Consider the following 72089-nt stretch of genomic DNA (forward strand, 5'->3'; position numbering starts at 1 on the left):
CTCTTCCCTCATACATGCAACAAACCCAGGTCCAAATACAACCCAAACCTAAGAGTATATCAATTGCTCAACTCAAACTCACACAAGAATCTGCACTAGGACCAAAGGGGAGACCTTCTTACCCGGTAACAGCAGATGCACAACTTAACCACACCAATTAACAAACTACACATGACAATCAAGTAAACAACTCTGAAACCTACCAACAGTGATTTTAGTACATAGATACAGAATCATAAACATTGATAGGACTCACACAAGGCACATTAGAGCTTGTATTTTAGAAAACGAAGGGGGGGCGGTTTGAACATGAGGACTAGGAGAGTTAGTAAAGCTCTTTAACAGGGTGAGTTTGACATATAAAACCAATAACATAAGTTCATAATCGAGTAATTATTCAACAGAGAAGAGGATGTAGCATGTTGAACTCATTAAGAAGGTTGAGGAAAACAAGTTTAAAGGACAAACATACACATACTGATTCCCAGCATTCAAGACATTAACCAGCATGGGTCAGAGATAGATTCTAAACATGTGAGCCTTACACTGAACAATTATTGTGAGAGAGATATGCAGTTCCCTATGAGAGTGATCACATGAGCATGGCAACACTAGTAGCAATGGCTTACTATAAACCTCAGCAGTGTCATAACTCAGGGGATCATGCAGAATTTAAAAAAGGAATGAGACAAGCAAGCATAACTATTTGCATCCAATTGCCTAGAAGCAGGAAGGACTAATATAGCAATTTTTTATCCTAGAATTCATCCTAAACCAAACATGCAATAGAGCTTTAATGGAAACGTGCTTCAACTAATCAACATAGTCTCAAAGGTCTATCTTATTAGACAAAAGACTTCACAAAGTCTAGAATACCAACATAAAAGTGTAGGATATAGCACAGAACACACATAAGTCTAAAACAAACTAAGAAAAGGCTGAAATCTATTCCAGTAATGAAAGCATCTCACATGTGCAGAAACCTAATGAATTCAACTAATAACGAATATGGAATCACAGGGAATTGTAGAACAATATCATAACAGTACAACATCAGAGATTCATAAATAACGAAGAAAACTAAATCATGCTTATAGAATCAAACATCAATAACACATAGAACACATAAAGATAAACAGAAGGAGAACTATTAATATCGCAAGAGTTAGGGAAACTAAGCAGTAATGAAATTAAACGAGCAAAAGAATAATAAGGAGCTTAGAATACTGGTAGCAAGAACTCCAGATCTCCGATGCTTCAGAGTTCACAAGAGCCTCGTAAGGGCCCCAAGCAGTGCTTGCACCGGAGGAGGTTGATAATATTATGGCCTTGGCTTTTAGCCGACCAAAGAGCCAAGTATTTCAGAGAAGATAAATGGGTGAGGGAAATATATTGAGTGCAATAGCAGTGATATCAGGTCTGTCTAAAGGGAATCATTAAAGGGGTTTATATAATACTGAATCGGGTGAGTAAACAAGGAAAGAAATCAAGCAAATACGAACAAGAAAGAGTAAAATATCACAAGCAATTAGTAAAGTAACAAAAAAGGAAAGAAATCAAACTTCAAACCCTAGTTAGGGTTTAAAATTCAAAATCGGCCGACTGATATGAAGAATAAAGCTTTTCTTTATGTATATAGACGAGATTTCGTCTAAATCTCCAAGATTGAAGGTCGATTCCAGTCTGATATAGAGAAGGTACTTGCCAAAATTGGGCAAGTACCTAAGTAATGCCATAAATGCGTGACTAGTAGCGAAGAAACACGGATATGATAAGCAAATAATGGTGGAATCCTATTACCAACGGGATTAAGAGAGGGATTGGAAAGGGTGGCTGCTAGGGTTTCTTTTTAGAGAAAGGGGGAGTTGAGAGAATACAGAGGCGGTAATCTCAGGGAAATGGGGTTAGGGTTTCTGAGTTGGGCAAATTAAAAGAAGGGAATGAACGAGGGCCGTTGATCTTGAGAGATCAATAACTAGGATTAAAAAAATGAATGGGGGGGGGGTCTTGGAGATGGGTACCGACCGGGTTTAGTAAAGGGTCATTTGGCTTGTGCTGGGAGCTGCTGGGCTAAGGATTTGGGCCAAAATTTAGTCTGAAATTGTCTTAAAGATGGGCTATAATTTAAATACACGAAATTTATCAAAAAATAAATTATAGAAAATGATTAATAAATGATAAAAATGTTTTTTATGTAGCACAAACTTAAAAATAATAGCTCAATATTATAAAAATATAAGGAATGATATTTTAGCACAAATAATGTAACAAATGCAATTATGTGTTGAATATAGGTTATTCCAACAAAATTGGGTAGATAACTTAGAAATTTAAATATAATTATGTAAAATAATTGAAAATTATTTAAAACATGTATCTGGGTATAAATAACAAATTCGGATGTTCAAGTCATCATAAATAATTTAAAGAGATGATTGATAAATATTTAAGTAATTTAAATGCAAGAAAATTAATTTTAAACTCTAAAAATTGCGGAAAGTTATGCAAAATACATGTATAATTCTTGTAAATTAAATAAAAATGCAAAACAACATTTTAAAAATATATACACTATTTGGAAAAAAAATAAAGGCAAAATTGGGTATCAACGCACGGGATCCGGAAAAGGGCAAGACTGTAAGGTTCTATCGTATGTAGTCTTACCCTGCATTTGTGTAAGAGGCTGTTTTTACGGCTCAAACCAGTAACCTCCCAGTCACGTGGCAACAACTTTACCAGTTACGTCAAGGCTCCCGTTCTTTATTTTTGGGGTTATCAATGAAAATTATTCCTAACTTCCTTTAGCATAACTTAGCTCTTAGTTGGAATTCCTTTCCAGATTTTCCACAACAACAACAACAACAATAACCCAATTTCGCAATGTAAAAATAAAATTAGGTTCAATAGAAAAAAATGATTCATCATATGATTTGTTATAAAATGCATTACTATATATACTTTATCGTCCATGCACATAATGTGACTGCATCTATTTATATCGACTTGTGGTACATTCAAACTTCCTAGAACAACGTTGTTTGTTCCGAAATTTTGTTGTTATTACTACAGTAAACCAAATGATTATTGTAGTTGTTGGTTTAGAAGTCAAGTTGTTTGAACCAAATGTTATCTTATCTTAATATAATATAAAGTAGTGCCAATATTTCATTTCTCCTATCCTATTGGAACTGTGTGAATTTCAAATTAATGCTTCAATAAAAAAGAAAAGAAAGCTTGAGTAGGTTACTTTGAGTGACATGCATGGCGGGTGTTTAATGTTAACGAGTTCCAAAGAAAGTCAAGGATGAACAGTAGACAAAGACTTTGGAAAGAGCGATGCCTACATTAAATCAATTGATGTGTCATGGTAGAGAAAATAAAACAACGCACGAACAGAAGAAGAATAGTCGAAATAGAATAAAAGAATGATCCAAACTTCCATAATTTCAAAGCCAAATTTGGTGGGATTTCAGATGGAATCGAATAAGAAATATAAACAGTTGCGATGTGAATAGAAAATGTTATTTTTGGTAAAACAAGAAATGTTTTTTGTATTTAATTTGCGTATAATAAAAGGCCTGCCTATTAGTACCGACCACATTTAATTTTACATTACTTTTGCGTTGAAATTATGGCAATAAACAAAAAAACAAAATAGTGTCTGAAATATAACATAAATTAATTTAGTAAAGCGTCCCTGGGTAAAAATAGAAAGAGTGGAAAAGAAGGTATATAACTAGAAGCCGTCGGTTCGGGCTGGGGATATAAAATCGTCTTTATTAGCGTGAATCCGCATTCAATCATATCTCAATAAGAATACTGAACATTGAGTGAAAAATCAAAAAAAAAAAAATGTTCCAAGAGCATGCTGAGTTGTCTATTACTATTATTAAAAGGGTTGTTTTGCATAAGATGTCCATAAGTTTCAATTTTTTGCACTCTAACCCCTTTGGTTTAGTTTTTTTTAATTACGAATTCATCCCATTAACATTGTAAAAGTTTCAGTTAGACCCCTGTCAATTAGTTTATTCTGATATCTTTTTGTTGTTATCGTGAGTGATGTTATAGAGAATATATATTATACTATAACATAAAAAATTGGTTCTGAAAAATTTGATTTTTATTGTGAATGATTGTTATACAAAGATATTGTTATAGAAAGTTTGACTATAGTTAAATATATGAACTATTAATGAAAACGAATGGCTCGTATGAATAAGGTGTTTGAGTTATGTACAAATTTCACCTATATTGTGGAAGTGGATTGTTTTCTATGCATGACAATTATGCTTATTTTCTTAGAAATAATCATGAAATCCGAAATTCTTCTTTCATTTTTTTGCAATTGTACTTTGTCTTTCTCTGATACAAACTATATAGGAAAAATGAGAGAAAAAAACATTTGCATGGCTACACGGACAACTTCGAACAAATATTTGATTTATTTGTAAGTTATTCATCATAGAAATCACTGCTAGAATGTTGAAGTTTAATCGGTGCATTTGTTTTTTTCTTATTTGATCTCTCTCTTTTATATATATATATATATATATATATATATAATCTTTTACACTTTCATTATTAAGCTGGGTTACTAAGTGGGCTTTTGGACATAAGTATTATAACATTCCAGAAAAAAAAAGTGAAAAGAAAAACCCAAGTACAAATGGTATTTGAAAATTAAAGTTTTATTTAGAAATGATTACAATTTTAGGTTATTTTTAAATTTTTGTGAGTGATTTGAAGTAAAATTTTGAAAAATAACTTTTTCGAGTTTTTCAAATTTTCGAAATTTATTTTGAAGTAAAAATTAAAAATGTCATGCAAAAACAGTAATTTCAAAAAAAAAAAGTAAAAAAAATTCAAAAAGAAAGTTATTTTTTTATGGCCAAACGAGCCCTAAGTTTTTGGAAAGAAGTTGTGTATGGTAATTATTAGAGGTGTACATAGGTCGGGTTGATTCGCATTTTTCAATTACCAAACCAAACAAATGGTGTCGGATTTTTAAATCTATATATCAAACCAAATTAACTAACAAAGTTAGATTTTTCAAACTTGGTTCTCGGGTTTTTTCGGGGTTTTGGGTTTTTTTTTCCGATAAAGTCTTTATAGCACAAAATATGTAACTTGTGCTCCAAATATATTTTTTTAGTCCTAGTAAAATATAACTATATAATGTATTTTTCAAGAAAATAACACAATAATGTGAGATAAGTCATAGTATTATACTAAAATATTTATTAATAAAGATAATAAAATTGCATAGCAAATATTGCTAATTAATAAGTCATAATTAAAACTAACATAATCTAAAAATACTATATAGGTCATGCTAAAACAAGTATAGCTAATAAGTACTATTAATTACATGACTAAATACTAAAGAAAAAGAGAAACTAAGTTATGCATTTTCATTATAAACCAAAGTAAAACTAAAAAATAGATATCCAACACCTTCATCATTCCCCGTGTAGAATTGAATTTCTTTTGTTAGCATTAATATTGATTTGAACTTTGTTTGAGTTACTATATTTATGAGCGATAAGATTTATTTACCATTCAAGAATGTTAAGTCCAAACTTGAAATAATACCTTAAAAGATAAAACTGTGAAATTTTATAAGAAATATTTAAAATACCATTACAATAAATATTTATATGTATAAAATATTTTTAAAAATTATATAAATGTACTATCGGGTTGGGTTGATTTCGGCTTGACTTTTTTTTTTAGTTAAAATCAAACCAAACCAATTATGATCGGATTTTTTCCAATACCAAACCACAATCGAATTTTTCCCCCGGTTTGACTCAACCATATCAAACAAAATTTAAGATTAAACAAAATAGTAATAAAAACATCATACTTCCTATTTGATTCATTGACCAAATAAATGAATGAAAAAATTCATATTCTTTGTATGTGACTAGCTCATTGACAAAAATAAATTAGTAAAAAACATCATATTCTTTCCATTTTACCCATTGACCAAATAATAAAAAAATCATATTCTTTCCATTTGGCTGGAATACAAAACCAAAACAGATTTCTAACCTAAGATGAGAAAAATCCAATTCAGGAATTTTTTTACTAATTCAAACTTTATAGATTGTGCACTCTATTTATGCCCCTAACAAGATAAATAATTTGCAACAGTCTTTGGTATTCCAATTCAAAAGATTAATTTGACACATTTCCCTCATAGGCAAATGGCCAATTCCTCAACCACTTTATGCATGTTTCTCCTCCTCATTGTTGCATCAGGTATGATATATTTATCTTTCGACATTAATTAATTCTAAGCCTGATTTTTCATTAACGTCTCAGAATACTCACTCAGCTCTGATAATCGCTTGATATAATAATAGTAATTAGTAAGATAACTATAAGATTAGACACCCTAGGAATAATAAGACTGTCTAAGGGGAAGGTACTGGGTTCTTAAGGGTTAAGGATACGAGGAAGGTACGGTAAGGGAAGGGGTACTTTTCTTAAGGGGATTTAAGGGCACAAGTTAAAGATATGGTACCGGTACTTAGGGTTAATTTTAAATTAAAAATTAAAAAACTATATTTAAATACAAACAATGAAAAAAATTCAAAGCTATGAAGTGCCTTTTATTTTATTATATTCAATGTAAACATTAGATTTCTAATACAAGTTACAAATATTTATTTATATTTCAAACACTTGTAAAAATAAAATTATATATTTCTTTTGAACGATTTACATAATTGTTCAATAATTTTTTGTGGTTCTTCGGTTGGAATTGATAGCACTTGTTCGTCTGCGTCTCCGCCATCTCCGGTAAATAGTATTTCATTAAATGTATGGTCGTCTTCTTGAATTATTTCTGAAAGGCTAAAGTTTCTTCATTTCGCTTTAATCCGATCTCTGAATAAAATGGTAGTCTCCAACGGCTAGGGAGGCAAAAATAGCCATTTGTTGCCATTACCAACGACTAGAGTTTAAAAGCGACTAACAGTACAAAAAGGGCTAGATTTGAATAAATAAAAAAATGTTGGGTACCGGTATGGTACCTTAAGGGTACTTAACGTATCGGTACTAAGGGTATTTTTTCGGGTACCCTACCATCACCCTTACCTTTACCCTTCACACAAATCCCTCACACCTATCCCAAATTGGAGTGACACGATCCGGTATCGGTACCGGCATGGGCGAAGCAATATGTTGTAAAGGGTGGTCAACTGACCACCCTTCGTCGGAAAATTACACTGCATGTATAGGTAAAATATTAGATTTTAAAGGTATATAACACAAATTGAACACTCTTTCTCGGAGATTTTTTTCACTTCTTTCAAGTTTGAACACCCTTGAGTAAATTCCTGGCTTCGCCACTGGGTACCGGTACGGATCGCTACGGATATGGATAATACCCTACCCTTAGACGGCCCTATCGAGGAATCTTGTACTTATACAATATCTTTTATGTATATAAATTTTTTCGTGTCATGCCTATTTTGATATATATTTACTATTTATTTTTCTAATAGGTTCAATGGTGCTAGCGAGCAATGACGCAATCCCAAATGAGAAGTGCATGACTGGTTTGGGCCTCTGTGGCAAGCTTTGCGACACACAATGTTGTGAACAGAATTGTTATGACAACTTTAAGTCACAAAATCCATATGCAATTTGCGAGTTAATTCCTGGATATCGTTTATGTAATTGTTACCATGATTGTTAATTAGGGATATGAAATATGATAAACCAAATTATATCGCTTATATTTAATTATTATTGTTGATCTAGATGTCATTGTCCCTCTTGTCTCTATTTTCTCTTTTTTACATTTTTGTAATTGAATTACTTTTATATTGAGAGTACGTGAATATTAAGTGGAAAGTGGCAACTCTATTTTTAGAGAAATGCAAATTAGCACTGCACTCATTATCGTTTAGGAGTGTCATTAATTCTTAATCATCTTTAATATTGAAAACTGAAATCTTAAGAAATCTCCAGTAATCCTTAGATTCAGCCTAATAATACAAACATTATCACTTCAACATTGATTTTATGGAGTGGTAAGTACTTTTTTATTCTTAATCACAGGTTTGAGGTTCGAGTCGTGGGTATGAACTCTCCTTTGCTAGAAAACGCTTTATCCCTAATATGGGACTTCCCTATGCGAATTCGGATTTAATCAATACCGAATACCAAGTGAGAAACCAAAAGAAATAACATTGTTCGACGGCCCAAAAAATTGATTAAAAATAGGAATTGTTTTGCCACATTTTATGTGAACTCTGCTCGAAATGAATAGTTTTTATAAAGTAAATATTAGTTTTCTAAAAAAATTCTTTATAATTATTGATCTAGACGATGACTTAATTAATAATAAATACTTAAAATAAATAGGGAATTAAGTCAACAAAATCCCTAAAGTCTATAAATCCGTGGAGTACTTAAAATAAATACTTAAAATTAAGGTGCACTCTCCTATAGTCCTGCCTGCCTTGAGTTTTCCGGTTGAAAAGATTTTGGTACTCAAAGGAAGATGTCCCTCATCTCACCAACTCTTTTGTTTTTTCTATTTCTCATTTTTGGATCAGGTAATATACATTTCTTATTTATTCTGTATGGCCATTTAATTTCTTCCTCATTTTTCTTATATATCATAATCACAAGATTTAGCAAATGGTTATTGTTAGCTTCTATGTTTTAAGGAACAAATGTTTTTTTTTTCACTTTTAGCCGGCGTCAGAAACTATTTATATTCGGTAGCAGAAAAAATGTAAAATTTGTGTAATATAATATATATACAAAATTTATTTTGGGAAAAATATTTTGTGAATTAAAAATATTATTAAGGATAAATTGGTAAAAGCCTTGGTCAAACTAGAAGTGCTTATAAGCTGAAAAACCATAAGTTGGGGGTGACCAACTTATGACTTATGACTTATGGCTTATGACTGATTTTAGCTTATAAGCACTTGACTTATAAGCATTTTAGATATTTACTAAACACGTAGATAAATCAAAATGTACTTATAAGCCGGTTTGACCCGTTTATAAGCTTAGCCAAACACCCTCATAGTTACCTCTATTGGGTCAGTTGGCTGATCATAATATAATGCCTGATTGGACGCATAAGAAAAAATAATCGCTGCATAATTAAATAACTAATGTCCAATATTAAGTTATAATAATGTTTTCTTCCCAGGTAAGGTAGCAGCTAGTAAGATTGATAAGTAGACGGTCACAAATTATTATATCAAATTATCAGTGTTTGGCTCAATTGTAGCACTAAATACTGCAATGCAGAATGTTGTACAAAACAATGCTTAAATGATTATAGTGGACTTAACCCTGTGGCTTATTGTCAAAAAATTCCTGGTCAAGCACTTCGCCTTTGTGCTTGTTATCATGATTGTTTTCCTCATTTAGAACACTTTCATAAAATATAATATGATAACATGATATCTTTCTTCACAAAGATTATTTCTCTTTTTGTATAATATTTTTAATACGGTATATAAATTAATGTGTAAAAAATCATTAATATTGTAACAAATAAAATTTATATAGTGAATGTGCATATGTACATACGACATGTCACACGTCTTAATAAGATTTAATTTCGGAAACAAAAGGTGCAAAACAAAAAAGAGAACAAAATCAGAAATACCCTGATTTACAACTGCTAGTTGAAAATTCGCTACAGTTTCAAAAGTAATTGAAATTTAGCCACTTTTAATATGTAAAAATAAAATTTGAACAAAAACACCCTTAAAAGTTCAAAAAAAATTTAGCACAATTTGCTACTATTTTTATTTTTCTAAAAAAGGATGACTGCAAGAACATAAGCCCCGTTCAGTTAGTCCAGTTTATAGACTGAACCACGTGAATAACTGTAATCATCGGCCAATAACGCTTCCGGTAGGAGTCCATAAGGCTCCACCTCGTCTCTGCCCATCTCACAAGTGTAAGATTGAACTCCTAAGCCCGTGAAGCTAACCCGTTTCCGACCCTGCATCTCTGCAGAAACGACCCGGGGACTTTCCTGGGTCCTGACCCGCTCAAAGAGCAGGCCCAAGCCCATTCACGTCGTCTTGCAGTCAAGTTGTACCAACGTGCTTGTGGATTCAATATAAAGAGAATAAAAGCTGATTTATTAACGGTGTGGGATATTTTTGTCCTATATATTGACTTTTGCTGGACATTGCTTTAGTGTTGTTTTCTAATCCAGATTTTAATTTTTAGAAAAATTATTTATTTATCTTATAGGAAGTGAATCAGTCATACCAAGTTGCGGAAAATTTATTCGCACTCGGTATTTATATTAAATCGCATAATTTATATGGTTAAAAATATGAAAGTAAGGTAAAAATCATGTAAATTAACTATGATTAAGTCATAACAATGTATATAAAGATACATGTCATTTAATTATTGGATTAAAGTAAACATCCGGTGGAGTAAATTTTACAACGTCAATTTATTATAGTTAAATATAAAAATGAGGTAGAAATATTGATTAATTAAGTTTAAGTCATAGCAATGTATATGCAGCGGCAAACCGTGCAATCATTCAATTGACATAAACTCGGGCGTGGATAAATTTTTATTGTAACTCTCCTTTACTCCTCAATAGGGTTATGAATGCTAGCATTATATACTTGAAAATATAATAAACTAGTGAATTTATCCAAGCGCGATGATAAAAAATATCACTAAAGTCATATTTTCATTACATATGTACTTCATATCATCTAAATTTTTAAAAATATTAAACTCCAATTCAAGAATGATATATAAAAAAAATATCACAAAAGTTTAAAAAAAAAGAAGTTAAATATGTAAAAGTTTAAATGGTCAGTCTCTAAGACCTCCAATTGGTGATGCCGAGGTGGTATTCTTTGACCAACTTTATTGTTTGTATATTTTTCATAAGTTTTGAAATAAATAATTTCTCGTGGTTGATTGTTCTCTCTCAAATATTTAAATCTCATTTTTTAGATTTTAATGTATAATATCTAGCACAAAATTTTCATAATCATAGAATACACATGTATGCAATATGCATTTCTTATGCTTTTCAAAAGACATGTCCAACCTCACAAAATTGCTCGTTAAACTTGAGTAACTCATCGAATTTGATACTCATTTAATTTGATTTCATATATCTTGCAACACAGCTAATGCCTAGTAGTATAATTAATTTGTTTCCAATATCATTCTCATAATCTTATTTTAACAATTAATGTTGGCACTTTCTGTTAGCACATATATCGGGACCTAAATTGAATTAGTTAATTTTCTTTTCAAGAATATCAATTGTAAAATAGTAAAAAACAAAGTAATTCCCAAAATAAAAATCAGTATAAGTTTCGTTGAAACATAGCCAATACAGAAGCCTAACTCAATATATTCTTAACGAAAGCGAGAATTGAAGAAGCAATTTGAATGGCTAGAGGATAAGGTAAGAAACTCGCGGATAGAGCCATTGCAATTGTAAGAATTTTTTATTCTTTATAAATATGGATTATGATGAAAGGTTGTCCAAAAATACGGAATATGAAAGGTCGAAACCATAACAACTATTTTATTTACATTTATAGATAATCAACTAAAAAACTTTTATTAACAAATTTTTTATATTATATTATATTTACATATATAAATAATTAGCTAAAGAATTTTAAAGAAATGTGAATTCTTTAATCTTACTACTTTTCACTAAAATATACATTTACAAAAGGCAAAATACATAAGTAGTCATCCAACCTATACCCCAAATGTCTGTTACACACTTTTTGAGGACGAATATCATATTACACATCTAACCTTTCAAAATTATGTCTAGTACACACTACTTATGACAAATGGCATGCGTGTGTTTAACAAAAAAACCTGAGCGCGTGAAACCTATTGATTATCTGTCCAAATACTTATATAAGCACACGTGTCTAAATCTTTTTTTTTTCTCCTTAATTTTCTTAAATTATTAGTTAAAAGATAAGAAAAAAATGTTGAGGCCCTTCTTCCCCATTTGGAGCCCTTACCGTCCTGGGAATCTGGCGACAACCACAGCTCTCTTTTCTCTCCCACGCCTCCCATCGGCCATCTCCTCCCCCTTTCATCTCCTTTAAGTAGATCTCGTCCTTAACTTGTAACGTCAGTGACGACCTCAAGCAATACAGAGACCTCCAGGTCGTTACATTCACTGTTAGATCATGACCGATAAGGTCAATCTTCTCCGGCTGGGTAGAGCTCTCAGATCTTTCCGGCAAGTTGGTGGTTCTTCGTTCAGGTCTGGTCTGGTTTGTTTAAAAAATGCAAATGATGGCGACCTCCATTTTCCGGCCACTATTACAGTGGCAACACCCTTCGGTAAAAATGGTGTTTCCATAGCAAACAAAATCTAGAAACCAAAAAATGGTGATAAAATTTTAGAGTAGGGGAAATAGTAGTAAAGAAGAATAAAAATGATGAAGAAAGTGGGTCTTCAAAGAAAGAGAAGAATGAAAGTATGGTGGTGCCTCTAGTTTTCTTGTGAAAGATAAAGACAACAGGAAAGAGAAACTGGTCAAGAGAAATTTAAGTATTTTATTTTAAAAAAAAAAATTATTAACACGTGTCACAATGTTATTGGTGTGTGATATTACACATTCTGAAAAATTGGTCAAGAAAAAAAGTAGTGTGTACTAGACATAATTTTAAAAGGTTACGTGTGTAATATGATATCCGTCATCAAAAAGTGTGTAACAGGGATTTGGGGTATAGGTTGGGTGGCTACTTATGTATTTTGTCTTTACAAAACTTCAGAAACCTATTACACTAGATAGAAAAGGCAAAGAAACTCATGTAATTATTCTTTTATGTTACTACACAATTACAAAGAATAAAAAAAATTGCTTCTCTCTTCCCATGGAAAAATTCAAAAGGAATCACAATTATTTACCACAATCTATAAAGTCAATTACTTGATGTTGCTCCAATTCTCCTCCAAAGATTATAGATTGACAAATTTTTCATCCAAGCAATCTGCAGATCATATCAATATTCAGTTATGTGGTAATTTTCATACATTATAACAATCAAAAGCAATCGGCAAAAAGAAATATAAAAATAAAGTGTTGTTGAAACTCTTAATTCTTTCGATAAACTTCAAGGATTATATGGAAAAAAAAAACTTATGAGAAATGAGAATTAAAAATCAGAGTAGAAGAATGGTCAAGACGTCAATTTATTGGTGCATAGTTATAATCTTATTTCAACAGGGTCCATGAAACTGATATATTTTAAACAAAACAAATAGTGACATACTTGGTAATTGGTATTCTTCTACCAATTTCTGGTTAGCCATAGTCCCTTCTCCATTTTCATTTCCACTCACTGGGAGGGCAGTAAAATAAAAATAAAAAAAAGTCCAAAGCTACTACTTCCAAATTCAAATTCAATAGAGAAAACCAAACATGAATTGCACAAACTAATAATCTCAGAGGATATCAAGTAAAGCAAACAAAATAATATAGGATTAGAATTGGATATCTGGAAAGCAAAATACTTATATTGGAACACTCCTCGAGCATTGAAATTATTTTTGAGCTATTGGAAAAAAACTAAAGCATAGAAAGAAAGCAGAGAGATTTAAAGGGAAGGAATACATAGCAACAATGATGATGTTTGAGTGGTTGAAAAATTGTAACAGAAAAAAAAAAAGAATAGAAAACGTTTTAGGAAAAGAGATTAGTAGTATATTAATGATGAAAGAAATGAAGAGGCATGCTTAATTGTTAACAAAATTTAAATGCAAAAAGAAGGGAAAAGGTATAAAATCTAAGAAAAAGGATAAATGTGATCCTTGACCAAAGAAACATACTACATCATCTTTTATTTTTCCAACTTTATTATATATATATAGATATAGATATAGATACTTATCAAAATGTTACACTAATCATTATCTTTTAGAGGCAAATATCTCAGGTTTAAAGAGCTAAGAATTAATCATTAATTCTTAGGTATCTTCAATTTGAGAATTAAAATCTAAATTAATCTCCATTTATCTTCACTTCTGCCTAATAACACAAACTTCCCAACTAAACATTGTATCTGCACAAAAAAGAAAAATAAACTTGCCATATCTTGTGTGAACTCAGTTTGAATTCAGTAATTATTGATTTTTTTACCATTTTTCTAAGGATATTTCAATTTTGGATATGGTTGATATTTTCCTTAATGAATAAAAATTAACATAAATCAAAAAGGGAGTCCAACAATTTGCCTAATATATAAAAGCAAAGTGAAATTGCAATCTCTCTACCTAACTTCCAGCTTGGAAAAAGATCTTTATATTATACTCAAAAAAAATGGCAGTGATTTCACCAACTCTTTTCATTTTCCTATTTCTCATTTTCCCATCAGGTGATATACATTTTTATGTACTCGTCTTTCATTCCCTTTTTTTTTCCAGTTTTTCATAACGACAATTTTAATAATGATACTTGCATTAGAGTAGGTTGTCTACATTACACCTCTAGGGATGCGGGCCTTCCTCAGATTCTACGTGAATGCGGAATACTTTGTGTATCAGATTGTTTTTTTTACAATTTTAAAAATAATTATTGTAGGTTGTTATTTGTTAGAACGATTAAGCGAAAAAAAAAAAGAAAAAAGATTATTTTTATATTCAATCTTAGAGGTGAATACATGCATGACCTAGAACTAACGGATTCAAAATAAATGTGATTTTATTATATGTATAATATATAGTAATATTTTTCATACATCTATATGTAGCTCAAGCTGAAAACAATGAATTTATTTGAAGCCACACAAACCGTCTCAAATCCGCTTTTGAACATCACACTAGTTGAGCTAACTTTATCTCACTCTTGTAACCTTATTCATCTTATGGTTAGCTAATGATTTTTTTTTTTTTCTTCATAGGTAAAGTAGCAGCTACCAACATGGCGAAGGCGCCCACACGAGTAGGCGAAGAGGGAGAAGTTCGTAAAATATTACCTGAATCACACGGCAAGCCACAGTATCAGTGCTTGGCTCAGTTAGGTCCCTGCAACCAGAAGTACTGCAACAAAGATTGTTGCTGGAAGCAGTGTCGTAATGACTACAATGGACTTCATCCTGTTGCTTATTGTGAAAAAATTCCTGGCTCTGCTATTCGCCTTTGCGCGTGTTATCATGATTGTTTTCCTCGTTAGAACATTTTCAAACTATTGTAGTAATATGAATAAAAGAGGGTATGTTTCTTCACAAAGATACAAAAGTTGGAGTCCGCTATATGAATCATTCGTGCTATACTCATTAGATAATATGATCAAACATTAAGTGTTACAGAGTTACATAAGACGACTTTTCTCACTTTTCATTCTTGATAAGCCTCTTGGAGAAGCGCACTCAGCTCCCGCGGGGTCTATTATACGCAGTCTTACCCTACATTTCTCCAAGAGGTTGTTTTCACGGCTCGAACCCATGACCATCTAGTCACATGGCAGCAACTTTACTAGTTACGCTAAGGCTGCCCTTCTCGGAAGAAAAAAAAAAGAAAGAATATGATGAAAATTGGGAATTTCACAAAAAAGATTTCATGCTATATATGTGTGATGATCATATATTTATTATGTACATATATAGGAATATGTCATGGAAAAAGAATCATATTGGCTATTATACATCTTTATTTAGGTGGTTTTGAGATTTATTTTTGGAGGAATATTGGAAATTTCTACAAAAATCTTGTGGAGAGATTGAGGTTTCGACAAAAAAGGCGAATGATCGGAGCCTTTAATCTGGAAAACTTGTTCAGGTTGATTTGAATCTATCATAACTTCTTGAAGAGATGAAGGAATTGCAAAATCATCTTGTGTTTTGACATAAAATCTTGGAATAGAACCATAATTTGTTGCAGAAAGTGAAAGCTTCTCTGTTAGTGGTCCAAAGGGAACTTGCCTCATTGATAGTGATGCTAATTCAACATCCTGAAATTAATAGCAAAATGTCAAAATTAAAACACCTTTCTCTATCACAATGAGACAAAATTGGAAAGAAACAACGACAACAACAAACTCAGTGGAATCCTACAAGTGGGGTCAGAGGAGTATATTGTGTACGCAGACCGTACCCCCTACCTTGTGCAGGTAGAGAGGTTGTTTTCGAAAAACCACCGGCTCGGGCCAGCATAGTCGCAGCATAACATAGGATCAGAGAAATACATAAATGTTTCTTTAGCAATGTATATAACTCAATCAATACCTTAGTTGGTGTTTGATTGAATAACACCTCCTTGAGTAATGTCTTGTCATAATCTATAGCAGTTGGAGGATTATTCTTCCCATTTGCATAGCGAAAAACTTGAGCGCGTTGACATAGATTGTTCAATCCAAGCTGCAAATTAGCAAATTTAATATCCATTTAAACTTCTGTCTCGCTTATACTGTGTTTGGTTTATGGTATTAAATCATACATATAACTAATAATCTTCGTATAATTAATGTAACCAACCTGTACGGAGAACATATCGAGTATGTTCTGTCCATTCTTCAGCATTGCTGCAGCAACAAAAATTGCTACAGAAACTTTTGATGGATACAATTCCATTGCATAAGAAATACAAGCTCCCCCTATATCGTGCCCGACTAATATGACCTGCATAAGAAAAGATCATTTTTTTGTCAATATCTGAACGTACAACAACAACAATAATAACAACCCAGTGGATTTCCACAAGTGGGGTCTGGGGAGGGCAGGATGTACACAGCCTTACCCCACCCTGGGAGGGCACAGAGACGATTTCCGATAAACCCTCAGCTAAAAAAAAGATGAAAGAATCACTGACAGCAAATAATAACAATACAAGATATTAAGAAAACCGAAGCCAAGATATCAAACCTTCTTGCCATCGTCGAGATTTTCAAGGAAATCAGTGAGAGGTTTTACATATTGTGACAGAGTAGTAATGTTGTTGGAGTCAAAGAAATGTGCACCAGAACCAGTTAAGTCTATAGCATCAACTTGATATCCAGCTTCTTTGAGTAGTGTTGTAGTTTTGTACCAACACCATGCACCAAAACCACCTCCATGTACAAGAACAAAATGTTTATTCTTCAAATTTTCAACATTTGTACCCTGAAAAAGATCAAAAACATGTTATCATATATCTATTCTATGTATACTGCCCAGAAATATTACTGCTTATAAAACAATGTAGAAAATTTTCTTTATTATTACTCTTCACATTGCAAAGAGTCACCTTTCTACATTAAACTACAGCTAAACTACTTCTGAATATTTTGAGGGAAATTTTCTTTATCCTACAGTATTATTCATGTAGTTTCTGATTGTCATTTGAAGGGGAGCTTTGGAGCAACGGTATAAATGCCTCCGTGTGATCTATAGGTCACGGGTTCGAGCTGTGGAATCAGCCACTAGTGCTTGCATCAGGTAGGCTGCGTACATCATGCCCTCTTAGGGTGCAGCCCTTCCCTGGACGCGGGATGCTTTATGCACCGGGCTGCCCAATTTCTGATTGTCATTTAGCGTATTGGAACTAATTTCAGGTATGGTTACTGAACTTTATCCTCTAACCTAGTATAGTAAAGTCACAAAACTACTTTTTATTGCGTTAAAGCAACTGACTTTTATCCGCTATAACACTAAAGTCACGAAATATTTTTTATCATATTAAAGTAACTGAGTTATGTGTGAATTACTCAGCGAATACAAATGACCCGAAGATCAAATTTCCGGCAAAAAAAATACAAATGACAGAAACTAAAACGACAAATCCATTTTTTATGTATATAAGTATATATTTTTTAAAAATATCGATATATTAGTAGTGGACACCCTATATACAAAGTAGATTTTGGTTGAATCAAAAAGTGCACTTACGAACTTCAAATCCTAGGTCTGCCTGACCCTTGAAAAGTGTAAATTACCAATATTTTGGAGCAAATATAGAAAGACAAACCTGATTAAGAAGCTCCAGATGCTGAGGAATTGAATCAGAGAGAGATCTGGCACGACAACTCGAGCTTCTAGGAATCCTACTTTGCTTCCTAGAGGAAGTTAAATTGTCTCTAAGAGAAACTGAACGTTCAAATTGACTAAGTGTTCCATTTTGTTGATGATGTTGTAGTAATAAAGCTGCAGCAACTCGAGCTTGTTCTCTAATAAAATCATCATCACATTTACCCTGATCAAATCTCAAAGAATTTGGATAAATTCTATCCGATTTTCGACTCGTTGATCTTGAGATACATGGAGGAGGAACATTACCATTGAATGATCTTCCATTTTTGTTGCTTTTTCTAACTTTTGTAGCTTGATTTTTCTCAGAAAAACATGCTAATGAATTGCCCATTTGAAATTTAGATAGTCGTCTTGTTGCTGGTATGTGCGACTATATATATATATGAGTTGACAACAATACACCGCGGTTTAATTTTCTTGAACGTGGATGAAATAAGGCTTAATATAAATGTTTATACTATATGTTAAGGTAGGAGTAGGAGGAATGGAAAGTTGTTAAAAGAAAGTGAAATTTCCAAGAAATTGTTGTCAATAGGAAAGCTGGTTTTGGAAAGGAGTGTGGAAAGAGAAAAATATATTCATAACATGCAGTAGTACAATTTTGACCTTTGAATTAGAAAATGTGTTGTATTATTTGGAATTTAGTGGGATATTTCTTTCCTCCTCTTAAAAAAATACACCTGGTTGGAGCTATGAAATACTCTACCAAAAAATTGTTCAAAAAATTGTTATACTAAGTTTGATACTTACGCGCTTAATAATGAGTTTATTCGTCCCTTTGTCCATTTACAAGAGTACAAAAAAGCAGCACGACCAGAGCCGGATCCAAAATTTAAACTCTATGGGTTCAACTTTTAAGATTTTTAGTATTGAACTCATTATATCCTAAAATTATGGTTCATATCTATAATTTATTGCGATTTTGATGATATTTTACACATAAATTTGTACTCCGCGTTGAAAGTTTTGGGTGCAATTGAACCCGGTGTTGTAGGGTTACATCCGCCTCTGTGCTCAAGGCATCCCTCGGATCCCGGGGAAGGGTCGCAACCTAAGAGGTGTGATGTAAACAGCTTGCCCTAATGCAGGATTTGAGAAAGGGCCCCATCAAGAGGTATGATGTAAACAACCTACTATGATGTAAACAGCCTACTCTAATACAAGTATTAGTGATTATTTTCACGACTCGAACCCTTGACATATAGGCCACACAGACAACTTTACCGTTGCTCTATGTTTCCCCTTCTCTATTTACAATAAGATATTAATTTGATAAAGAACACCCCACGAAGTTTAAAATTTAGATAATTAATGAATTTTAATTTTTGAAATTTGTAAAATTAAATAAATAATAATATTAATCTAGGATTTAGACTTTCACATAACAGCGTTAAAAATGTTTACACTGTTAATTTCTTTTAACTTGTTTTGGCAGAGGTAATAAAAGATTGTCTTTGATAGTAAATGCTTTCCTCCGTCTATGTAAAGAATAAAGAAAGTGGCTAAAAGCCTAAAAGTTAGTGCTCTTTGTTTATTGTGATTGACTGCGACTGAGACCTTTTTCTCGTCTTTCTTTGACGTTCACATTATCATAATCAAAAGACAGAAAATTCAAAAGATTATGTTTTGGTGAAAACCACTAACAAGAATACAATTTTCACATTTTGCGTTATATAGATAAATAAATATATGAAAGTTGGCAATACAACTCCATTAGTACAGCTAATATGCAGACTATTTTTTGACATCAAGTATCTGAAACTTGCTTGCCCGACTAATCCAAACCACTAAGAAGGATAAAGCGCTCTACAAAGCAGTTACATAAGATCCTAATGTCGGAGGAATCATTACCGCAAGGCATAGAGTGGGAGGTCATAAGCATCTATACCGTAAAATCGATTTTCAACAACAGACCAGTGTAATCCCACTAATGGGGTTTAGGGAGGGTAGAGTACACGTAGACCTTACCCTTACTTTAAGAAGGTAGAGAGGTTGTTTCCGGAAGACCCTCGGCTCAGGAAAGATAGAGTAAGATCGATTTTCAACGGAAAGAAAAACCCGCATACGATTTGACCGACCTTGGTCCTGCTACGACATTTGCACATATAGATGCTACTATCGTACTATCAAGAGGATTGGCTGCCAAAGGTATTTATCCAGCAGTAGATCCAAAAAAGCTAGCTTCTGCTCAAGTATTCAGACGTTCCCACCCGAAAAAATCGATAACCAGCGACACCGCTGCATCAATAAAAGCTGGAGAGTCTGCTAAAGATCATGAACACTTCTCCAGCTTCAACAACCTTGTCAAGATAAACATGGCGCCTGCGTATATGTATTCATCGCTTCAATCCTGCATTTAGCACTTGCGGACAGTCTCCCTCCAAAGCAAAAAACGTCTACTGACGATGATTTTCGCAGCATACAAATGAGGAAATGTAATGTCATATACAATACCGCAGACAGATCTCATCAGGCTGTTGGAACTGAGAATCGGTCGACATCAGAGACATACTCTTGTCAAATATTTACATGCCAGAGGCTTAAATAAAGTTGGAACAAACTAAAGGTCGGAACTTCAAATGTTTCCTTCTCCTTTACTTCCAACTTGAACACCAGAGTAGGCAGAATATATGACAATGAAAAAGAACGGATATCTTACCGATATAAATAATCTGGCAGTAAAGACCTTTAGTCTTGCAAGGCATACAAGTGTGGAGCCAGCTCAATTAGCCACAAGTAATCGATTCTTGAAACATTGCGAACATAACTATGATTAGTATGGACTAATTCATTAAAAATTATACACTCTGGCTTTGCTCGGAACAAGACAGAAGACGGGTGTATTTGCACTATCAAACCACTTAATGTGACCCTGCGAGTGGATAAAATGAATGTCAGATACCAAAGGAACGTATAGATAATATGTCAAAGTTGCCTTTGTTTAAAAAGTTAAATATATAAATACAATTATACATACAGATAAAACCACAAATCTTTACCTGTATACACCATCAGGCTGCTTCATAGCTGCTTTAAGGAAAAACGAGGCTGCAAGACATCTGCGGAAGAGAAGCATATCGTCTTCACAAGACGTGACACGAAGACCCATTTGTTCTACATTCCTCAGAATTTGACTGCAAAATAAGTAGAAAGCTTAAATAAATCACATGTTTGAGGACCCGGGCAAATGAGAGAAGAAGAAGAAGAAGAAGCTAAGGCATCACATTTGCCTAAGTATAAGAATACATAAGAACAGATTTTCAATAATTTTGCAAGAACATATGCCCACCTGTGGATATCACGAGCGTGTTTTAGAGAGCGGCTGTTTATATAATTATCCTTGCACCATTTTCTAAGATTCTTTTCAGCCTTTTCTTCACTATTTACCGTCTTGTTCTTCTGAAAGAACTCATCAGCAGCGCGGTATACATTAAGCAAAGTCAAATGATCCCCATCTGGACTTGCAAAGCTTTTCAACGCATTTCGTGACTGGCAAAAACAAGTAAAATTGTTCAGACTATGTTTTCTATTAACATTACATGTCAGAAATGGTGCAACACATCAACAAATTCGAGGTGAATGTTAAGTTGAGAGATAACACAGAGATAATACTTGACAACAGGATACTAACTTAACAGCTGGAAGCCTCAGAATGATAAAACAATTTTACACGTTGGACTTATAAAAAGAACGAAAGAACTTTGCTACAATACTATGAACCATGTTATTATCTTTGACTATCTCTTGAGCACACAAGATATTCCAACATGCAGATAATTGGATGAACTTCGTAGATAGGAACTCATTGAGATGTAGTTTTCAATTTTTCATGTATATCCCAAAAGTTTGCAAAATATTGTAATTGTTGATAACTAAGTTAATTGTTTTTCATCAAATAGAACTTTTAAAGAAATATTTCAACACAGAAACAGAAAGGGAAAATGGGGATGAATCACAACTAGTAGCACAAAGGACTACCTCTTCCAACTTTTCACGTGGAGCATAGAATATAGATTCCACTGAGAGCATCGCAACGCAGATCAACATTTCTTTCAAGCAGCCGAATTGGCTAGCAACAATGAGAGCCTTAGAATAGACTGGATCAAGTGGTAGCTTGGCCATTTGATATCCAACATCTGAAAGTTTATTCTCTTCTGTTACAGCACCCAACAAGTAGAGAGACCACAGTGAGTTGACTATGGCAGTCCTGTCCAAAGAGAACCAACGAAGAAGCTATAGTTAAAGATGAAAACAATATTTTCTCAAAAGGATGAAAAATTAACTCCACAGCAACATCCAAGCACTCAATGACTGCATCATCAGATGGTGCAACACTCTGCTCCATAAAGGAAGCGGCAGAATAAATGTTAGGCAGTTGTCCAGTAAATTTCTAGTTTCTTCTCTTCTTATAAACTGTAGGATCACTTGGTGGAGGGATATTTTATAAAATAATTTTATAAGGAGACGCAAGGATTTTCTAGCAAATAGAGTAGATTTCAAGGATACTGATGACGCTTCGAAACAGTGTCACACGGAAAATGCAGGTTTATAGGACGGATGTTCTCCCCCTAGTGCTTCATTAATTTAACAAATCATATAATGGTTTCTAATACATAGAAGTTAGCAAAATTAAGAAACCTATGTGTAGTGAAACAATATACTAGCACCAGGCTAGAGATAGATGCAAACGAATGGTCAAACACGTGCCCGACAAACTTAAGTCATGAAAATATTAGTACCAGACTAGAGGACAAAGTTGGGGAGTAAGGATTTGAAGAAAAAGCACCATAGATGCTGATAGCCAAATTACACTTGCAAAATGCACCGAAAAACTAGTCTCTCTGATTGGGTTACTCACCTGTCTGGTTTTTCGATGAAGTCAAAATTAATGACATCATCAATGCCTAGAGCTTTGAGCTGCAATACAACATTTGAAAGATCACATCTCTTAATCTCAGGTAATGTAGAATCTGTGAGTTTCTCAAAGAAACTTTCTTGATAGAGGCGATAGCATTTCCCAGGTCCTTCACGTCCTGCACGTCCACTATAAAAAATTCAAGAAATTAGCCCTTGATCTGATACTTAACAGACAATATAACCAAAATAGAGCAAAGGTCTGTTATCCATTTCACTCCTGTATATATAAATCCTACTGCATTCGCTCCACTTATCAGTGACCATCCTCCGATGGATTTTACTTTAGAGGGTGCACTCGGAATATTTAAGGTTTAACTTTGTTTCTTTTTTGTAAAGATTGTTTAGGGCCAGATTGCGCACACCTTGATTATTCCGGTACCTCCTACCTCCCACCAAACTCTGCCCACCAAAGGTTAGGCAAATGGAAAGAATAAGCTTAACTTCCATTTGTTGAGATTTTAAAATTTTAAGCTTCTATCTATTACCAGAAAGAAAAACGATTCTCTGCTTCGAATAAAACATACACTTCCAATAACAATCCTTCTATTTCCTATGTTGGTCTCATCATTATTAAGTGGGCCCTTTGAAGGATACCTGTATCTAAGTAGTGGATACTGATCCAAGATAAAAAAATCTTCGAATCATAAGTACATCCCGGTACAGATACCTAGCCTATCCCACATGTCAAATATGAATGTGACATGCATACGAGGACTTATTGGTGTATGCTCTTCCTTAGAACATTGCAAAGTAAGAAGGAAATTATGGTTCAAACCATCATCATATTGTATAAAAGCTGGACAAAGAATGTTTCTAAAGTTAGTGGAGGAAAGGTGTTTTAGCCAACATGTGTACTGTGATTTGAATGCACTTGCAAACACCCTACCTCCTTTGCAGAGCTTGAGCTTTAGACGTTGTGACAATGATCAACGAATCAACTCCCATCTTAGGATCATAAGTTCGTGCTTTCACCAGTCCAGGATCAACAACATACTTAATTCCAGGTATTGTCACTGATGTCTCAGCAATATTTGTTGCCAGTATCACCTAAACACCACATGAAAGAATTAAAATCTGGGTTTAATGTACATAGCTTGCCAACTCAGAGCAAATACCAAATATTTTCAGCCTTGAAAACTTCATGTCAAGCATACCAGAGATATTGTATCAAAAACTTGTAGGCCTTATCATAAAACAGTCAAACAATAAACAGATGCACATTCACAATGTTAAGTCCATATTGCAACAAGCACAAGGCTACAAGCTAGCATATAACCAAACTTTATTTCCCTCATGATGGAGATAACCAAACGAATGCCTTCTTTAAGTCAGGTATTAATTTCATATATTTTTATTGAGGTAGATAAAAGTTTATAAAAATAGTGAAAAAAGGGATGCACCTGTATAAACTCAACCAAGAAAAAAAATATCGGAAACACTAACAACAGACCACCCATAAGGTGTTCCAGAGAACAAAATTGACCCATATGTTTATCCCCAACTGAGATATATCCGCTTAATATAAGTTACAAGGACTCTGATACAAGTGCAAATTTCTGGCACCACGGCACGGATACTTGTAGTTTTTGTGGTGTATTTGAAGAATCACACTAAATATCACACATCAATATGACATCCATTCGACACATTTACAAGAAGGTAGATGAAGGATCTATGTAATCTAGCCATTAAAGATTTGCTTGTCCTGTGCTATCATCACCACTTATCTAGATAATCCTGCAAGTTAAACCATGGAATCTACGTGAAACACAAACATTTCTAGGACCATGATACTCATATGTATACTATGTTTATGTAAAAGTAATGGAACGAATTCAGAAACAATCACTGGATTACCCGCTAAAGCATATAAATGTCGCATGAAGTAGAGCGATGAACCTTGTTTTCCAGCATTCATTTCAATTTAGTATCTGTGTTTTGGCAAGTGGATTATTCCTTTAAAAACTGCAACTCGACTTTGAATTTTCAGACAGGTAGATGCAAAGACGATTTCAAGTTTAAGTTTTTTTTTTTAAAACAGAGGATATAGCCCTCAATTGTTAAATTATCTTCTGAGCAGTTCCATAAAAGTTCATTTAAGTCATGTTTTCACACAGAGAGACCTAATTGCACCCCCAGATAAAGACAAAGCAATGGATACATCCATCTCAAACATCAACAAATAAGCTATCCAAAGAAACAAATCAACCTTACGATATCCAGCTGGTGAAGGCATGAAAACCTTCATTTGCTTCTCAGAGGGAAGCGACGAGTATATGGGAAAAGTTAAGAGCTTCCTATTGCATTCAGGTAACTGTCGGAGGCGTTCATGGATAAGCCTCTCAACGGATTCAATCTCTTCTTGGCCAGTGAGGAATACAAGTATATCACCAGGACCCTCCTCTAGATGTATCTAGCAAAACAAGTTAGAAAGAGATAAACAGATAATAAGACATCCAGCAACACCACAAACTATAATCTTAAATAATTTAACTCCCAACACTAAGAAACATTAAAGTAAGCTATGGGAAAAAGCCAAAGTTAGTAGGAAATATAGTAGAAACCTGAAATATAGTAATCAAAGCTGCATCTATGCAATCTGTCTCTGGCTTATGGGTGTAGAATATATCGACAGGAAACTGCCGTCCCTGAACATGAACAGCTCTTGCACCACCAAAGTACTCTGAGAAAACTCGTGCATCCAGACTGGCTGACATGATGATCAATTTCAATGGGTGATACTTTTTCGCTTGACATGGCTTCAAAATACCATCATTCTGATTGTCAATCCTTCCCTCCGAGGCATGCCCGTTATTAGAGTTATTATGATCAGTATTTACTGCTTCGCTAATACACTTTGACCTTGCTTTCTGTACATTCTTTAACAAGCCAAGCAATACATCAGTGTGGATAGTTCGCTCGTGCGCCTCATCAACAATAATAACAGAATACTTGGAGAGGTATGGATCCAATAATGCTTCCCTGCAATAGTGACATGTCATTCGCCATTTGTAAATGCTTTTTCTAGACGCATACAGCTGTTGATAACCATAAATAGCTATATCTTGTGATGTAAGGTAAACTCTACGTGGAACTTGAACAATCACTCCATACATGTATCATGTATGCAACAATCGAGTCCATAGTCATGGGTATATTACTTCTTTTTTTTCTTTTTTTTTTTTTTTTTTTTTGGGGGGGGGGGGGGGGGAAGCAAGGAAACATGGACATTATGCATCAAACTATTCTTCCTTATTACCTTAGAAGCAAACCATCTGTCATATATTTGATCTTTGTTAGGCCAGAAGTTACATCTTCAAATCTAATAGCATATCCAACTTTTTGTCCCAGTGGAACTCCACATTCTTCAGAAACACGTTTAGCAACAGTAATAGCAGCCACACGTCTAGGTTGAGTTATCCCAATGATACCACCATCACGGCAAAATCCCCCTTTAAAAAGATACTGAGGTATTTCTGCAAAATATGCCAGGATAAGATAAACCATGTAACACATACCTATTTGTATCTGATGAAAAATACAAAAGACACAACTTTCAAGAGTATTCTGGTGTATTTATTTCTATAGAATGAATAACAAATGTTGTTACTTAGAGAGAGAGAGAGAGAGAGAGAGAGAGAGAGAGAGATGGAGGAAATTAGCAAAAGAGAATTTAAGAATAATCTCAGAATTCATAGGCCAATACATATAAGTTCATTATCAGGATGTATAATTAGGACACACTCAAAATATCAAACCGACGAAACAGAGTGAGCTGTCTAACGACAATCCAGTTAATACTTTCAGGTGCACAACTCAAGCAGTTATGACCAAATCACAAACTTTCGCTAGCCACCACAAGAGTTCCTCAGTTTATGGCTAGACCAAGTTACTGAGGGTTACTTGGATCTAACAACTTTCTTAAGATTATAGCGTCCCCGTCCTAATTCATCATGCTTCCTGCTGTCAATCCTCACATTCCCTCTCATCCTCAAACACACTCATCTACCAAAAGGTAAGAAATATCCTAATTCTTCTAACAGGAGTCCAAAACAAAAATAATAAGCAAAAAATGAAAAACAATAGAGGGTTGGATGCAACCTCGGCATGCAATTGCAAAAATAAAAAGTTTACAGTGCACAGATGACTTCCTTAACCCCTAAGAGTTAATTAGTGTTGTGATTACTAAATCCATACGTAAATCATCTGTGACATGTTCATCAAAGTATCAATGAATCAAATATGTCATCGATCTTAAAGATTTCACCAGTACTATAATGCTTGACTTGCACAAATATACAGAAAGACACCTTATACACCTCAGTAGAGACTGAGAACCAACACATAACCCAACGCACAAATACACTGATAAAGAAGAAAGATGCAACATGTGTACATCAGAAGGTTAGAACTACACTATGAAACATCGTAAATGACCACCTTCGTTGATGTATCATTTAAAGTAGTGCAAAGCAAATGATTCTGCTTCAAATGCATGTCATTCAGTCCAAGAGGACTTGTAGCAAAGTACTTACGAGTTGTCTTTCCACTTCCAGTTTCTCCAACGATTATCAGAGTGTCATTGTTCCGCACCTCCTCCACTAGTCTCCTTTCAACTAGACTCAATAAAATATCACATGTAAGATGAAGAACAAAAGAATACTGCAAACTGAAATCCAGAACAGACGAAAACTAAATAAAACAGAAATAGGATTAGAATGAAAAATAATGCAGGCACTGTCTTCTCAAGTAATGACACACAGCATGCATCCCTTTTTCTCCTGAACAACCACAGAACCCTAGAATGTCTAGAGAAAAAACAGCTGCAACCACCAGAAAAAATTAATTTCCCACAGACTCCTTGTAACTGGTAAAGTTGTTGCCATGTGACCAGAAGGTCACGGGTTCGAGACGTGTAAACAACCTCTTGCAGAAATATAGGGTAAGGCTGCAAACAATAGACCCTTATGGTTTGTCCCTTCCAAGGACCCCGCACATAGCGGGAGCTTAGTGCATCGGGCTACACTTTATAGACCATATACTCTTTGAATTAAAAATGCCAATTTCCAACAAAAACTCATTTACAAAAGAATACGACAAGGACAATATCGCGCAGTCCAAAACAAGTTGGGGTCAGCTATATGAATCCTCACTTCTCCATTTAAGCTCAACTCATATAACCGTATTTACTGATTCTTTTATAAATATTGTATTTGTAAAAGAATCAGTAAACTAAGAAGCAGCTCACATTGGAATAATCAGAACATGGTTAAAATAAAGACAGAGAGCAGACATAGAATAAAGGGTTCAAATTAAACAACTAAAACAATACCTGCAGCAATTGGTAAATTTTTTCTCTGTTGCTCAATCTTTTGCTTCCTGCAAAAATTGTACACAAAAAAGATCAAACCTTTTAACAAAAGTGAAGCAATGTTTAGCTTCAGGGATTGAACAAACAAGGGATAAAAGTAAATTAGACAAATGGGGTATGCTAAAAAGTAAAAAACCTGGCAAAAAAATCCCCTTTTGTTTGGTTAGGGTGATGCTGATGACTGTTTCTTGAAAAATTATTAGCACTCATTGAAGGCATGTCTCAAGATTTGCTCCCAAAATTCAAAAGGTCGAAACTTTGTAAGCGTGCAAAGAACTGACACTATTGAATTCTTGAGCAGCCCTAAAGAAGTGTTAAACCGGACCGGTTCAGTCGCAATAATATTTTCGGAAAGTTTTTAAATTATTTTTTCGATTTTCTTTCTCAACTATTGAAGAAAAGTTTTAAAGTCTTTGCAAAACCTGAAAAATTATACTAATAAGTTTGATTGAAAAGTTATTTCTTTCTCCCACGATTTCGGATTGCTAATTGTCTTTAATGTGGAATTATTTTTGAAATACAAAAAATGATATAAGAATTTATATATTATAAATTATATATATTGAAATTATTAGATATTCTTGTGTCAAAAGGATAATTTATATGTAGTAAATAAAAAAAAATTTAAGCATAATATATTCCGCACTTGAACCTGTTTTTAACATAAAACTTCAGGAATTTATTTAGAGATTCTTTTTGTAAAGGGAATTTATTTAAAGATTTTAATGTGCGTTCTTCTTGTTTTCTGATTGTTCTTATCTTTTGCTTAGAAGCTTTCTTTGTGTAAACTACTTAAACCATTTCTTTATTTCCAAAGTTAAATATGAATAAAAAATTGGAATGAATTATTTTCACCGATTTTAATTTTAATCCATATTAAATAATTCGCCAGAAGAACCATATTGCATCAATTTCATTACTTCTTGCATGTTCACATTATGGAAAGGAGTTTAAATCTAACCAAAACCAATATTTTCAACGTGAAATATATAAAATAATTTGTTAATATTAGTAGATGGCACCATTCTTTGTAAAGAATGAACTTTGTGTTCTTTGTGTACTTCAACTATTTTACCGGACGTTTGTTATCTCCCAATAGTACTGGTATCAGGTAAAACTTCCTACAAGAACTTAGGCAGGTACAAAAATAATGAGAAATTTTCATAAAACACTATCTTTTAGTGTTAATTAACTATTTATAGATATTATTTGCTATATTACGGATTGTAGATACGTTTTCTGTTGTTATAAGATGTATTAGATATATTTAAGCTATTGTATTCATGAATACAGTAGCAAAAATAGGCGTGAATCAGGGAAGTCAAGCTAATCAGTTGTTGTATTCGACTGTATTCATGGCGTGAAACATGAGAATACAGCTGGACAGATTATTGTATTCGACTGTATTCACGGCGTGAAACAAGGGATTACACTATTTTAAACGGAAAGTGAATCAATTAACATAATAGACTCCTAATATAACTCAACAAACTCAATTACAACACACAAATTTTGTATTTCCAATTATAAAAAAAGATCCTCAACCGAAAAATAGCCCAAAAACATAGCAGTCTTCACATAAATATATAATACATCTGAATACATAAATTATATTAATTAAAAAAAACATATGAATACATTCATGGCATATAACGAGACAGTGAATATAATAAAATAGATAGAATACAACGGGATACATTGAAATCAATGAAAACAAAGACAGTGAATACAATAAAATATATGGAATACAGCGAGATACATTGAATTACAATGAAAAATAGACAATGAATACAATGAAATACATAAAAATACAACGTGATATATTGAAAATACATTGAACTATATTAATAGAAAACGAAGTTGCTCAGCCCAATGGATCCCCGAATCCGATCCAATAAATTACCAATTGGCGCCTCAGTTTTCGGAATACTCCTCTTAGCTTCATTTGAAAAGCACTAAATACATCATCAATCAGAGATATATAGACGATTCAGGTAGTGTATTCAAAACCCTAGGATCGCGATGAGCCCGTGAACGGAAAAAGGAAGGAATCATGATGCTGAGCACACCACCATTGAAGCGAAGGGCACGGAGCAAGCAACCTGAAGATGGTAGTCCGAACTCCGGCAATCGGCAGCTCATCATCTACGAGGATACGTCGTTACTTGATTCGGAAACGAGATCCAAATAAAGGCTCTTGAGATTCAACCTTAACCCTTCTGATATTAACTTGATGGAGAGGGCTGCGCATCCATGACAGCCTATACTACACCATGTCGCCCTAGATATAGAGGAGAGAGCGTGGGGTTTTTGACTAATTGTAGGTGATGTGGGTGAGAGGAATTTTGAGATTGAGCATCGTGCTTTAAGGGTATGGGGGAAGAGAATGACATGTATCAAAGTAGAGAGAGAAAGAAAATAGTGTAACTGAATAGTGTATTTAGTTGCTTAGGGGTAGGAAGTAACCAAAATTAGATATTTTGCTATAAACATTAAAAGGTATCAATAGAATATAATTTTTAAAAATGGTATTTATTTAAAATAAATATGGTGTTAACCTTTGCTATAAGAGATAAAAATTCCAAAAAAAAATTGCCTACAAAACAAACGTGAACAGAAGAAAAGGAAGACCCGATAACCCGCATATCATTTATGGATGACTCTGAATATTAAGAAAAAAGGCGGAACACACATATGACTACTTAAACTTGTCCAATATTGTCACTTAGTTACCTCAAGTGAGACTTGTACGTATTAAATATTTCAACTTCACTCAATATGTGTCTATCAACCACAAAAAATTAATATAGTGTGTGTATTTCACAAGCGCTGACATGGCATGATTAACAAATAAAAAGAAGTCACATGGCTCTTTTGCCTTAAGTTAATAAAACCCTTTTAAAAAATGGTTTTAAGAGATAACCCCCCTCCCATGTGCGTGTCAAATTCCCCCCACCCCTACCCACCCCCAACTCACCCACTTTTCTTCTTCACCGGAATTTTTTTTGCACTCCCCTTTACTCATTTTTTTTAATTTCAGAACTAACCTACTGTAAAAGGAGCATACACATCTCGGGTTATAGTTTTAGGAAAAGATTATACTTTTGTTACTTGCTCTCTTCTCTCTCGTCAGGTCCGTCGTCGGCGATCATTGGCCGGAATTCGGTCACCACTGTTTCAACCTCTATCTTCCCACTGTGGGGTCCATCCCACTGGTTGGCAAAAATTGGCAATAGCCTTATGCCTATTTTGCCTATACTATGGCAGAGATCTTTGGTGAAAAATCTTACTTGGAGCCAAAGTTTGAAAATAAGTGAAGGAGATTAAAAATGCTCATGTAGCACACTTGGAGCTTACGACTCTTTTCTCCTATAAAAGGAGGACCTCTTCATCTCTTCAAACACCAACAAAGAGAGAAAGAAAGAGAGAGGCATTATACATATGGTATAAGAAAATAGTCTGAGAGGAAAATAGATAGTGTGAGCGATATTAGAGTGAGGTGGGAATATCAAAAGAGAGTTATTTCTTTTGAGTGTTGTAGTGGTCTCTGGAGTATTTTAATTGGACCTATAAAGTGTAAAATTTCTTGCTATAGTGATGCTAGTTGCTACTCTCATGGGTCTTGGTTTTTTTCCTTATTAAGAAGGTTTTCCACGTAAAAATCTTGATGTCGTTGTCGCTCTTTTATTATTGTCGATTATCCTATCTCGGTGCTACATTATTATTCCGCTTTTATTACCGTGAATATTATTTTTGTGGAGGGTTTATTCCCAACAACTGGTATCAGAGCACATGTTCTGCTCATTTACGAAAATACTATTTGTGAACACCTAATTTTTGACAACATTTAATTTTTTATCACTTTTTTTATGTAAATATTTTAGGGGATTTTAACCTACTATTATTTTAGCTTTATTACACTTTTTATTATAGGATAAAAATACCAAAAAAAAATTAAAAGGTGAATTATCACTATTAATATTTTTTTTTATTTTTTGTTTTTTTATATAAAAATAAATCCGAAAATATTTATTTTTTAAAAAATAAAAAATAATTTCGGGAATGATTTAAAAAATAAGAAAAAGGTAAGTATTGAATAAAAAAATATAAAAGTAAAAATAGGTGGAATTCTCTTTTAAAAAAAAGTAAAAGAATGTAGAAAATTAAAAAAAAAAATAAAAAATTTTGTGGAAATTTTAAAAAATTAAAAAGTAAAATAAGGTTGTAATTAAAAAATAAATATAAAGTTATCTGAAAAATTAAAGTAATTGAAAGTAGCATTTTTAAAAGAAAAAGAAAAGGAAAGTGGTTTGTTTTTTTAAAGAAAAGTTAAATAAAGTGAGATTCTCTTTTAAAAAAATAAAAAGTGGGATTTTAAATAAGATAAAAGTAATTAAAGTTGGAATTTTAAAAATAAAAGTAAATAAAGGTAGGATTTCTTTTTATAAAAAAATAAAAGCAATTTGTAAGTGGAATTTCTTTTAATTAAAAAAAATCTGAAAATTTCAAAAAATTTGCTATAAATAGAAGAGAAAATTTAGGAAGAAAGGGTTCAAAAAAGAGGAAAAAATAGATAGAGAGAAGAAAAAAAGAGGGGGCGGAAAGAGCGGTATACACTTGATATACACTCTGGATACACAAGATATACAGGGACAAAATTCATTTTGGAGAGAGTAAAAAAAATAGAACTAAATTTTCTGAAATATTGAGAGCGGAAGAACATCAGAGAGAGTTCAAAGCTAGAAAGAGAAAACAAAAAAAGATTTTCGGACTATTTTTCTTCTCCATTTTTACTAGTTTTCTCCGTGTTACTGGGATTTCTGGATTGAGGTGTTGAAGCTACTGTGTTGGGTTTTCTGCTGCTGTATTTTGCTGTGTTACTACTGTTGCTGACTGCTCCTTCTTCTTCTTGTATTTCCATTATCCAGGTACATGTTCTACATCTCTCAAATTTAAAGGAAAGGAAGTAAAGAGTTGTTGGAATGGATTTCTGAAAATAACTATTTCTTTGTGTTTAATTTGATGTATAAGCAGTATTTCACTTGATATTTCATAGTATGTATTGGAATGATTTTGAAATGCATAAACTGGACTGATTGAATCTATTTCTACAAACATGGAACATCAATTGTAATTAATCTGAGTTGGTGATTACTAGTTATGAAATATACTGTATTATATTCTTTTGTTCAGTAGTCGTGAAACAGTTTCAAAAAGTTTATGTCACGAAACAGGTTCAAATAGTTTATGAAAATCAGCATGTTGGTTAAATAGGTCTAATTCTGAAATCGCGAGTTCACTTGAGTAAATAACATCATTTTAAATAGCAATGTAAATAATGTTAGTAACTAATGTTAGTTCTCGAATGTTAGCTTGATGTCAGTTTTAAGCATTGATGCATTTTTCAACAAAACCATAAAAGAATAAAAAATGGTTTGTATTCCACATAGATTAACTCCAATAATCCAATTCATATAATAAAGCTAAAGTTGAACTGTATCGAAATGGTAGCTGGTTTGTTAATATTTACAACGGCAGGCGGCGGATCTTAAGTTAGGTAGCGGGTTCAAACTAGAAGGTGTTTCCTTTTTGTTTGGACCCGAATTTGAATTTGAAGCCCGAACTATTAATGCTAATTGATTAGGATTTTTTTTTTATTCTTAGAGACCAATAAATAGGAAATCATAGTCGCTTTAGGATATCCTTGAATAAAAAATGAGATGAGTCTCGCCGAATAAAAAATACAAAATTGCGGGGCCCTCAATAAATATTTGTTTTAAAATACTTAGACTTAGGGACGAGCCGTTTAGCCAATTTCACGGCCTTCCCCAAAAGATAACAACGCGCAAATCACTTCCGACGCGCTTTAAATAATTTACTCTCTTAAACTCGGGTGCACATTTATGTAACCCAAATCCAAATCTCAACGAAGTCGAAATGTGTCGCTAATCACGGGTACATTGATTGTGACGTGGTTCAAGATGCATTTCCACGACGTTGCAAATTCCTTTTAAAAAATAATGAATGAGGCGAGCCTCGACAAACAAAAATACACAAGTTGCGAGGCCCTCTATATGTGTTGGTAAAATTACTTAGACTTCGGGATGGACCGTTTAGCAAATTTCACGGCCCTACCCAAAATAATGATACGCTAGTCGCTTTAGGCGCGTTTAATAATGTTATCTTTTTAAACTCGGGTGCACATTTATGTGACCCAAATTCAAATCTCAACAGAGTTGAAATGTGTCAATAACCACGGATGCATTGATTTGACGTGGTTCGAGATGTATTTTCACGATGTTGCAATTCTCGGTAAAAAAAATAATAATAAAAGCGGTACAGAGTTAAAATTTGCACATAGATTCAACATGTATTAAAAATCGGATAAATAAGTCAAATATGACAGTTGAGCGACCGTGCAAGAACCACGGAACTCGGGAATGCCTAACACCTTCTCCCAGGTTAACAGAATTCCTTATCCAGATTTCTGGTGCGCAGACTGTTAAATAGAGTCATTCTTTTCCTCGATTCGGGATTCAATCGGTGACTTGGGACACCACAAATCTCCCAAGTGGCGATTCTGAATCTTTAAATAAAATCCCGTTTCGATTGTCCTTTGATTGGAAAAACTCTCTTTACGTCCCTTTCCTTTGCGGGCACAGGCGAAAAAGGTGTGACACTATTCATTATCAGTAGTACTATAATCGGTGAAAAAAAGGTCCGGAGTAAAGTAAGAGGTAACAAAATCCAATGGAGATAACGGTTTCTCAACATGGAAAAGAATGATGAGGGATCTGCTCATTCAACGATTATACAAAGGTACTAGATGTTGATGCCAAAAAGCTTGATTCCATGAAAGATGAGGATTGAGTTGACTTGCATGAAAAGGCTGCTAGTGCAATCAGGTTGCATTTATCAAATAATGTAGTAAATAACATCATTAATAAAGACACCACATGTGATATTTGGACAAGGTTAGAAACCCTATATATGTCCAAAATGCTGATAAATAAATTGTACCTGAAGAAGCAGTTATACGGCCTACACATGGGTGAAGGTACAACTTTTTTGTCACATTTAAATGTGTTTAGCGGGATAATTACACAGCTCTCCAACCTCGGAGTAAAAATCGAGGAAGAAGATAAAGCTATCTTGTTGTTGAACTTGTTGCCATCTTCGTACGATAATTAGGCAACAACTATCCTGCACGGTAAGACTAACATTGAGTTGAAAGACGTCACATCGGCTCTTCTACTCAATGAAAAGATGAAAAAGAAGCCTAAAAATCAAGTACGGGCTCTCATCACAGAAGGTAGAGGCAGGAGTTACCAAAGGAGTTCAAGCAATTATGGTAGATCTGGAGCTCGTGGGAAGTCCAAGAACCAATCCAAGTCAAAAGCCAAAAATTATTACAATTGCAATCAACCAGGTCACTTCAAAAGAGACTGCCCAAATCTAAAAAAGGGCAAAGGTGAAAGCAGTGGCCAGAAAATAACGACAACACAACCGTCACGGTGCAAAACAATGATAATGTTGTTCTCTTCATAAATGACGAAGAGGAATGTCTGCACTTTGCAGGTCCAGAGTCGGAATGGGTGGTTGATACAGCAACATCTTACCATGCCACACCGGTAAGAGATTCTTTTTGCAGATATGTAGCAGGTGATTTCGGCACTGTGAGAATGAGTAACACAAGTTACTCAAAGATTGCGGGATTTATGATATTTGTATCAAGACAAATGTCGGATACACGTTGGTTCTAAAAGACATGCGGCATGTACCTGATTTGCGATGAACTTGATCTCAGGAATTGCTTTACACCGAGATGGATACGAGAACTATTTTACAAATCAAAACTGGAGACTCACCGAGGGATCATTGATGATTGCAAAGGGAGTTGCTCGTGCCACAAGATGAGATTTTTACAGATTTATGACATAGAAGAATGGGTCATATGAGCGAGAAGGGATTGCAGATTCTTGCCAGAAAATCACTCATTTCTTATGCCAAAGGTACAGCGGTAAAACCTTGTGACTATTGTTTATTTGGTAAGCAATATAGAGTCTCATTTCAGACATCGTCTAAAAGAAAATTGAATATACTTGATTTGGTATATTCTGATATTTGTGGTCCAATGGAAATTAAATCAATGAGAGGTAACAAATATTTTGTTACTTTTATTAATGATACTTCACGAAAATTGTGGGTTTATATTTTGAAAACCAAAGATCAGGTGTTTCATGTTTTCCAGAAGTTTCATGCTCTGGTGGAAAGGGAGACAGGCCAAAAGCTAAAGTGTCTCCGAAGTGACAATGGAGGTGAGTATCACTTCAAGGGAATTTGAAGAGTATTGTTTGAACCATGGGATCAGACATGAAAAGACAGTTCCTGGAACCCCACAACACAATGGTGTAGCTGAGAGAATGAACCGCACCATTGTTAAGAAGGTGAGAAGCATGCTCAAAATGGCTAAACTGCCTAAGTCATTTTAGGGTGAAGCAGTTCAGACAGCCTGTTACCTGATCAATAGAAGTCCATCAGTTCCATTGAAGTTTGACATCCCAGAGAGAGTTTGGACCAACAAGGAGGTGTCCTACTCACATCTAAAGGTGTTCGGTTGCATAGTTTTTGCACATGTACCAAAGTAGTAGAGAACAAAGCTGGATGATAAATCCATTCCTTGCATATTCATTAGATATGGAGATGAAGAGTTCGGGTATAGATTGTGGGATCCTTTAAAAGAAGAAGGTCAGTAGAAGCATATATATAATCTTCTGAGAAAGTGAAGTTGTAGTTGTAGATGGTAAGTCAGAGAAGGCCAAGAATGGTATAATCCCTAACCTTGTTACCATTTTTCTACTTCTAACAATCTCATAAGTGTAGAAAGTAGGGCCGACGGGGTTGCCGAGAAGGGGGAGCAACCTGGTAAGGTTATTGAGCAAGGGGATCGACTTGATGATGATGTCGAGAAAGTGGAGCACCCCACTCAGGGAGAAGAACAACCTCAACCTCTGAAGAGATCAGAAAGGTCAAGGGTAGAGTCATGCAGGTACCCTTCCACAAAGTGCGTCCTCATCAGTGATGAGGGAGAGCCAGAAAGTCTTAAGGAGGTGTTGTCCCATCTAAAAAATAACCAGTGGATGAAAGCCATGCAAGAAGAGATAGAATCTCTACCGAAAAATAGCACGCACAAGCTGGTTGAACTTTTAAAGGGTAAAAGACCACTCAATTGTAAGTGAGTCTTTAAACTCAAGAAAGATGGAAATGGCAAGCTAGTCAGATATAAAGCTCGATTGGTGGTTAAAGGCTTCAAACCTAAGGAAGGTATTGATTTTGACGAAGTTTTCTCACTTGTTGTCAAAATGACTTATATTCAAACAATCTTGAGCTTAGCAACTAGTCTAGATCTTGAAGTGGAATAGTTGGATGTGAAAACTGCATTTCTTCATGGAGATTTGAAAGATAAGATTTATAGGAGAAAAGAGTCGTAGGCTCCAAGTGTGCTACATGAGCATTTTTAATTTCCTTCACTTATTTCCAAACTTTGGCTCCAAGTAAGATCTTTCACCAAAGATCTCTGCCATTGTATAGGAAAAATAGGCATAAGGCTATTGCTAATTTTGCCAACCAATGGGATGGACCCTACAATCTCCCCCTCCAGTCTCATTCACCTGAAGGAAGCAACACCAGAGTTGCTAGTTTGAGTGTATGCCGATAAGTTTTTTGTATAGCTCGAACTTGTCTTTTGGTACCACCTTGGTCAGTATATCCAAAGGATTCTCATTTGTATGGATCTTATTGACTTGCATAGATCAATCCTCTATCTTTTTCTAGAATCTAGTGATATCTCACATTGATATGCTTTGTCCTTGCATGATATATGATGTTTTTTCTCAAGTCTATTGCGCTCTGATTGTCGCAATAGACTATATATTCCTTCTGGTGCAATCCAAGTTCTTAAAGAAACCATTTCCGCCATATCATCTCCTTGCCAGCTTCAGTAACGACAATATACTCTGCTTCAGTTGTAGAGAGTGTGACACACTTCTGCAGCTTTGACTGCCATGATATAGCTCCCCCTAAAAATGTGAACAGTATCCAATAGTAGATTTGTGATTATCAAGATCACCTGCCATATCAGCATCCGTGTAGCCCTTCAATATTGGATCAGATCCTCCAAAACACAAGCAATCTCCTACGGTACATCTTAGGTTAAGTATCCACTTGGCTGATTCCCAATGTTCTTTTCCTGCATTTTCAAGGAACTTGCTAACAACACCAACTACATGAGCAATATTCGGTCTGGTGCATATCATTGCATCAAGATTCCAACTTCTGAATAATAAGGAACTCTAGCCATGTTCCCTTTCTCCTCCACTGTTGTAGGACACATCTTCTTGCTCAACTTCAGATGACCAGCAAGAGGTGTGCTGACTGGCTTAGCACTTTTTATGTTGAAGCGTTTCAGTACACGTTCAATGTACTTCTTCTGAGATAGCCACAACTTTTTGCTTGTTCGCTCTCGAACTATCTTCATCCCCAATTTTTTTGTGCTAGGCCCAAGCCCTTCATATCAAATTACTTGGACAAATATCCCTTCAACTTTGCAATAAGCTCTTTGTCCTGTCCTACAATCAACATGTCATCCACATATAATAATAGTATAATAAAGTTGTTATCAAAAAATCTTTTGAAATATACACATAGATCATAATAGGTCTTTATGTATGTTTGACTTTTCATGAATGAGTCAAACTTCAAGTACCACTGCTTTGGTGCCTGCTTCAACCATGGTGCAGTCATATCTTTTAGATCTGATGTCCATCGTTTTGTAGTTTTCTTTACCAGGAATGACAGAGAAGTGACCGGAATTTTTTTTTGGCAAGATATTTGGTTTAATTTTTTGGTATATATCATTTTTATTAATGGACTAGTCAATTTATCCGCGCTTCGCGCGGTCCTTTGAAAGCCAATAAATAGCTGAGATATATCTGTACTTTAATCTATATATGCAAATATATACCTCCAATTAGATCCAAAACACTTCATATTATTAATCCGCAGTTTTTAAAAATAATAATTATTTTCTAGTAAATGATCATCCACTTCAATAAGTTCTATAACAATTGAAAACTTCATGTAACCAAATGAGCATTAAATAATTGAGTTTTAAAAAAAATTAAAAAGTAAAAAAGAAAAATCAAAATTTTCAGCTTGTCACGCGCCTAAGAGAAGTGGAATGCTACGTTTTTTGCCATGTCAATTTTTTGTATTTGATAGACACGTATGTAGTGAGGTTGAAGTATCTAATAGGTACAGGCCTCACTTGAGGTAGCTAAGTAACAATATTAAACAAATTTAAGTAGCCGTATATGTATTCCAACAAATAAACCAAGATAATAGTACTTTTGGTCACTTGTTAAATTTAATTTTGGTATTTGTGGTTTATGGCTCTAACACATTTAACATTCAATTAATTAAACTGTGCAATTTAGTCTCCATTTTAATGGACTATTTTTGAAATTATAACATCCTTAAATATGAAATAATGGTACAAACCTCACATAATACATGGGTACCTAAATGATAGAACAGTTAATAAGACCTCTAAAATTGTGAAATATATAAAAATGCACATTTCGGTTAATTGAATGTGAAATTTGCATACTTAGAATATCACAAAGACTAAAATATTAATTTATCAATATTAAGGGACAAAAAGTGCTATTTACCCCCCCCCCCCCCACTCACCCCACCCCAAACAAAAAAAGAAAAGAAAAGAAAAGGAAAGTTGACGCTAGAAGGAGGGGTTGAACCTCCGACCTTGTGGTTAACAGCCACACGCTCTAACCAACTGAGCTATTCCAGCGTTGTTTATCATTTTTGCTTTTCTCGTTTTATTCAGTATGTATGTAAGAAAAACAAAATTCACCACGAATTATCAAAACTTTCTTAAATACTTTTAATCGTAAACATTTGTGATTCATAGCTTTACTAGTGCATAATTAATATGCATGTAAATGTTGTATTTAAGGAATTGTTGTTTGAATTTGTACCAAATATTCAATATTTCAATTCTTGTTCTTTAAACTCCGTACTATATTCAATACTAATAAATATCAGTCCTTTTAGGATAAAAAATATTTAGCAAAAAAAAGAAGCAATTAATTGAAATGTGCTCTCAGGACAGTTTATAAAGAAACAAACTATCTATTTAATTGATAATAATGCCATATCAATATGTAAATGCAAGTCAATAATTAAGCAACCTACAAGGAACTAGGCTAATCCTGTTTTTACATTTTCTTATTTATTGGTCTCTATTTTCTTTCTATGTCCGCGTTTTTACATTATATTGTTTATTAGCCACTAGGAAAACAAAAGATCTAGTAACAATTAGACCTAATGATCTTTGCCTTACTGAAATTTAAATTTGAGATCTTATGACTTTCTTTCTACTTTATTGACCACTAGGTGCTAAGTAAATAATCATATTTTGCAAAATGTAATATTGAAATATGACACATATTGCATGGACATAACTATACAACTTCTATCAAAAGTATTGGTAAAAATAGCACGGTATAGCTAGTTTTCGGACTGGTCATTCAAAAATAGCCAGCGTTTATGAAGTCAATGAAAAATAACCACTATTTTGCTGTAACAGAGAACGGTCCAGCATAATATACTGGAGGTCGGTGCACCTGTGTATGAACTCCAGCATACTATGTTGGACCGGTATACTTTGCTGACTCCAGTATAATATACTGGAGACTGGAGCACCGGTGCTCCAAACTCCAGTATATTATATTGGACAATTATACACTGTAACTCCAGTATATTATGCTGGAGTTCTAGTATACTTATGCTGGAACTCCAGTATAATATGCTGGGAGTTCAAGCATACTTATGCTGGAACTCCAGTATAATATACTGGCGTATTTTTCGGATTTTGAACAGTATTTTCGCTCATATTTATCTTTACATGAAAAGTGGCTAAATTTCGATTACTTTTGAAATTGAGCTATTTTTGAACGACCGGTTGTAAATCTGGCTATTTTTTAATTTCTCCCAAAGTATTGTGGAGGTGAAATTAAGATCATATTACCGAATAGATTTTTCCTTTGAGTTGAAGTACATATGCCTGCCTAATTTGAACAAGATAATGTTTGACAGGAGTTGCTAAAACTGCATACGGCTACCATTTACAGTTTATATCCCATTTCATGCAACACAATTTACTTTGAACTTAAAGGTGGCGTTTGCCCATAAAAAAAAAAATCACTATTTTTTGGAAAAATTTCACTTTTTTTTTTTTTTTTAGTGTTTGGCCATAAAAATTTTAATTTTCATTTGAAGATGAATTTCGAAATTTTTCGGAAATTAAAACACTCCAAAAAACTGTTTTTCAAAATTTTCACTTCAGTCACTCACAAAAATTCAAAAACAACTCAAAATTGTATTCATGTCCGAACACAATTCAAATTTTCAAATACCATTTTCACTTACAAAAAAAAAAAGCTCACTTTTTTTCTGGAATTTTACAATTCTTATGACCAAACGCCTACTTAATAGTTGATCAAATTTGACACATTCACCTTCAAAACAAGAAATTCTGGTCTGGGATGGATAATATCAACCAAGAGATATAACTGTTTGTTTATCAAACTGACTCATTATTTCTACCAATTTTCTAAGTTGGTTTTGTTTGCTGACACTGCCTTTCAGTCATAGCAGTTGCAATCACTTCGTACAGGGAAGCTACCAGAGTCGGAAACAACGAATGAGAAAACAAAACCAATAATTTCAACACTGAATATGTAAAATACTCTGTTAATAGGAATATTTGGTAGCTTTCATTTGTTAACTAAGGAACATATGTCCAAAGTACTTGTCAAAATGTTATACACAATCAAAAGCATCAAAACTGTTATCACATACCTGGACTGCCTCAACTTGCCAAAAAATTGTTTTCAAAATTTTGGTAATTTAATCGTGCTGTAATACGCTGGAATTAACAGAACTTAGATCCACGCTATGTACTCCTTAGTTCCCTCGACAATGTTTCAGTAGGCATTAGAAAGTATCTCACACCAATGTACAGTACAACACTAATGATACCGATTGTAACAGGACTGGCCAAAACTAATAAGTTCTTGGTTTGCTTGTCACTCTCTTTGGAGCTGGTTTCAAATGAATCTGCGGACCTCCTAGACGGATTCTTCATAAAGGAAGAATACGAAGCAACCTCTTTTGCGGTAAGTGCTGGCTTTAGCGACCTCTTGACTATTTGGAAGTGTCGATCACACACAACTGTAGCTGATATGTTTTCTCTCAGAGCAACTATTCCAGCTTCTCTGCATAGCCCTTCCAGCTCAGCTCCAGTGAAGAGCTCTGTGTCTTCTGCAATTTGCCTGAGATTAACATCATCACTTAATTTCATATCTCGCGTATGAACACAAAGAATCTCAAATCGAGCTTCCAAATCAGGAGGGGGGACATAAAGAACCTGCAAGAAAAGCAAAGTGAATAAAATGAGCTAATTACTGTTGCTGCTAACCACACTATATGACCCATAGCGAGTAAAAGATCGCCTCTAAAGAGTAACATTCATGTTGAGATGCTAAGTTACAGCAAGACATTCGATAAGTTTCTTACAAGATCAAATCTTCCAGGTCGCATCAGTGCAGCATCAATTGCGTGGGGGCGATTTGTGGCAGCCAAAACAAGAATTCCCTGACAAAGCAATGATTAGAAAACAGTGGAACCACATTCTATACCTGATCCAAACGATCAATTATTTGCATTCAGTACTTAAAACAATGCAATAAATTTACTGCTCACTTTAGTCTGCTCTAAACCATCCATTTCAGTTAGGAGGGTGGATAGAAGTCTCTCTCCAACTGTACTGCTTCCACTTGAACTTCCTCCTCTGCCATTTAAGGATAATTGTATCAGTTTTTTGCATAAATAATGAGAAAGATAAACTTTAACTCGCAGTCAAACTAGATAATAGCTGAGCCCTCTAGGGACATGACCGTAGCAAGTCCTGTACCAACTAAAAGCAATTTGTATCAGTAGGGATTATATGTGACAAGGCACAAGTGTGTGAAGTCCACAAAGATTTGCGAGACAATTACTCCTCATGTTGTCTCTCTCTACATATAAAATCGTACCCACTTCTCTCTTCACTATACGACTCCCAATTCCCCTCTTTTTCTCTGTACCCCTCCTTCCATCTATCTCCATCCGTAACCAGCAACAAGGGCAGTCAAGCATGCGTTTACCAAACCAGAAATCAGAAGAGAGGGCAAGAACCTGATCGCCAAAATTGTGCAATAAACTCTACAATATCCATGTAAACTTGACATGATACAACCAACATCCTAATGAATAAACACGAGATGGTCCAAAACTATGTTGCCCGAATTCTCCAAAAATGCTGCCGCACTTGTGCCTGATTTGGGAGGATCCGACATGCACCCGGCGGCACTTTGGATGAGCCCGAGCAACACAGGTCCAAAATGTTTTAAACCAAATTCATACTCAACTCACAAGACATTGCTAAGCTAAATAAACTTACCTTTTGGTTGCAACTACATCCGCCTCATCAAAGAATATTATACTTGGTGCTGCAAGGCGAGCTCTTCGGAAAGTATTGCGCAGTAAAGCTTCACCCTCACCAACATACATAGAGTACAGCTCTGCACCACTGTTCCATGATTATGAATTTCAGGAAATTGAATGATTAGGACTTGTATTTTTTAGTCAAAACATCGAATATGCGAGATAAAAATATATACTTAGTTACTGCGGACAAGCTAATAAAGATGGTTAACATCATAGTAAATACCAATCTGACGCCTTAGGCTCCAAAAGAGGCATAACCAGCATACATTCAAGATTTAGGTGGAGAATACTAAATGGCAGCATTCTAAACTAACTTAACATGTTTTTGGTTTTCCAGAAACTATAAGTTGGAACTTAACATGGTTTTGGGTTTCCATAAACTGTCATATCAGCTGGCAAAGGCTGACGGAGAAAAAATTACTCAGTTGCTTCTAAGCAATGCATAAAATAATTACTAAACAATAAAGATAAACTTCTTAGATGCATTCAAAAGAAATGCTTAAATAAGAAAAATAGTTGAAAACAAAGAAGAAAAGATAGAAAGGTAAAAAGCTATGATAAATGCAAGCACTGCAAGTGTATAACCAGCTATTGGATCATTTTGACTTTTATCAGTGCATGCATATGTTTCCTTTTACTAGCGGAAGCATTTATATCTAAAAATCATTATAATGACAGTTATCATTTCTCTGTTATTTGCAGCAAGGGTCAGCAGGAAACAGGGCATCAAACAGCATACAATAATTTAGCCAAGTGCAGAAGAGACCAGAACGGTCAACAGACCTCAAGGAAAAGAATGAAGCTTGGGCAGCATGAGCAGCAGCTTTAGCAAGGGTCGTTTTCGAGCAACCTGGTGGTCCATGAAGAAGGATTCCACGGAAAGGTGATACTCCCAGCCGTTCAAATGTTTCAGAGTGTTTTAAAGGCCATTCAACAGCTTGCTGAAGCCTTTTCTGTTTCAAGATTTTAACACAATATTAGATATTGCAAATATTCAACCAGACCTAATTGTTCGTACGAGGTCATACCTTTATGTCTTTCAACCCTCCAATATCTTCCCAAGAAACATTGGGGATTTCAACAGTAACACCCCTAGTTATACTAGGACCAACCACTGATCTTGCATGCTTCCAATCTTCCATACTAATGCTGTAAGAGCCTTCGTCCAGATTTGAATCAGCGCACTTTCTTACTGCAGACATTGCAGCTTCACGACACAAAGCCTCTAAATCTGCCCCAACATAACCATTACAAGATGCAGCAATGGCTCGAAGGTCGACACTCACATCCAATTGAAGCTTTTTTGTATAAAGCTGAAAGATTAGAAATGAAAACCAGCATCTTAAGACCAACTTCATGTAGATCATACTATAGAAGGGAATTGAGAAACTGTAGATGTCCACAAAGAGTACCCATTCAGGTATCTCCTTAAAATTGTGCAGACTCAAAAATCATATCTTATCCAGCTAACCTTGAGAATATGCAACCGCTCTTCCTCAGTAGGCGTTGTTACTTCAATTTCAGCATCAAAACGTCCCGCCCTTCTTAAAGCTGGATCAATAGAATCTGGCCTGCACACAAAATGTATAGGCATCAGAGTTAATTTGGTTTGGAAGTGTACAACACCATGACACAGAAGTAAGCATAGAATGTCATGACCATTAGAAGGATAACATTAGGGGCTCAGTGGCTCACTGGCTTGCATACATAAAGTAAGCTGGCACTGTAGTTTGCATACATCTTCTTCTAGGATATAACGCGTGAATTTTTTCAATCATTATAAAGAGATTTTGTTTTAGTTTCTTATGAACTCAAAAGAAACAAAAGTAAAAGCAATCACAATTTTCATACATCTCTGAAGAGCGAACAGTATCCTTCACCAAGTGGAGCTATTCCTAGAAATGGTTTCCTTGGAAGGTAATAGCTAAGTTGCAGTTCCTCATTGCAAAATATCATGGCTACAGCTTGCCCTGCAAGGGCTACTAGGAAAGATCTAATTGATGTTTTTACTTAATAATGACAACAAAAAATTAATCTGTTGATAGCAGACTTACACGGAGACACAGGAAAATGCAATCCACCACAAAAATAAAAAATAAAAAACCAAATAAAGCAAATGTTGCAGAAGCTTTACCTATTGGTTGATGCTACCACCACAACATGTGATACAGATGTTGATGATGATTTAATTGAATCCATCAACATAAAGAGCTGCGAGGCTACACGAATTTCTTGCTCCCTTCTGCAATTCAAGAACTCAAATAAAATGTTAGAAAGAACATTGGTATATATCATCTACTCTACCCCGCCAACATCTTTTCTTTTTACTGTAAAACTATGGTTCAAGCAAGGCCATTGTCGTATGGATGTGGATAAAGAGGTGCAACATGTACCTAGAATCCCGGCGAGGACAAAGAGCATCTATTTCATCTAAAAAGATGACTGATGGCTTGCCTAATTTTGCATGAGATGATGCTTTTGAAAATGCCTCCCGCAAAATCTTCTCGCTTTCACCAGCATGAGCCCTGTGAACTGAATGAGGACTGCAAATACATCCAAAGCAAGAAGGCACAATAAAGTTCAAAACAATGCAAGATTCCCCTTAAAGTTCAATTTCTTCTCTCTTCTTTAAATGTACTTAAAAGTGTGGAGTCACCCACTGTCTCACCATACTGAAATAACCAGCATCAAAAGCTCAACTCTTTCAAAATGCAAACATTCTTTAATTAATTAAATAACATCAAGGACCATAACAATCCTGGAATGCTCAGTGATTCAATTAATGCATATTAGCCAGTTAGATAAGTTTCTGCTAGGCATAGAACTTCTAGTACTTTTTGTTGTTGTATAATACGGTGAACTTAATTGGAGCGGCATAGTCAATAAGAATTCATATCGCCTACCCCAATTTGCTTGGGATTGAGGCGTACAACAACAACAACAAACACATTGTAATCCTATAAGTGGGGTATGGAGAGGATGGTGTGCACGCAGACCTTACCCCTACCTCCAAAAAGGCAGGGATTGAGGCGTAGTTGTTGTTATTTGTCAGACATACATAATAAGGAAACGATAACACCGAACTAATGAAGAAAAAAACCATTACTTTTACTGCACATAAGCAACAAAAAGAAAATATGTTTAGAAGCCCGACAGAGAAAAATAAAGTTGGATGAGAATCAAACACACCTTATTACGATAAAATGGGCGCCACATTCTTGAACAACTGCCCGAACTAAGCTTGTCTACAATTTAACAAAATTACAAAAAGTTGACCAAACAGCTATCTAGAACACAAAAGTCATTTTCCAAATCCAAAGACATGATTTTAACTTAAATCCAAATGTCAATTGTGAAATTGATAACACAGGCATTGGCTCAAACAATTGCCAACTTCGAGATTCAAACACATGATTGTAGATCAACCAAATGTCAATTTCGAAATTGAGATGTCATGATTTTGGCTCAAAACCAACAAATCAATTTCGCAATTCAAAAAAAGACATGACTTTGTCACATACCCAAATCAAGAAAGCACATGTATAGTACCTTGCCAGTTCCAGGAGGTCCATATAGCAACAATCCTCGTGGCCACTAAAGAAAAAAATAAGCAAAGCAATGAAAGTTGTTAATGAAAGATAATAAGCCGAATATTAAGGAAATACTATTTGGAAAACTTGTAGTACCTTTAGGCCAAGTTTACGAGATTCAGCAGAGTAAAGGAGAGGATAAGTGATGAGTTCTCTGAGAATTCGAAGGGCTTCAGCGTTGCCGGCAATAGCTTCTTCAGCTCTCCACTCACCGCCGTAGCTGATGCTCCCGCTGCTACTTTCCATCTCCACTACGGTGGCAAGAGGTGAAACAGCGGCAGTAAATGGAAGAGCAGAGCTGGTGGTTGGGTTTACAATTTGCCTTTACTTCTTTAACCTTTGTGGAGAAAAAATCGCCCTGCCAGCAATGGCTGCTTTGGTCACCAGAGGAACAGCAGCAGCGTTCAGCGTTTAGGAGAAGAATTTAACCTGAAGGGTAGTTTTGTCATTTTAATATTTAATATAATATTCGAGAAAATGACAAACTAGGAGCTTATTTGGATTGACTTGTTTTAAGCGCTTTTAAGTCAAAATAGTTTTTAAGTCATTTTGTAATGTTTGGATAAAGTAAAAAATTGCTTTTAAACACTTATTTTTAAGCTAAAATGTCAAAAACAAGTTAAAGCGAAAAGTTAGAATTTCTAACTTATGGCTTAAAAATTACTTAAAACAAATCTATCCAAACGGGCTCTAGGTCTCCTATGTTTGGTAGATTATAAATAGTCCCTTATATATACTTCTGATCTGCATTGGTCCGATAAATTTGTCAAGAGTAAGCACTTTTAATTTTTGTTAAATATTTAAGAAAAGATAGTATTGTTATAAAATAAAGACTTTAAAGTAAAGAAATCAAAGACAAGTTGAAAGAGAGATTTATTATTCAACTTTAAATTCATGTACATAATGAATTGAAATCTCCTCTATTTATAGAAGAAGGGGAGCTGATGTGCAAGCTGCTACTGCAAGCAATTGTGTAAATTGCTGCTGCAAGCTGTTGTGTAAGCTGCTGTGTAAGCTGTTTGTAAGCTGCTACTGCAAGCTAGTGTGTAAGCTTCTTGTAAGTTGTTTGTAAGCTGCTACTGTACCAGATATAAATAATCTTCTGTCGGGGGTAATATTTATCCATAACGGAGTACTGAAAGGATAAGCTCATTGTATCCGGTATGGATAATCTTCTACCGGAGGTAATGTTTGTTCATAACGGAGTATCGAAAGGATAAGCTTATTATACCCGATATGGATAATTTTCTACCGGGGTAATGTTTATCCATAATCGGGTACCGAAGTGATAAGCTTCTTCAGAAGGCTTATTTCCAATAGAGTACTAAATAGATAAACATTTTTACGGCGAAGTCTCATATGGATAAGCTTCTTCAGGAAGCTTATTTACAATGGAGTACTAAATAAACATCCATAATATAATATATACTTATAACACTCCCCATTGGATGTTCATTAAAAGATAATGTACCTCATTAAAACCTTAGTAGGAAAAACCCCGTGGGAAAAAATCCTAGTGAAGGAAAAAGAGTACACATATTTAGTAATACGCATTGCTAGGTGTCTCATTAAAAACCTTATAAGGAAAACCTCGTGGGAAAAAACCTTAGTACGGAAAAAAGAGTGCATACCGTACTTTACTCCCCTGATGAAAACCTTGTTTCAAATATTTGAGTCTACGCATTCCAATCTTGTATACCATATTCTCAAAAGTTGAATTTGTAGAGAATATTATCCACTATCGATTTAAATTAATCTCATCAAACCAAGAAGCTGCTACAAGTCATTTCATTGAGTTGCTTGCAATCTGTCTGCATCAGCTGCTTGTAGAAAACTTCAATGGAGTACTAAATGGATAATCTTCTTCAGGAAGATTATCTATATCGGAGTAATAAATGGACATCCACAAAAATATTTTCAAAACACTCCTCCTTGGATGTTCATTATTATGTGCCTCGTTAAAACCTTACTAGGAAAAATCTCATGGGGAAAAAAATCCTAGTCAAGAAAAAAGAGTACACTAATAATATACATTGCAAGCTGCCTCATTAAAAATCTTACCAAGAAAAACCTAGTGGAAAAAAAAACTGAGCAAGGGAAAGAGAGTACAGTGCAGAGACTTGGGTAAATCATGACCAAGGAGTTCATCATCCTCTTCTGGAGGTAAGAACGTATCCTTAATCCGTGTAGGAGAAGAACTATATCTTGCTAGTAAATTAACAGAAAATGCTATGTCAAGCCTTGTAGCATTAGCAAGATACATTAGTGTACCAATTGCACTGAGATAGGGTATTTCGGGACCAAGGAGTTCATCATCCTCTTCTGGAGGTCGGAACAAACCCTTATCCACTTCAAGTGATCGAACAACCATTGGTGTACTCAATAGGTGCGCTTTGTCCATGTAAAAACGTTTTAAGACCCTTGTTGTATAGGCAGGTTGATGGATAAATATCTCGTATGCTAAATGTTCAATTTGCAGATCAAGACAAAGTTTTGTCTTTCCAAGATATTTCATCGCAAATTCTTTCTTAAGATATTCAATTGCCTTTTGGAGCTTTTCTGGAGTTCCAACTAGATTTATGTCATCAACATAAACAACAAGTATATAAAATTCTGAATACATGGACAAATAACATTATATATGAAACTTTTTTTCAGCAAATATTTACTGAGGCGATCATATCACATACGCCCAGATTGCTTTAAACCGTACAAATATCTTTATAATTTGATCGAGTACATTTTCTGAGACTTTGAATTATATGTTTCGAGCATTTTCAATCATTCATGGATCTTTATATAGATTTAATCAAATGAGTCATATAGGTTATGACTTGCATTTAAATGGCATGACATCTTCAGGTGTCCGGACTACAGGTTCGATCCTCACAATTTTTTACAATATTGTGCACTATATTGTATCAAATATATCGTCGACGATCATTTTGTATCGGTTCGCAAGTGACATAACATGTTGAGATCTCATCACTTTTTTTTATTTTTAGGTACCTAAACTTCTTCTGGAGTTTCATGAAATGTTATGACGTGGGCTCTTCTAGAGCTTATTTCCTCCTCATTATGATCATTTTGATCATTAGCTCCTTATCATTTTTTAAGGATTGTTACCTTTGGAACCGATTGGTCTACCACGCTTCATGCGTACAGTAAACTCTATCCTTCAGGGACTTTAAATTTAATAGGAGCATTTGCAGTTGAAATATAATATTTAATTTTGGATCAGCAAATGCTTCTGGCATTTTACTTGAATTATCTTCTAAGTGAGGCTCATATTAATGATAATTCGATTCATATAAAATATTTTTCAGTTGTTTATTCCATCCCTCAAATGTTAGAAAACTAACATATATTCCCAATCTTCTTTGGGAAACATATCTTTGTGCATTGTGGTAGAGAAATTAATCATATACCACACATCAAAAGATAGTAAAAATATTTGGTTTCTGATCCTAAACCAATTGTGAGCGGAGGACTTATCATATATTGTTGGTCTGATGCATACAAGTGTTGCTATATGCAATTTAGAAAATCTTAGACCAACACATGAAACTTTGTTCTCATAAACAATAGTTTAGTCATTAATAGGAGGTATTCAATGCTAAACCGGCTTGGATATAAACCAGCATTATCAAGATGAACTGTCTTGATTTCATAATCTGAAAATTTTGCTCCTAGTTGAGAAAAACAATTTCAAATGTCAAACTGCAGGTTGACAATGAACACACACGTAACCATCTTGTATATGCATCTATAAGTGGTTCACATGATAGGTGAATGGGCCCATATTCACCTTTTATATATTCCAAAATTCAGGGGTCTTAGTCCCAACTTTAGCCGGTATAATAAACAATCAATGAGAACAAGCAACATAAGAGAATTCTTGAAGAATCTTCTAGTTCTTCAGTATATGCTTATAAGAATTCTCAAATAGCTCATTTAAAAATGGCAAATGAAAACTTCAAGTTTATCATGGCATGTGCTATCTCTTAATAAACTTCTGGTTTACTATGACGTAAACTTTTGCATTTAGTAAACTTTTGATTTACTGTGACTGCTTTTGCATTAGTAAACGTCTGGTTTACTCTGATACATGATATAGTAGAAAATTGAAGAATAAGGTGGGTAACTTCTAACATACATATTATTTTACCACCTATGATTGTGAAAACATAAAGGTTTTCAGTCTGCCAATCATTTGTAGTCTCAATATGATAGTCATTTGTATTAGTAAACTTCAAGTTTACTACAACATATGTTTTGACCATAATCATATAATATGAATGACATATTTCTACATAAACTCTTAGAGAGCCTTCATTTATTATCCATAATTTAATATTTATCAGACACTACCGGTGTCATGTGTCTTCTAGACAAACAGTTAGTTGTTCAGGAGTTGTTGATATATTTATACTATCAAATATTACTCAAAAACTTTTGGTATCATGAGAGAAAATCATAATAAAATGAACATCATAAAGACAATTCTAAATTTATAAATGTAAGAAATTAAGAATTTCAGTATTTTTATCACCAACTTTGTGACAAATGTCCCTTCAAAGAGAAACGCCATTAACATCTGAATATTTGATGTCAAAGTGACAACCACATAATCATTACATCCTTTAAGGAAATATACATGAGTTGTTATTTTCTTTGGGGTACTCGATAACTAACCATAACATATTAATATGGTTGTAGTACAAAGCATTCTACAAGAATGATTTTTCCTTAGAATGATATTTAATAAAATTATTTATGATATTTTACGTACAACTGGTACCTGCGACAATTATCTTTATGCCACAAAAATAAAATTTATATCCTTTGTTATTCTACCTCTTCAGGAGGTGAGTTGTGGTATTTCTTCATTCACTCTAAATATGTTTCAAAAATAACTTTGAATAACTTATTATTTTGTTTAAGCACAGAAATGCACAATTTCATAATATTTTCCTGCTTCGGGAGAAAATTTCAATTGTGTTACTTTTTCGGGAGCAAATTTAAAATACGAAATATTGAGTATATATTCCCTCAATCATATTACCTCTTCTGGAGGTGAATTGTAATATATTCACATCAAAAACGCGTTCGTATTTACGAGCTTTATTAATATTGTCACATTTACTTCAGGAATGGACTAATATTTATCAAAAGTTCTCATCCTTCAGGGAACGGAACATAATTATTTGAACATGCATTAATCACACCAAATTGTGTGGCGGCTTAGAAACTCTTTTAAGATATTGCTGCTTCAGGAGCAAATCAAGGCATGCAAGTAATGCAGAGAATTTTTTTTCTAACTTATCTTCAATTGTAACCATAGAAAGCCTAAATTATCACTTCTGGTGGTTATAGGCATATACCACTTCTGGTGGTTAACAAAATTTAGTTACAATGAGATATACAAAACATAATCACTTCTGATAGTTATATATTTCTTGCAAACTCTGTTGGAGTTTAAGTGGATCTAACAATGTTATCCACTTTATAATCCTTTACTATGATAATTAGGATGAAGGAAATAAATACCAAAATATGTACTGTATACGTATCATATAACCAAACAAGCGATGATAAAGATATTAAACCAAATATAAGCAAAAAACTCAAATTACTTCACACAAAATTGGCCACTCCAGACGTAAGTGATATCCACATCTCTACCGCCAAGAAGAAAAGCTCACCACCTCAAGGATATAATCTGTCTTATGATGCTCGGAATGAACAAGATCTACCACGGATGTAAGAGCGTCGCCATACATTGGAGATGAACGCTGAAATAGAAATTAAATTTGAAGTAAGTGCTCAAAATGGCAGAGTCTCGTGCTGATAACGTGTTATAAAATAAAGACTTTAAAGTAAAGAAATCGAAGACACATATATATATATATATATAGAGATATTTATTATTCAACTTCAAATTCATGTACAGAATGAATTGAAATCTCCTCTATTTATAGAAGAAATGAAGCTGCTGTGTAAGCTGCTACTGCAAGTTGTTGTGTAAGTTGCTACTGCAAGCTGCTACTGTATCAAATATAAATAATCTTTTGCCGGGGGTAATATTTATCCATAACAGAGTATCAAAAGGATAAACTCATTGTACTCGGTATGAATAATCTTCTACCGGAGATAATGTTTATCCATAACAGAATATCGAAAGGATAAGCTTATTATACCCGATATGGATAATCTTCTACCGGGGTAATGTTTATCCATAATCGGATACCGAAGTGATAAGCTTTTTTAGGAGACTTATTTCCAATAGAGTACTTAATAGATAAACATTTTTACGGCGGAGTCCCATATGGATAAGCTTCTTCAGGAAGCTTATTTACAACAGAGTACTAAATGAACATTCATAATATAATATATATTTGTAACAAGTATAAGATTTAACACGAACAATTAATTTTCTTAATGAAAAATACCAGAAAAGTCCTTTTAAATTTGAAAAATTACAGCACAAAAAACTACTCTAACTATAAAAAGTAAACCAAAAATAGCAGAAATTGCAAAAAACCGTACCTTCAAATTTTAGACACCATTAACCCTTTTTTCAGAGTTCCTGCTATATTTATAGCTTGTTTGGATAGTTGTTATTTGTTGTATTGTATTGTACTGTTATTTTAAATACAATAATTTTTTTATCGTTACTTAAATTTTATTGTATTATATCATTAAATTCATTGTTATATAACAACGAAAAGTGTAACTTTATGAAATTACGAATTTGGTGTGGTGGTGTCATTTCCTTACTTTTTTCTCTCATCTTGCCCTTCCTTTATTATTCACTAATCATATTTTATCTCTTAACCTACTTTTGTAATACTTTTACTCCATATCCTATTTTTCTTTTAGTAATGTTGTAAGTTTATTCTTTATGTGGCTGGAACGTGACATCACGAAATGACGCAAATAGTACAATCTATCCAAACGTTGTATTTATTAAGCAATACAATACAATACAACACAGTAAAAAATACTATACATTATAAAACGTCATGTAACAACCATCCAAACAAGCTGTTAGAGGCTTTAAATACTTGAAAAAAATAAGAAATGCCCATTTTCTTCAAACTTAAAAAACCAAAAAGATCGAGTGTTTTTTTAGGGATCTTTACACAAATAGTCAGTCATATTCACTATTTATATTTTCTTGTTATATGCACAAATTATACATTAATTATATATAACTATCTACTTATAATACATAAATTATGTAGATATTACACTTTCAACGACTATTTTAGTTTAAGCGATTGGGTGGATGACTATTGCGTTAATTGTAATTTTTAAGGGACTAATTTAAACTTACCCAAACATAATGGACAATTTTGTCATTTTTCTCGCTAATATTCATTTAAATTTTTTGATATTTCATAAACCTTTCTTCCTTCCGAGACCTCCCTGTATTTCAAGTGGGTTTAGGGTTTAGTTAAGCTGCAGAAAAAGAGAGAGATGTGTGGTATAGCAGTGATTGTGTGTGGAATTAGGATAATTTTATCATCAACTCTCAACCGCAATTTCATCTCCCCACTACCTCTACTGGAACAGCAGGTATATTTTATACTCGTACTGAATTAACCATTCATGTAGTAACAACAAAACTGCATCCTTATTAGTCCTGTACTTTACTTCTGATTTCACATTCATAACTCCTTTCTTTATCGTTTTAGATGAACCCCTTTTGCTACAACATCTGAATTATGTAAATTAAAAAAAAAGCACTAAATGAGCTGTCTTTGTATCTTTAATGGTAAAGTATTTGTGAAGTATAAAAAATTCTCTTTGATTGATCTGAGATGAACCCATTTTTCTACAACACAGAAATGTAGAAAAAACAGCATAAAAACTGTCTTTAAGGGAAATTTAAAATACTAGCTTTGAACTAAAAAGATTTGAAAGAAAAGAGCTACCTTTGAACCTTAATGAGGAAAGAATGATGTGCAGTTTCTAAAGTTGTTATCTTTATCAAATCACTCTTTCCGTAGATGAACCCCTTTTTCTTATAACATCTAAATTAAGTAGAAGATCAGCAACTTGTATGGTTTTTCTTTAAAATCTTTTTGATTGATATGCCCATTTTTATACAGCTTTCAAATTTAGCAAAAGCAGCATAAAAACTGGCTGCAAACTAAAAGGAAAAAACTTAAAAAGCTTGCGTTGATAAATGAGTATTAACAGAAAAGAGCTACCTTTTCCCCTTTAATGAGGAAGGATTGATTTGAAATTTCTAAAGTTGTAATCTTTTTCAATTTCAAGAGAGATCTTGAAAAGGCTAACTATGTTTTATATTGTCATTAGACTTTGTTTTCAGTGGATGACATAAAAGCTACGTTAAGAAGAAGGGGTCCAGATAGTTTAGGATGCAAGAAAGTTTTACTTCGTTCTGGGTTCTCATCTTTGTGTGGCGGGGAGCAAGATGTTTTTGCCTTTGTGGAGGATGAAGATTCCAGTGAGGGAGAGGCTTGTCGTATGGGTGGTGGTGGTGGTAAAGAATTCACCGGAGAGTTGCAATTTGTTGGTGCTACGTTGCAGCTTAGAGGCGTAAATCCTATTGTTCAACCATTGCTGGACGTGTCAGGGAACATCCTTGTTTATAACGGTAATACCACGGCGTCTAAGCCTTTACCAACATAATAGACTGAAGCATATCTTGGATTTTTTTGGTTCTTGACTTTCTTATGCTTGATTTTTTTTTTCCAACTTAATTGATGCTTAACCTTGGAGAGTCAAAGAATGTACACAATTATGAGTTTTTGTTTCTCTGCACTTTCAAGTAAATGACCAGATGCAGATTCTGCAATATTTGTGTCCTTGTTTGCAAAAACAATTCTGATTTTTTGCTTTTCTAAGTCAAGTTGCTTCTTTCAGCATTTTTTCTGTTTTATATATCTTCATTTCTGTCAAAGTTAGTTATTTTATTGACTATTGTTTGTTCTTCTGTGATTACTCTTTAGGTGAAATATTTGGAGGAATCCAAATGAGTAGTGACAGCAATGACACTGAAATTCTTATGCAACATCTAGGACAATGTTGTTCTCGTATTTCCTCTCCACATAATGAAAATCATACTTCTGGAGAACGGCGAAGTTCTGTTCCAGAACTTCTTTCCAGAATCAAGGGACCGTGGGCTTTGATCTATTGGCAGGTAACTTTTGGTGGTAAGTTTCTACTGGCTTATTTCAGCAGGAGAGGCTGAACCATTTTTAGACAAATGCTTCTCTGACGCTCCGCTTACTCTTTGATATAGAGTAGTTCAAAAACGTTATGGTTTGGTCGAGATGCGCTTGGAAGGCGAAGCCTTCTTGTCCACTGGCCAACGAAGGAGGACCCTCGGTTTCTGCTGTCTTCTGTATCACCACTTGCCTCTGTAAATGAAAGTTCTGGTAACACTTCTTCAACATCTTGCTCACTTACTGATTTCTTTTAGCATAACAAGGATTTTTGGAGAAACTTCAACTTATTTTAAAGCAGAACATTAACGAACCAGTTGCCATTATGTTTTGAACAACTATATTAAATTATCAATAGTTATGATTGAGCACGTGCCATGTACAGCCAAGAACATTTAACTATCAAACATATTGTTTTGAGATGAGCTTTCTGGTAAATTAGCCATCCTCTCTGTTTGTGAAGTTTGTTGCTTCATAATTTTTATTATTGAAAATCAGCACTCTCAATACAAAATTGTTCCTTTTGAGTTTTCAAGCTCTCTTTTGGTTGGATAAATTAGTCGATGCTGGACGAAAGTCGATATTGCTTGTTCGTTTATAATTTAATACTTTAAAAATAGAAATATCATTGTGAAAATTATGTCATTGTCTCCTATCCGCAAGGACAAAAACGAAATTTGGCGCAGTTATATCTCCTCTATTTTTCCTCTGTGAATGAGTTCAATCTTTTAACACATGGAACACTTTGATTTTGCAGAATTTGCAGATGGGTGCGGAATAGCCAAAATAGACTTCTGGGAAGAACTTCCATGTGGTGTATACAGTTTGTCTATTGGTACTTCAGGAACAGATGAAGATTTAGTTGGTGAAGTTTTGAAGCATGACTGGACAGATCCAAAGCTTAAGGAGTTAATCACTTGGGAGAGAACTTCTATCCAACCAAAACCCGAGGACTTGCTTGCTTCCCACCAAAAGGTTCATAGCAGGAAAGAGGACTCGCCTTTAATGGAATCTAAGTTAGGTCAATATCACATAGTAATGCTGTTAATACCATTCATTACATGTTTGGTGGATGTAGTAATTGTGATTAAACATGCTGTAATAATCTAACTTGAGTGCAATTTTCTTCCAGTTATTACAGCTTCTACAGACTGCCTACTTACATCACCGCCACAAAGGGTAATGATGGCTTTACAAGAGTCAATAATGCGACGCACTGCATTAAATACAATCTACCAGGTCTGAAACTGATTAACTTTTGTTTTCTATTTCCGCCCACTGGTTAGAACTAATGCTTTATCTCCCCCCCCCCCCCACACACCCACACACAAAAAAAAATGGAACAGCAAAAGCATAAGCTGCTATATTAGCTTACCTTTCTGAATTGACATAATTCTTGGGTAATGTCTAGGCCACTTCAGTCGACTACACAACTAAATGCAATGCTCCGGTAGCTGTGCTCTTTTCTGGTGGAATAGACTCTATGATACTTGCAGCATTACTAGATAAGTGCATGGATGCCAAATGTGAGTGTTTCTAATATCTGTGATATCCGTCTTGCTTGAGTAAGAATAGAACATTCTTTATGTTTCTTTCCTGTTTATTTTACCTCTCTAGAATCTAATCCTGGTCTATCTTGGTGTTATACTTGTAGACGAAATTGATCTGCTTAATGTAAGCTTTGACGGTCCATGTGCTCCTGATCGAATCTCTGCTAGGGCAGGTCTAAAGGAACTTCAAAAAATTGCCCCATCAAGAAGGTATTCATTCCCATTCTTGCTTTTATATGTACCACTAGCAACTGGAGTTCTTCGTGATAAATAAGCAAGATGATACACTTATGTTTGACTCTAAATCTGATAATGCCCTGAATGATGGGAGAGAACAAAATATGAGCCTGAATTTAAATGCAAGCACAGCTCTTGCCAAGAATAATTGGGCATTGAAGAATGACAATTTAAAAAACTGGTCCTACTCAATGTACCTTCTTTAGACACAAAGATAATAGGTTGCTCATGTGAAAGCAAAACACTTTTATACAATGCAACTTGGCTTTGAGTGTCTACCATTTTGTTTCTCTCCATTTTCTGTAATTTTTCTTTCTATTTGAGGTTTGTTCATCATAAAACTGAGTTGCAGATGGAAACTTGTAGAGATTGATGCTGATCTGCTGAAGCTGACCTCTGAAACGAAGCATGTCATGTCGCTAATAAATCCTTCAAGTACCTACATGGTATATTTTCAATCAATACCTATATGTATATGCATCTGTTAACTTTTCATGTTGAATCGCGGTCAATTTGCTCAAATATTTCTTTCCTTGCTTCAGGATCTGAATATTGGTATAGCTTTGTGGTTGGCTGCTAGTGGAGACGGTCTGTTGCAAGATGAGTCATGCAAGGATGATACCTGTGACCGTGTCAAGTACAAATCTGCAGCTCGGATTCTCCTAGTTGGTTCTGGTGCAGATGAACAATGTGCTGGATATGGTCGGCATAGGACAAAATATAGAAATGGAAGGTGAAGTCCTCCTGTATATGAACAAGTTGCTTTGATAGATCTGAAAGCTTAAATGGTAATTGCTCACGTTCTAATGTGTGCTCCTTCGTCCTGTTCATTTGGTGCTCTATCTAGATCAGCTGGTTAGGTCTGAATGATGAAATGAGACTAGATATGCAGAGGATTTGGAAGAGAAACCTAGGGAGAGATGACAGGTGTATTGCTGACAATGGCAAGGAGGTACTTGAACTGCTTAAATGGCGTACTTTCTTATATTATAGTTATGTCTGATCTTATTTTCTATTTTTGCCAGGCCAGGTTTCCATTCTTAGATGAGGATGTCATCAGGATTTTGCTAGATATTCCGTTGTGGGAGATCGCTGACCTTGATCAACCAATTGGTATTGGTGACAAGAAAATCTTGAGAGAGGTTAGATTCACCTTTGAATTTATCTTAGAGCGGGTTTTGAAATTATATTAACGAAGGATGTCGTGATCCTTTCTTTATATCTGTACTTGGTGGCTACCTTAAACAGAAACCTAATTCTTGCTTTATTCTCCTCCAATTGCATTTCGTGCACTCTGCCGAAGTGTCTCTTCATCACGTGGGTTTGTTCTCGCCCTGTCTGTAATCTCACACTTTTATCTATTTCTGTTGAAGGTTGCACATTTACTTGGTTTATCTGAAGCAGCCGCTCTGCCAAAAAGAGCAATCCAGGTATGTATGTTTTGCTCTTCATCTGTCGCCGAGTCAATACTCTTATCCATGACTGAGTAACAATAAAATATCTTAATTGAGGAGTTTGGTTTCCACCTTTTTAATGTAGTGAGTGATTGTGCATAGTACAGCGTTTCTTATTTTTGATCCTTTCTTGTGCATGCATGTTCTCTGGCAGCAATTTTAAAACCTATAAAGAATAATTGGTAATATGGATAAAAGTTGATTGTGATATGTTTTTAATCATATAAGGTATTACAATCCTTACTACAAAATTAATAACCAGTTAATTGTACCAATAGATCTCCTTTCCCCTCATCCTCAGCACTAGGGTTGTTAGGGAGTAATTTATGAGGTTTTCCTAAAAAATATAATAACTTTCTGTAATGCAAGAACCAAATGACACTCTTCTTGTCATACTGTTGATATCCATTTTACCAAATAGAGTTTACGTTCATAATCAACTTAAGCTTTGCAATTTTAGGAACCACTTGTTGCTTGTCCTTCATTGGCCGTAGAGTTCCATTGTTGAATTTTTTTATCATGGCAAGTTCACTCAACTATGTTTTAAACATTATCTTCAGTTTGGTTCAAGAATTGCAAGAGAATCAAATCGGAAGAATTTTGGAAGCAATCGTGCAGCCAATCAGGCATCTGCCGGAAGTGTAACAATATATGGAAATAACTCATAATCCCATATATATACGTACCATATAAATCATGCCACAGTTTGTTTGCTGGAGCCTTTATCAACTCCATTTGGCTACTTTAGCTAGGGGATGAGACCATAATTGAAGGTGGGCGACAAACTGGCGAAGGATGTATGTGTATCGGCTCCAACATTCAGCTGGTGCCATAATATTATTAGAGGTCGTTTGGTAGAGTGCATAACACAAAATAATGCTTGCATTAGTTTTGTGTAGTAATATCTTGTTTGGTACACTTTTTCAACCTATGTATAACTAATACAAGCATTAGTTATACATCCTATTTGGTATTATCCTGTGTATAGCTAATGCATAGCAAAACCATGGTATTAGTAATACCAAGGCTATCAATGCATGCATTAGTATGTCTAAAGACCAAATTGTCCTTTAAGTCCCTTAAAACTAAAGAATATAGAGGGCATTTTTGTAAACAACTAATTTTTTTAAAAATTATGCAATGCATTTTAGTTTTTATACACCACACCAAACAATGTATAAAAAATTACTAATACACCATATTCAGCATTATTCTTATACACTAATACACCATATTCTTATGCATATTATTTGGTAGTCGAGAATGTAGATATTATCACTTGTCTTGTGTGTTCGCTTTGGTAAGACCCGATCCAAGAGGATGACCCTCCAATTTCCCTTTTGCTCTACTTTTTTTTTTTTGGTGAAGACTGAAACCAATGATTATCCTTTGGAAGGTTTAATTTGATACTTTGGAGGAAAGATATAGAAACTCTCTCGGCTTTTTTGCAAATGATCAATATTGTTCTTACTAGGTTTTGCTCTGTCTTTTAACCTATGTTGCACGGACTTTCCAAAATGTAGCCGTACTCGTGTCGGATCCTTTAAAAATGCACTACTTTTGAAGGATCCAACACGTATCCGGCCACATTTTCGGAGAGTCCGAGCAACATAACTTTACTGTCTATAGGCTCCATTTATGTGAAGCAACCTACATCCAATATCTGCACTTAGTAAGCACACTTTGGGACAAGTGCACATATAGCCATTCTCAGGGATGCTATTTAGAGATTACCTAGTATTTGTTTTCTTGTAAAGCTTAGTAATTATAACAAGTGTTTAACATCTAAACTACCTAATGTTTCAAGATTAACAAAACTAAACATGTTTTCCCAACAAGAACCCTTCTCGACAAGCAAACAAAAGATAAAAAAGAGTAATTTTTATCAAAAAGAATCCATCAACCTTGTTATGGAGTAGAAAGAGTAGCTCACTCATGTACAGTGTTTCGAGCCAAAGCTATTGAGTTCGGAATTAATTGGCTCGATATATAACGTTCGAGCCAAAGCTATTGAGTTCAGAATTAATTGGCTCGATATATGTATACATCTCCCTGAAATATCAAATACAGAGAATTAAAGAGCTCTCAACTTGAGACTCTTCTGTCTTCCTTTCCAACCGCTGAACTAGAATTAGTGACCCACACTGTCACACATAGGTAGTATCTCTTTCTAAGGAAATTATTTGGTTATTAGCTCTCAATTATTTTAGATAAATATTAAATTTGTGCCCCAATGCCAAATACCAAAGAATTGACACTTTTATGACAATTGTTGGACATACTTAGGGGCATTTGCATCTATACCCGCTTTTTGTGTCACGTTTTAACTTGTGCTCGCTTTGCAAAAAAAATTGCAAGCGTACCCGCTTTTTCGCATAACTTCAGCATACGGGGCTGAAGTAGCAAGGCAATCGCGCAAAACTTCAGCGTTCTAGTAGCCGGGCCTGAAGCTTTAGCTCTAGAGCTGAAGTTTTTGTTTTGTAACTGTCGAACTTCAGCTCTAGAGCTGAAGTTTTTGTTTGTAACTGACGAAGTTTTTGTTTGTAAGCTTCAGCTCTAGAGATGAAGTTTTTGTTTTTTAACTATCGAACTTCAGCTCTAGAGCTGAAGTTTTTGTTTGTAAGCTTCAGTTCTAAAGCTGAAGTTTTTGTTTTTTAACTATCGAACTTCAGCTCTAGAGCTGAAATTTTTTGTTTGTAACTGGGGAACTTCAGCTCTAAAGCTGAAGTTTTTGTTTTTTTAACTTGGGAACTTCAGCTCTAGAGCTGAAGTTTTTGTTTTTTTAATTGGCGAAGAGCTGAAGTTCCAAGACTGCAACTGCATAGCTGTAATTCAACAGTGTTATCCATGAGTGCGTGGAAGATAAGAAATGACTGGACAAGAAAATATACAACACTATTAGCATGGGAAAACGTTTGGTATCCAAAATTTGCTGGGGGTTTCAATATTATTGCTCTGATTGGATGGGCATTGACTTCTTTTTCATTCGTCAATGTTGCTTTTTGTTAATAAACTGGTTCAGACCAACCAAGGCAACAATGTTACCACAAGGTACATCCTCATCAGTTTCCTGCTTCTTACTCATCCAGATAAGAGTTTACACTGACGAAGAAAACAAGTTACACTAGAAAAGCAGCACGAGAAGCCTAGATTTCTGGCACTTTTGTACAGAGATGTATTAGTGGTTTTAACTATAGTCAAACTTATACATAGTCGTAACAGATTTCTTGCAGAAAAGGGAGAAGGAGAAGTTTGAGAAAAAAGAGGCGGATATAACTTTGAGGATGAGGAGGAGAAGGAGGAGGAGAAAGGGGCGGAAATTGTTTAAAAAGTGGGTACAAGTTAAAAGTTTAAAAAAAATGGGTATAGGTTAAATGGGGGCGACCAAATAGGGCGCCCCGTGCAATTTTTAGAGATTTTCCACTTCCGTGTCAATTTTGGAAGATTGATCAAATGGTCCTTTATCCCATTTCTGGCCTGTTTGGTCGAGCCTTTAAAATTTGCTTATTTTAAAAAATATTTTTTGTAAAAAATGTTCTTCGAAAAGAAAAAAAAATACTTAAGGGGACTAAGTAATAATTTGATGCAATTTTGGGATTGTTACGATTTATATTAAAGATTAGTAGCCTGTTTGGTCAAGCTTCTAAAGTTAGCTTATTTTGAGAAGTGTTTGGTGAGTAAAACCAATTTTTGGCATGATAAATATTCTTTAGGAAATAATAAAAAGTAGACGAAGATAACTTCTTGTCTTAAAATATAACTACAACATCTCCTTTCCTATTCTATTCTTGAAATCAGACGTTATAGATATTTTGGTAGAGAAAAAAATCAATTTATCCTAGAATATTTTTTATACTAGGAAGGCCACTTTTCTTTGCTAAACCTTAAACTTGATGGCTTAAACGCCTGAATTTTCCTCCTATATATAGCTTAAGAATCTTTATTAGTCTCTTCAATCTAACTTATTATGTTATTTTCATTCTTCAACTTCCCACCATTACTGTAATGTACAGTGGCGAAGCCAGAATTTTAAGCTTATGGATTCGGGATTTTAATCGTTTTAAGTTATTGGGTTCTAAATTAATAATTTATACATATCCGATAAAAAATTTAAAACAAGTACAAGGTTCGAACAAAAGCTATTGGGTTCGGCCGAACCCGCTTTCGATACTCTAGCTCCGCCCCTGGTAATGTATCGGGAATGACAAACATGAATTAAGGAAAAATGAGTACTCCCTCCGATCCAAAATAAGTGATTTTTTGGTTGTTTTTACACATATTAAGAAAGTGACCTTTTAACATTAATTAGCAATGAAATTGACCATATTAACTTTTACTATCTCTACACATAAACACTCCTAACACATACTCCAACATTAATTACTCCAAGGGCAATGTAGGAAAAAATAATTAATTTATTCTTGAAATTTGGAAAAATCACATATTTAGGACCACAAAAAAAAGCCAAAAAATCACTTATTTTGGACCGGAGAGAGTATGGAATAAGGATTTTTATTAATCAAATGGCTAATAGAACTGATTACAATATCGATTCAAGCTATTTCTCCATGTCTTAAAATAAGTGATTACAAAAAATCACTTATTTCTCCATGTTGTAACAGAATTTACCAGATTTTTGCATGCCTTGCTTCACTCTAGGTTCTTCTAATTATTGATTATTGCTTGAGTGGGCTGACGAAGCTATTTACATGGGCCTCTTCCCTCTCTTATTATTTCGGCCCATTCCCATTCTTATTACTAAAGCCCAATATGATACAACCAATAGTCTTCTCTAATATATACAGTTAATTAATTAATTACCCGCATATAAAGTTGGTTTAGGGCTGACAAGCCTGCAACACATTATGTTAATCGTATGATTTAAATATATTTTTCATAATTTATTGTACTATTTTAGTAGATTTATAAATTAGAGAATTTGGTGTAATGAAATAAATTTTAGTTTAATGTTCATAATTTTCGACTATAATTAATTAATATATATTCTTCCTTTATTATATCTCTTAACAAGAAATAAATTTTAGTTTAATGTAAACATCATGCACTTATAATTTTTTGCTTAAATAAATTCTACTCCTATTTTGTAATAGGGTGATTTGTACAAATAGGATATTTAGGTACCACTCTTGATTTGTTTACCTTACTTGGCCCATGGGTAGATAATTTAGTTTAACAAGTGTTGTCCCTTGCTTGCCTCATAGGCGACACTTTTGACTTTGATACTAAAGGTTTGCCCATGAGGCAAGGGGAATTAAATTATTAAGACCATCCATTTTCAAGGTCATTAGATATAATTTTCTATTTGTAATATATCCCATATTAAAAAGGGATCATTAGTTCATTACACAAACAATTGAACGAATTCACTATTTTTTCTAGCCGATATACATAAATTATATACGATTATAGAGAAATTATATATGGATTATACATATATTATATCCTGACCCCAATTTTTTACCTTAGGATGTTGTGATGACACTTAGTCTCTAAGACTACGTAAGCCTAACATAGATTGAAAATTAACGAAAATAACAGCTTGGATATCAATTTAAAATGCCAAACTATCATAATGGAACTCAAACAGTACACACTGTCAAATAACTCCCAAAACCTAGTGGAATTGAGTCATAAGCTCTACAGAGGATGCACTAATAATATCTAAATACAATATTGTTTTGAACTGGAAATGAACAGTAATATAGCTAAAGCAGAAGGTGACTCAGAGGCCTGCGAGCGTCTAGCAGGTATACCTTGAAGTTTCTGAAGTAACTGATCAAATCACTATCGTCCGACTCGAGTGGATGTACTTGGATCTGCACAAAAATGTGCAGAAATATAGCATGAGTATACCACAATGGTACTCAGTAAGTATCAAGCCTAACTTCTGTACAGTAGTGACGAGGCCAGGTCAAGACACCTACTAGGACAAAAAAACTGAACAGAGTATGATATAGACTAATAACAGAAAGCGAGAAAATGAGTGATAACAGAGCAGTTCAATAATGTAGACTAACAATAAAGTTTAAGGCAATAAATTTAACATGGCGTGAACACATGATAAGAACAACAAGTAATTCAATGCGGACAAATACAAGTATGGCAGGAGAGGAAAATAACCAAAACTGTTCAACCAACAAGCCTTTTTAACAAGAATGTACAATAAGAATCACAACCGAGGCACCACACCTCATATCCACATTTTCACAATTTACAATAACAATCTTTCTTGTATCGCCGCGTGACCCTTGCATTTCTATTTTTTAAAATATTTTTCCGAAATGGCTACACGCGCTTTAGCTCCCTTATCGTGCAATGTGGCTGCAAGTAATTCCCCTCACCAGCAACACGCGTATAAATCCCACCTTATGTCGCCGTATGTACATCAACCCTTATCTTTATACCGCTGCATGTACATCAATATCACAACATAATAACAGCCCGCGCAACACGTGACCATATTACACAACATCCCAAAATGAACAATATATATGTTACCATAACACATAGCCCACGACTCAATCACAATGTGAACAAAACTTTCAATAATAGCAAAATGGATGAGAAATACTCGACGAGGAAAGATATCTTAATAATCAACAACTTCAACCTCAATGTGTTGATAGCTTTCACAACTTCAACTTCAATAACCCAACATGAAGGTATTCCCACGAAATGACAACTTCAAATAAGAGTAATTCAATAACAAAAGAGGTAATAAGATAATAAGAGAGGTAACAACTTCAACCAAAGCATATAAGAGCAAACATAATAATAAAAGATAGAACATGTGCTAATAAAATCAAATAGAGCATGCGACCGTAAATTTAACTATGAAAGATAGAACAAGTTATGATAATTTCAATTAAATGCATGAAAAAAGTCTAGAAGTCTAAACCGGTCAAAATACTATATATAAGCCCGTGTACACACTCGTCACCTCGTTTACACTTCTTTCACATAATTTAAATAACGCAATCAACCCAAATCCTAAGGAGTAGTTCCCCTCACACAAAGCTAGGCAAAATATTTATCAATTAGGCCAACTCAACCCTCAGAATAGCTTTCCTCCTAAAATTTGCCTCCACACAGCTCAAATCTAACAAAAAATGACTTAATAACATCAAACAATGCAAGAAAAATCAATTACGATAAATAAAGCTATGATCTTTATAAAATTTCTCAAAAGTCAACCCCGGGCCCGTTCGGTCGCTGTAAGCACATGATTTTTGCCCTATATGAGAATTACTCCCAAAAAATTCAAAAAATAAAATAATTTTTCTTGGTGTGCAATTTTTGTGATATTTTGTGTAACTATTTGTATGTTTGTCTATACATGTTTATTTGTTAAATTAATAAAAAAATACAAAAATAGGCATCTTTTGCATTTTTAGCATTTAATGTCCAAATGACAATTTTATGCTTAATTATTACTTAATTGTGCGTTAATTGTTATTGGAAGTTAATTTGCGCTTTTATAACTTAATTTAGTTCTTAATAATAATTTAAGTACTTTTATAATTTAGTTTTAGAAAAATAAAAGAAGAAAAGAGAACAAAAATACAAAGAAAAATCGGATTGGGCCACTTCTTCAATTTCAAACCACAGGCCCAAATAATTGCCCAATTTTCCCCATGACCCGGTCCGTTTCAACCCGGGTCGACCCGGTACGCTCCATTAACCCAACACCCCATCTTCATTTTTGTCCAACACAAAACAAAACCAAAAAAATAAAAAATAAAAGGTGAATTATCACTATTAATAGTTTTATTTTTTGTTTTTTTATATATATAAAAAATCCGAAAATATTTTATTTTATTTTTATTTTTATTTTTTATTTTAAAAAAAATATATAATAATTTCGGGAATGATTTAAAAAAAAAAGGAAGAGAATGTAGAAAATTTAAAAAAAAAATAAAAAGTTTTTTTTTAAATAAAAAAAAGAATTTAAAAGTAAAAGAAGGTTGGAATTAAAAAATAAATATAAAGGTATCTGAAAATTTAAAAAAATTTAAAGTAATTGAAAGTAGCATTTTTAAAAGAAAAAGAAAAGATAGTGGTTTGTTTTTTAAAGAAAAGTTAAATAAAGTGAGATTCTCTTTTAAAAAAAATAAAAAGTAGGATTTTAAATAAGATAAAGTAATTAAAGTTGGAATTTTAAAAATAAAAGTAAATAAAGGTGGGATTTCTTTTTCTAAAAAAATAAAAGCAATTTGTAAGTGAGATTTCTTTTAATTAAAAAAATAATAAAATAATAAAAATAAATCTGAAAATTTCGAAAATTTTGCTATAAATAGAAGAGAAAATTTAGGAAGAAGGGTGGAAAAAAAGAGGAAAAACTAGATAGAGAGAAGAAAAAAAGAGGGGGCGGAGTGAGAAGTATACAGCCGATATACATTCTGGATACACTGAATATACAGGGACAGAATTCATTTTGGAGAGTTTTGAAGTTGAAAAGAATAGTTACTGTTTCATTGCCTCGCTTAAGATCTGAAATAGTCAGAACCTTCCTGCCTTTTACTTCTTCTCTATACTTGGAGTCGTTTATAGTCTCCTGGGTTTACTACTATTCCTACTGTTACTGGTCTATTCCTGTGTTGCTGGACTGTCGTTGTTGTGCTACATTGTTACTACTGTTGCTGCTTCTCAGCTTCATCTTCTCTTGTTTTCCAATACCAGGTACATGTCTTTTAAATTTTAAGTTGGAAAGAGATTCAACATGACTCATCAATGAAGTTTGAATTGAAATTCTGTTTTCTATTTGTCCAAGTTCATCAATTTAAATTTCATTTTTGTTTTATGTTAGTTAATTAGTAGTGAATTCAATTTGATAGCTATGAGCTAATTGTCTTACTTTGAAAGTTCGTATAAAGATTTGTAATAATATTAGCTCATTATCTCATTAGTTTAATCATATTAAATTGTCAAAGTAGGGAATATGGCATGAATGTTGGTCATTATTTAATTTTGTTGTTAGTTAAGTAAGAAGTGATGTAGAAGTGCCAAGAAAATTACAGTAGTGATATTTATTGTTAAATAAGGTTAAGATGGTGTTGTTGGTATATTTTTATAAGATAATAGATGTGAGTATAAACGTTGGCGAAAGGTGATATGATGTAGCTTGTTACAATGTTAAAATGTTATGAATGTTTACGATATACAGTTAAGTTGCATGTAAGGTAATTTTATTGAATTAACTTGTATAATAATTCCTTTCTTATAAACTCGATACCTATCTACCTTCATAAGACAAATTGATCAAATAATTAGGCTTATTAGATTAAAAGCGAGTATATGAGAATGAAACGAGATGTATAAGTACCAATTGCAACACTTGATATCAATGGTAGTTAGAAATAGAATTTGCATAAAGTAAATCATGATTTTTTTTTTTTTTGGAAAATATTTCCTTCCTTTATGAATCATTCATTTTCAGTTTTATATGCAATTTATTCTTTGATATATATATATATATATATGTCATATTTGTTTTTTTTAAATAATATTAATCATATTTGTATTCTGTCCTTTGAAATTGAATAGTTGGAATGAATATAACTTATATTCGGAAAATATAATCAACGGTCAACATTTAATAAATTGTAAATTCTTTTCAAAGAATTTAAGGGCACCTTAAATGGGAATTTATCATGATTTTCACATAAAAATGTATAGATATAATAAACAATTTGTGGAAAATCCCTAATATCATTACGAATATTTTGCACAATTAGGGATACGTTCGCGTACCCTGATTATATTTTTAAAAGCAAAAATTCGGATTATGCGTACGCGCAATTTCGAACGAATATTTAATAAAAGGATTTTTCCAAAAGGCGTTAAATCAATTTCATAAAAACCCGAGATGTACGGTTCATTATTCAAGAAAAACAAATATTCTTGATCCAACACAATTTCGAAAAATGATTGCTTAATGAATATATTATAAAAAGTTATTGTGTACACGTACGCGTGACACAAGTCCGCAATTTTTTTAAAACGAATATACGTACGCGTAATTCGATTCAAAAAAGGGTCATCAATAAGCGGTAGTAAAAACATGTAAAATCAATGTATTTAATAAAATCAAGGTAATTAAGCCAATAATAAAAACAGTTAAGCGACCGTGCTAGAACCACAGAATCCGGAAATGCCTAACACCTTCTTCCGGATTAACAGAATTCCTTACTCAGGATTTCTGGTTCGCAGAATAATAAACAGAGTCATATTCTCCTCGATTCAGGGATTATAATTAGTGACTTGGGACGCCTTAAAATTCCCAGGTGGCGACTCTAAAACAAATAAACAAATCCCGTTTCGACTGTCCTTCAATTGGAGAAAACTCCCCACGCGCCCTGCGGGCGCGGTGAAAAGGAGGTGCGACAGTCAAAACCCGAGTCCAAGGGTATTCCGACTACCTATAACCTCACGAGTCTATGTGTGTGTTTTGTTTTTAAATCCAAGTCCAAATCGACTCTCAAAACTCAAATTTTTATTTTTCAAAACTTAGACGAAAATTCCCAAATTTTTTCTTTGATTCTCATGAATTTGACGTTAAATCTCATATATAATCATGAAATGTACTTGGAAATTAATTAAAACTACTTACCCAATATTTGTAGGTGAAAATGCCCTCTCTAAATCGCCTTTTACCGAGTCTAGGGTTCTAAAATGAGAGAAATTGGATGAAATCCCGACTTTTCAACCTTTTGTTCAGTTGCAAATATCACAATTGCGCCACTAGGTTCGCAATTACGAACCCTCGCAATTGCGATACAAACCTTGCAAATGTGAAGTCTGCCCTCCTCGCAAAGGCGACTAAATTGTCGCAAATGCAACCTAACCCACCAAAGTCTAGACTTCGCAAATGCGAACCAGATACCACAATTGTGATACCTAAGTTCCCCTTGTGATGTTTGCAATTGCGATGCTGGTGCTCGCAATTGCGACAACTGCAACACCAACATACCAACAATCTGTATCTAAGTCCAAACCTTTCGGAAGTACGTCCGGAACTCACCCGAGCCCTCGAGGATACAAGTCTAAAAATATCACATGAACTCGCTCGTGCGATCAAATTTAAAAATAATATCTAGAACTGCGAATCAGACCTCAAAACACATGAATTTTAAAGAAGAGTTCAAGAACCTCTAGAATTACAACCATGCGTCTGAATCCTATCAAACCAACTCCAAATGACACCGAATTTTCCAGACAAGTTTCAAATAGAAAAATGGACCTATTCAAAGTCCCAAAACTAAACTCCGAACTAGATAGCCAAAAGTCAACCTACAATCAAACTTAAAAAAATTCTAAACTTCAAATTATTAACTTTCGGAAAAACAAGACAAATCAACCTAGGGACCTCCGAATTCAATTTCGGCCATAAGCCTGAGTCCAAAAATTATGATACAAACCTATCAAAACCATAAAAATACCATTTCAGTGTCGTTTTCACAAAAGTCAAACTTTGATCAACAATTTCAACTAGGTTTCTAAACCAAGAACCAAAGGGTCCAAATCAACCTAAAATCTTCCTGAAATAAAACTAACCAACCTCGCAAGTTATAAAATGACAATTACACATGTGTGAAGCATCACAAGGGGAAATTGGGCTCAAATACACAAAAAATCGGTTGTATCATTACATATTATATATTAATTTATTATTTTCGATTTTGGAGGTTGGGCGAACGATTATTTAGGTTAAATGAGAAATTTTCATAAAGAACTATAGTTTAGAACCTAATTACCATACGTAACTATAGTTTGCCTAAATTATCATTCGTAGTTAAATCTAAAAAGGACACCTCTTGTTTCTATCTAAGCATATTCTAGGCTGAAGCAAGAGAGAATTTACTGTTCAATTATTACCAGCTTGTATAACTTGTATTGAAACATGCACAAATACATCTTATGTCAACTGTATTTGTTCATGCAGCGAATACAACCTATACACGGGGTGTATACAAATGATACAACATGTATCTACTGCATTCGTCCGTGCAACAAATACAACTAGCTAAAATACAGAAATACAGAAAAATAGAATACTCTCGTTGAAAGTCGAACTCAAGACCTCCTCTTACTAAGCGGTTGCT

At 34.0% G+C, this 72089-nt stretch overlaps 4 protein-coding genes, 1 long non-coding RNA gene and 1 other non-coding gene across 9 annotated transcripts; 2 read left to right on the plus strand and 4 right to left on the minus strand.

Annotated features, from left to right (window-relative positions):
- The first annotated feature begins 6149 nt into the window (after positions 1-6149).
- LOC107778031 (uncharacterized) lies at positions 6150-7774 on the plus strand. Its single transcript, XR_001646312.1, has 2 exons — positions 6150-6264; positions 7515-7774. It is a non-coding gene; the product is annotated as an uncharacterized LOC107778031 (long non-coding RNA).
- Positions 7775-15269: 7495 nt separating this feature from the next.
- LOC107778030 (putative methylesterase 11, chloroplastic) lies at positions 15270-18457 on the minus strand. The gene is made up of 5 exons (XM_016598212.2): positions 17957-18457; positions 16876-17112; positions 16489-16632; positions 16240-16371; positions 15270-15965 (listed from the first exon to the last, which is right to left on the minus strand). Exons 1-5 carry the CDS (start codon positions 18347-18349, stop codon positions 15669-15671), a joined length of 1203 nt encoding a protein of 400 aa, XP_016453698.1. The 5' UTR covers positions 18350-18457; the 3' UTR covers positions 15270-15668.
- Positions 18458-19628: 1171 nt separating this feature from the next.
- On the minus strand, positions 19629-28637 carry LOC107778028 (pre-mRNA-splicing factor ATP-dependent RNA helicase DEAH10). 2 transcript variants are annotated; one of them, XM_075240813.1, is made up of 13 exons: positions 28443-28637; positions 28268-28314; positions 27471-27551; positions 26195-26411; positions 25500-25917; positions 25145-25348; positions 23822-23982; positions 22877-23062; positions 21997-22225; positions 21308-21507; positions 21018-21152; positions 20678-20890; positions 20364-20501 (listed from the first exon to the last, which is right to left on the minus strand). In XM_075240813.1, exons 1-12 carry the CDS (start codon positions 28523-28525, stop codon positions 20707-20709), a joined length of 2145 nt encoding a protein of 714 aa, XP_075096914.1. In that variant the 5' UTR covers positions 28526-28637; the 3' UTR covers positions 20364-20501; positions 20678-20706. The 2 variants fall into 2 exon arrangements, with proteins under 2 accessions (XP_075096913.1, XP_075096914.1); XM_075240812.1 differs by having other exon boundaries at positions 19629-20890.
- An 11464-nt stretch (positions 28638-40101) lies between these two features.
- TRNAN-GUU (transfer RNA asparagine (anticodon GUU)) lies at positions 40102-40175 on the minus strand. The gene has a single exon. It is a non-coding gene; the product is annotated as a tRNA-Asn (tRNA).
- Positions 40176-42139: 1964 nt separating this feature from the next.
- On the minus strand, positions 42140-47923 carry LOC107775847 (cell division control protein 48 homolog B). Of its 2 annotated transcripts, XM_016595636.2 has the most exons (12): positions 47623-47923; positions 47486-47530; positions 47126-47181; positions 46330-46479; positions 46071-46178; positions 45408-45507; positions 44965-45249; positions 44720-44889; positions 43890-44018; positions 43151-43238; positions 42965-43042; positions 42140-42815 (listed from the first exon to the last, which is right to left on the minus strand). In XM_016595636.2, the coding sequence occupies exons 1-12, from the start codon at positions 47770-47772 to the stop codon at positions 42342-42344; spliced, it is 1833 nt and encodes a 610-aa protein (XP_016451122.1). In that variant the 5' UTR covers positions 47773-47923; the 3' UTR covers positions 42140-42341. The 2 variants fall into 2 exon arrangements, with proteins under 2 accessions (XP_016451122.1, XP_016451124.1); XM_016595638.2 differs by lacking the exon at positions 47126-47181 and having other exon boundaries at positions 47623-47916.
- A 7025-nt stretch (positions 47924-54948) lies between these two features.
- LOC107775846 (uncharacterized) lies at positions 54949-61131 on the plus strand. 2 transcript variants are annotated; one of them, XR_012703764.1, is made up of 14 exons: positions 54949-55107; positions 55855-56155; positions 56511-56701; positions 56804-56939; positions 57484-57747; positions 57859-57965; positions 58138-58252; positions 58381-58486; positions 58866-58959; positions 59056-59246; positions 59361-59465; positions 59539-59655; positions 59887-59943; positions 60528-61131. XR_012703764.1 is itself a non-coding variant. In XM_016595633.2 (14 exons), exons 1-14 carry the CDS (start codon positions 55009-55011, stop codon positions 60633-60635), a joined length of 1986 nt encoding a protein of 661 aa, XP_016451119.1. In that variant the 5' UTR covers positions 54949-55008; the 3' UTR covers positions 60636-61131. The 2 variants fall into 2 exon arrangements, 1 of the variants encoding a protein (XP_016451119.1); XM_016595633.2 differs by having other exon boundaries at positions 59366-59465.
- The last annotated feature ends 10958 nt before the right edge of the window (positions 61132-72089 follow it).

Source organism: Nicotiana tabacum, chromosome 20 (genome assembly GCF_000715075.1).
Source record: "Nicotiana tabacum cultivar K326 chromosome 20, ASM71507v2, whole genome shotgun sequence".
Lineage (NCBI taxonomy): Eukaryota > Viridiplantae > Streptophyta > Magnoliopsida > Solanales > Solanaceae > Nicotiana > Nicotiana tabacum.

Excerpts from the sequence above, each read along its gene's own strand:
- LOC107778030 (XM_016598212.2), bottom strand. The coding sequence starts at position 18,349 with ATGGGCAATTCATTAGCATGTTTTTCTGAGAAAAATCAAGCTACAAAA. Across the intron at positions 16,633-16,875 it reads ATCTCGACGATGGCAAGAAG|GTCATATTAGTCGGGCACGA; the intron begins GTTTGATATCTT and ends TTTCTTATGCAG. Across the intron at positions 15,966-16,239 it reads TCAATCAAACACCAACTAAG|GATGTTGAATTAGCATCACT; the intron begins GTATTGATTGAG and ends TATTAATTTCAG.
- LOC107778028 (XM_075240812.1), bottom strand. The coding sequence starts at position 28,525 with ATGCCTTCAATGAGTGCTAATAATTTTTCAAGAAACAGTCATCAGCAT. Across the intron at positions 26,412-27,470 it reads TGGAAGTGGAAAGACAACTC|AAATACCTCAGTATCTTTTT; the intron begins GTAAGTACTTTG and ends CATATTTTGCAG. Across the intron at positions 21,153-21,307 it reads CACGCTCGTGATATCCACAG|TCAAATTCTGAGGAATGTAG; the intron begins GTGGGCATATGT and ends CTTATTTTGCAG.
- LOC107775847 (XM_016595636.2), bottom strand. The coding sequence starts at position 47,772 with ATGGAAAGTAGCAGCGGGAGCATCAGCTACGGCGGTGAGTGGAGAGCT. Across the intron at positions 45,508-46,070 it reads GTGGTAGCATCAACCAATAG|GCCAGATTCTATTGATCCAG; the intron begins GTAAAGCTTCTG and ends TTTTGTGTGCAG. Across the intron at positions 43,239-43,889 it reads GATGTAGTTGCAACCAAAAG|AGGAGGAAGTTCAAGTGGAA; the intron begins GTAAGTTTATTT and ends CTTAAATGGCAG.
- LOC107775846 (XM_016595633.2), top strand. The coding sequence starts at position 55,009 with ATGTGTGGTATAGCAGTGATTGTGTGTGGAATTAGGATAATTTTATCA. Across the intron at positions 56,940-57,483 it reads CTCTGTAAATGAAAGTTCTG|AATTTGCAGATGGGTGCGGA; the intron begins GTAACACTTCTT and ends TTGATTTTGCAG. Across the intron at positions 58,253-58,380 it reads TAAGTGCATGGATGCCAAAT|ACGAAATTGATCTGCTTAAT; the intron begins GTGAGTGTTTCT and ends TTATACTTGTAG.